A 63,806-nucleotide genomic window follows, 5' to 3' on the forward strand; every position below is an offset into this window, starting at 1 on the left:
TCAACAACTCCCACTAGTGATTACAAGAATATATACCTGAAAACTACATTTAGAGATGAGCTTCACCCACTGCTGTGGTTCATTTTACTCTAATTAATCACATTAATCACACATCACTTCTCGTTAATTGAAAACTGCTGAGCGATGCAGGTCAACATCCTGATCAAGTGATCAACTCTCTTCCTAAGGACTTAGTGAGAAGATTGATTCCACTCTCATGTCTGTGTTAAGCACAGAGTTTGACCCAGCAGGTGATTAGCTTTTGCAAATCAACACCTCTGAAGTTCAATAATTAACAAGTGGTGTATGGTTTGTTTAATCTCTACAGGAGCAGCATTTAAACAGTGTCAACTGGTGGTGGAGCTGGAAGGTAACTGCTCTATTTCTGGGTAAATGATGATGAGTATGAAGTGATACAGGTCATACTTAAGAGGCACAAAATGTTGTCAGAGAAAGCGCGAATGCACGAGTCCAACTAAATACTGCACTGTAGCATCTTCTCTTCAGGTCAGAGTAACTTCTTCCCTTTAAGGTAAACACGAAGGATGAGGAGTGTTTATCAAAAGTTTTAAAAGAATAAGACACATTTTAGTTTTAGGTGAAAAGAATCTTACAGATCGACACATAAACATGTAAGTACATTTCTCTGGTCTATACAGTGACAAACAGCCTCTAAACATCTCTGGTTTGGTGAGGGGGGGGGTCCAACATCATATAAAGGCTTTGTCAACTTCCAAACCTCAGTAGTTACAAGCTGCAGCTCTGACACAGGAGCTGCTTTCTTACCTGCGTGTCCTGTGGAATAACAAACGTTCGTTTTCGTCTATATCGCACCGTCACGTCTACTAAGGTGTGAACGGACACCTGGTGTTTTCTTTTTCTAACTCTGGGGTTAAGAGAAATGTAGTTCTTAAGGGTTTTTTTTTTTTTTTTTTTTTTAAGTGTTTCTCTGTCGTTTTCCAACCTCAGGGTGAGGCTCCATGACGCCGGGCCTTTTCAGATTCCACTGGTCCATCTGTCTCTGCCTGTCCTGCGGATCCACCTCTGATTCACTGCATGAGCTGCCAGTGTTACTGCTGCTGCTACTGCTGCTGCTGCTGACACCGCTACCACCACTGCCTCCGCCAAAAGCAAAGCAGTCCTTCTTCTTCCCATCAGCCTTCCCCCTCTCTGCTCCTCGCTCCCCCTTTTCTCTCCTTTTAACCTCCACCAGTCCACTGCTGTCCTCTAATGGTCTGTCAACATCAGCCATTTCCATCTCGATCGGCGCCTGCTCTGGTCCCGGCACGGCTTCTCTCTGGTCCATATCGACCCACATCGGTCCCGTGGGAGGCTCTAGGGGGGTGTAGTGGAGCATCGGCTGCTGGAGCTGGGTGTCCACATGTGGACGGAGGTTCTGGTGCTCCGGATGGACGAGCTGGGTCTGGTGCTGGAGATGATGCAGCGGCTGCAGAGGTTGCTGCAGGGATTGGTGCTGGAGCTGCTGCTGATGGTGGTGCTGATGTTGCTGCTGCTGCTGATGATGATGATGCTGGAGCTGATGATGATGGTACTGATCCACAATCTGCTTGTCCACATTCTGGACAAACTCCTTGGGTTGGCTTTTTAGGAATTTCTCAAACTTCTTGGAGGCCTTTTTGTTGGTCACAAACCAGTCCTGTAGAGACGTGTGCAGCAGAGACGGGAGGAGAGGAAACAGAAGACAGCATCAGAGAGAGACATCCAGACACTTCATTTAATGTGCGACACAGCAGGACAAACAAAGATCACATGTAAAAAAATCCAGATGAAAGATTAAACCTGTGAATGAACAGAATTGATGTGGTATTTCACTCCACTCTCAGAGTTGAACTCTTTATTGCAGATCAGACATCTGTATTTCCCAGCCTCAAAGTCGCCCTGCAAAGAAAGTGGAAGATATACATTAACAACCTTTAACCACATCTGCACAGTTTTGCAGATAAATTTACGCCCAGGTATGATTAGATTGGACCGGAGATAATACCACACATCTAAAAAAAAGAGCAGCGTGCTGTGTTAGTTCTTGTGACACTTTCAGATATCACTCAGATATCTGAGGAAGCTACTTCTCTACCACCAATCACAACATATTCAATGTCTGCACAAACGGTGGACTTTGCATATGCAGTGATTTTAATTCTGGAGCAGAGGAAAAAGGAGACGTACCCGTGTGCAGAGTCCCAGATGAGCCTTAAGCCCAGACACACTGGTGTAGGTGCAGCCACAGCCCTGAGGGAGACAGAGTAATGTTATCCCAACAGCGCTCTGGATTTCTGCACAGAAAACATTATTCTTTGGTTTGAAAAGCACAGACAATCTAACAAACAGGAATATCACCAGCACTGGCTCATTTAAATTAAAAATCTATTTTTTAAACTGCACTTTAGTTTTTAGTTTTCTTATTTTATATATGCAGTATATTATTTAAATTAAAGGAAGAAACCGGTTTATTAATCTACCTGGTTGGGACACTGGACTTTCCTCTGCAGCTTCACCTCATTCTTCCACTTTCTCAGCACCTCCTGGCTGAAGGCAGGGAGGCCTGGACGGGCGTATTTTAACTGGCAAACAAAGCACAAACAATTACAGGTTAATGACGTGTGAGGTGTGATGTTTATTAATAGTACACTTAGGTACATGTTTACTCAGTATAAACACTTTTAATATCTTATTTTTCAATCATATCCATCTTCCTACAGGTTTGTGAAAATGTTTTATACTCTATGAATAAACAAAGATCCTTTATATCCTCCACATAGTCTCTCTCCTCTTGCCTTTTTGTCATCTGGCACCAGGTCTGCCTGAAACTTCCTCTTGGGCCAGTCTTTGGGCAGCTCATTGTTGGCGATCTCAGCCAGGTGGAAGTTTGCCACCTGGGCCGATGCTCGCTGCACCCTGCCGCTGGGGGTCCTCTCTGGGTTGGCCTCCCTCTGGGCTTTTAGGGCCTCATCTTCCTCAGTCTTCTGGGGGGTCTGGATAACAGAGGGGGGACAGAGGATCAAGACTAGTTTGACAGGGCTGGATTTCATTAAGGTGAAGAAAATACAGCAGAGTGACATTAATGTAGTTTTGAAATGATGTTTTACAGCTTCAGGCAACATAAATAATAAATAAATCTCAGCCAACGTCATTTCTCTGTCTGGATATATAACATCTAATTTTACATATTACATATCATTCCCTTACATATAAAATGTGCTTCTGTGCATAAATTAAACTGCGATGGAGTGAATCACCTGAATTTGCAGATTAGATACGACATATGACTCACAGGTGCATGCTCTGATTTAAGGTGGTACTCCAGACCAGCCTTGGATTTGTATGTTTTCCCACAGTGAGAGCAGTTCAGCAGCATCTTCTCTAACTCCGACTCCTCCTTTCCACACTTCTTCATGTGGTACACGTATCCCATGATGCTGGTGAAGGCAGCGTTACAGCCCTGTGGAAATAAAATGTGAGAAAAACATTTCACCACTGGGTCAGAAAAGTTTTGCCTTTCTCTTATCATATTTCATTTCATCTCCCAACTCAAAGAACTCTGATTTGACTTGACCTCTTTGGAGCATTTTAATTTGCCCAGTCTCTTCAGGATTTTACGCAGCTTGTCTTTGATCGCACGGTCATCGAGGTTCTTGGCATCTTCTGCTGAAGGCTTCAGACAGAAAAAACAGGAAGTAAACCTCAGATATTATATGAACTGCATGGTACATCAGCGAACATGAGCCATAACTGCCATTAAAGTCAACATGCGTGTAACGTGCGTGACTAAGAATCAGCGTTATTCCTCGCGGCGTAAAACGAGTCTTACCAGATGGCTGTGGTCGGCCATGATGTGATACTTCATCCCTGTTGAAGACTTGAGCTGTTTCCCACAGTGTTGACAGGTAAAAGGTTGCTGCACACAACAGACTGAGGTTACACCTCATGTGTCATGTGGTACAAGTGAAGCACATTATATAACAGAAGTGCAGCCAAAGTGCTGTACACTGACACAAAAATGAACCCATTGACTGGAAGAGGGTAAGGACCTTGAGACACTGTACTGATGTACTGAGGAGAAAGACCATGTAAAGCTTTATAAACAAATCAACCCAGGACTTAACCAAGAAGCTTTACAGCAGAGATCAGCTCCTTCACACAGGAACTATGGGGAGACATCAGCAAGTTACAGGAAGGTGCTATGACGTTCGCCCAGCGGTCACAGATCAGTCTGTATTTCGGCTCGTTCCCATTAACACTATCCCACTCACCAGTCTGCAGTTCTCCATGTGTTTCTTCAGCCCCTCCACAGTCTTCCTGCTCACACTTTTACATTTTGGGCACGTGACTCTGCCTTTGGCCACAATCTGGAGCTGCCAACGCTCCTCTTGACTTCCTGGTGGAGATCAGCGCACACGTTCATTCGACACAGCAGGAACGTCTCAGGTGAAGGAGGCAAACGTTAAATCCTCATGTGATCTGTACTGTACTAACAGCTGATCAAACAGGCCTTAGTACTAAAACATAAAGCTCAGTGTTTGACAGCTGCTGCTCTGGTCAGCCTCTCTCACCTGGAGGGTAGGTAGGAGGCTCCTTCTTGGCGGAGAGGACCGGGGGCTTCTGCCCCTCGCTGGGCTGAGCTGTCGAGGCCTCGCCAACTCTGGCTGCATCTGAACCTAAAATCAATTAAATTAGATGCATATCTTTATTTTGATGCAGAACGTATTAGTGTCCTACTGCTTTTTCTGTTGCTGTTTGTCATTTCATTAAATTCTTCAGATAAAAATGTCCATTTTGTGTGCTCCCCAATTATGTCAGTTAAACAGTTAAACTTCTGCCTTTTTTATCCAGTGATCAAAAAGTGTTTTCACTGAAATGAAACGAAACAGTGCCCTCTGAGCAAATTTATGGTTTATTCTCTAATACATTTAAATATATATGTTTGTGGATGGTAACTTACAGGAGTTTCTGCCCTCTGGAGGCTGCAGGAAGTTATTAGCAGGAGGGCTTCGCTCCATTTCCACCCTCTGGACTTTCTTCATGTTTAAGTCTTTAAAATGACACATGCAAAACAAAATTAATCTACAAAGTCACATAGTCACAGTGTGATATCCGACTCTACTGCTCTATAGTCCTTTCAATTATACCTTTAAGTCAGATTTCCCTCGACTGTTTACTATTGACATTGTCATTAAATGCACCATAATTAGAGCCCGCTGGAGTATTTTAAAACAGGTGTTGCAGCAGTCAGCCAATCAGAGCCCACCATTCCGAACCTGAGATGTAGGAAGTTCAACTAAAAACTTGCAGCCCACGGTGAAGCCATACAGAAGTAGACTCAGCAAGTGGTGTGTGTATAGTGTGTGTGGACACGTACCAGGTCTCCAGACATGTCCTCGGTCTCTGCTCGTGTTGCTCCAGGCTTGGTCTTGGCTTCGGCCAGTGGTCCATTCCTGCTCTGGCCCCGAGGAGGCTCGCTCTCTTCCTGGGTCTCTGCCTGAATCCCAGGCCTGATCCTGGCCTCTGTCTCTCCCGGTCACCCAGCTCTGCTCAGGACCTCGGTCCCTGCCAGTCATCCAGGCTGGATCTGGTCCAGTATGGGCTCCTTCCCTGTTTGGTATCCATGTCTGGTCTTGACTGGAGTGCCCCGCTCTGTCTCTGCCAGAGTTCCAGACCTGCTCCTGGGGCCGGTCTCTGCTGGGGGCCCAGGCGTCCGGGCCTCGGTCTCTGGTAGAGTTCCAGCTCTGGTCCTGAGGCTGGGACTGCTCCCTGCTGGCCTCTGGACCCTGAGGCCAAACATCCTTCGCCACCAGTCTTGGGGGCAGCCTTGCTGTGGGCGGAGCCATGGACCCAGGGTCCGCCCCATTGGCCAGGCCACCTGATGACATCACTGAACAGCTGGTGGTTGTGTAATCTACTGTTCCTATGGAAACACTCTGCAGGTCCTCGTACCTGAGAATAAAAATGTAATTGTACACTCTAGAAAAGTCTAGAAAGAAACTAAACATGTGCTTCAAACAGAGTCATAGAATAATTTAACACTTTCTAAATAAGAGTCTTCTGTGGTCACTGCCTCAGATCATAGATGGGAAGCAGCCTGATAAATATTCATTGTATAACTGATCTATTGTGGAAGTTTCCTATGAGATGGACTTAACTCATCTGGACAACACTCTGCACGAACATGGTTCAGATTATTAGAGTCGTCATCAGGGTTTTTTTAAGTTTCAGAGACTTTTCCACACTGTTCACTCTGAAGAGGCTGTTTTTCTTACATGTGTAATGACAATAAAGTTAAATCTAATCTAATCTAATCTAATCTAATCTAATGTTGGTACGATTGTGAAATAAATGAATAAAACAAAGCAAAAAACTGTTACTGCAGCGTTTAAACATGCAGTCCCAATACCTGTGACCTTTAACCTCTTTGTGTTTTGTGTCTTTAGGCCAAACAAACAATTGACTTTTAGTCCTCATCCCAAGCTGCTGTTTTAAATACGTTTGTTGGATTAATTTCTGGGACATTTTTAATCCAAACATGTATTAAAACTGTACGTGATGTTACGTTGGTCACGTCGCAGGCTGGGGTGTAACATCTGCTTGACACATAACATGCACAGATCAACAGGTGGATAAGTCACTTACCTTTTTCTACCATAAGTTCTTTTCATCTTTAGAGGATCTTGGTCTTGAGACTCATCGTTCTAAAACATTCAAGTACAGAGCGGTGAGGTGGAGATCCAACGGTGTGCGGCGTAAAGTGAACAGATTCAACACAGCAGTTGATTAGCAGCAGTTTCCTGATAACAGTTCTGTGCATTATGTTCGTGTTCATTCTCACCTTCAGGTATCCAGATGACTCCAATTCACAGGTGCTTTCTGCCATTCGCTGAACAACTGTGGGAGAGGTGGAATTTAAGTACACACACACACACACACACAAATAAAAGACATACAATAAATAGCACAACAGCAGCTGCACCCTGATACAGAAATATATTCATTAATAAAGGGTTTTTTTAATACCTGGACATGGCACTCCACTTTTAGATTGTGACTGGACAGACTTTCTCTTTCTTGGTACGTACAAAGGTGACATATCCTCCTAACCGACGTGGGCACAGTCCATTCTAGGAACCTGCCAACCCCTCTGTAGAAATCACCCCTAAAAACACAGAGGACAGAGATGAAAATAAAATAAATTGTCATATTTTCCTATTTATTTCCATCAGTACATTTGTAACAAAACAGACAGGATGCAGGCGAGGACGCAGTTTGGAAATCAGTAATATAATCTGGTGCCATTAATAGTTTCAGCACACTTCAAATTTAGTTTGAATCCACAGAAAAAGTTACTGTTAGATATTTACTTTAAAATCACTTTTTCCATTGATGCATATTTGATTTGTTGCAAGCGAAACGCAAAGAAAGGCACATATTGACTTTTACAATCTGATTAGCAAATAATGTAACACAGTAGATAGTGTATACACACCGATATGTACAAACTCCTGCAAAACACGCAGCAGCAATATAAACAGCTATGTTTGCAATTGAAGACCTTCCTATCAAGTTACCATAACTTACTATACTAAGACAGTGATCTTACTCAGCACATCTCCACATTTCTAAGGAACAAAAAGATCAAAAACCCTCAGGAGGGTTGAAGCGAAGTGTTTCTGAAATGCTGATGTTGAATAAGAGCTGCAACATTTGAGCGTGTTGCTGCAGGCTCCTTGCAGAAAGACCCAAAAACTGGCTGTGCAAACACGCAGCTGAGTCCCGAGGCTCCATTTGCTGCAGCACCCGTTATGTTTACACTGTGTTGTTGTGTTTCCATCATGCTTGTGTTCTGTGTTTGTGTGGATGTCACGTTAAAGGCCACTGTCGCAAAGCTGAACACACTAATCAAATAAGATCAGCAAATATCCTGATCTTTAAATATAAAGTGTGAGGTGTGTGTGTTTTTTTCCCCTCTTCCTCAGTGGACCCTTAAGACCAGCCATTCCTGGACTCAGGACTTCAAACCACCATCACCAGGGGATTAAGAAATTACATTTTGACGACGATTGGCAGGAAAACATGTGAAAGCTGCAGCCAAAGCAGAACAAGTGTTGATATCTCGTTAAATGGCTTCTTTTCTCCAGGCTGAAAAAAAAAAACAACGAACCCTGACCCCTCTGCCTTTTATTGTTTCTGAGCGGAGGAAGAAAAGCGAGAGAGCCTACCGTCCTACAGCTCACTCCCTCTGCAAGGACGGGCAGCCTCCATGTCTTCGAGCCTGGCCTCCTCCGTCGCCTTTCCCCGGGCAGTGAAAGCACCAGGAAGGCTAACATGAAGGGAGGCCTGGTCCGGGGCCCAGAAAACTCCTGCCACAAAACCCAGGATCTGTCAGCGCGTAAATATGGATCAGTTCGCCGGTGTAATCCTGCACACTGTGCGGGCCGTGAACGCCCTCCTGCCGGAGAGAACAAATAAGACCTGCATCTGCTGCTGCGTTCACGTGCGGTCGGAAACATCGATTACAAAATATATATCTTTTAAATCTTTTATCTTGTAAATGTTTTTGAAAGAAACATGCAAAATAAACTATATTGTAGTATGTATATATTTTATTCATCTATTCTTTTGACGTGCACTTTGTTTTTATTTATTTTTTCTTCCTTGCTTTAGGGATAGCACTTTAAATCGCCTTTGTCCATGTAAATGTGCCATGCAAATATTTTCGCTTTGCCTTGCACTGATTCCTGCAGCCTGCCTTAATGTAACTACCACCCAGGCCTCATACAAACAGGTGTGGACTCTTTTCATGGCTGGATTATTGTCTGGGGGCTCATGGGCCAAAATGAGTCAAATGTGTTCACACATCTGGTAATAAAGCAACTGATGGTTCGTGCATCCAGCCTCATGTCTGAAGGTTAATTTACACACTGCTCTGAGTGGAAAGTTGTTTTCTTACATATCTGCTGCCACCAAACACACACACACTGACAACGGCACTGATTTGTTTCCACCATCAAGAGAAGCCAGAGATATAAATACTGTTATTTGTCATGTGGCTGTGTCCAAATGTCCTTATTACGCTGCATGGATAATGATGTGTTTGTTGACTGTGTGTGTATAGATGGAAACATTAAGAATAATTGACTGCTAGTGAAAGCAACATGGATGAATGGGACCATTTTAATTGTGCAGAGTAGTTTAGGGTTTGGTTTAGTCAGTGTTAGTTAGAATTGGCTCAGATGTCAACATTTTTATCATTTATCATTTCTGTACTGGCATGTGGAACAGGGTTTGCTGTCTGTTTATCTGATCATATTTAGGGATATGCATCATGCAAGAACAGTATCAGCCTCAAACTGGACTAAAGAAAGCTGACGTTTTGCTCGGAGGATGTAATTCCAAACACGATACTAATGAATTGATTTACCAGAAACCAAAACGTTATATATAGTGAATTGGGACATTTAGGGGCAGTTGTGAGCTTCTCTGTTAATAATCCAGTGTTGTCCTTGGTTCCTAATTTCACCTTTAACATATATCTGTCCGTCAGATGATGATGGATTATTATCATTATTAAACTAACTGCAGTTACTGACTACAACATCAAAGAGAGCAGGTTTAGCACAGACAAATCAGACCTAACAAATGTGGTAATTACAGCATGGAAAGTATGAATTTTCTCTGACAGGGTTTCTCAGTTGTGAGTGATTATAAACTGCGAGTGCACAGCATTTAATTCCCACGAACCACAGTAGGAGGTCACTGAGTAATACAAACACAGACAGGGGAGGGAGAAGAGAAATTGGCTGCTCTGTTGTTGGGAATAAAAAGCTGCTATCAATCATTCTTGAATCCCAGTTCACCGATACGGAACATGCCAGAGATTGATTTAAGATTAATGCAGGCTTCAATTACGTCTTCTTGTGTTTTCTTTTACCGTCCGCCACCACACAAATAAATTCACTGAGAGATCAGTTATATGTCCGACGTGCTTTTGCTCCTCCTCATGTTTCTGACACAACTTTTTTTTAATTGCTCTATTTCCACTAGAACATCAGAGTCTGATAAACCAGATGTATTTCAATCTTCCACACTCGGTCTAAGACCCTGAAGGCAGCAGCAGTCAGCAGCACTGGGACCAGGGGGGTGGGTCCTCCTGGGCTGCCTGGCTGCATCAGGGGAGCAAGAGAGAAGAAGACCACTTTATTATGTACACCTGTCCAATCTGTTGCAGCTCAATACAAGTGCATCAATCACCTTTTACCACATGCTCAGTGTTTACATTGTTGGGAATATGCAAATGTAACTGTGTGTTATAGAAGGTCAAACTTTGTTCTCTGCTTATGTGCTTATTAATAACTATTAGAAAAACTGAATGAACACTAATATGACAGTGTAGACTTTATGGCAGAATAGTTGTATTGAAGGGCGGCACAGTGTTGCAGCGGGTAGCATTGTTGCCTCACAGCGAGAATAAGGTTCTGGGTTCGAACCCTGCTCGACCTCAGGGCAGTAAGCAGTATAGATAATCAATGGATGCATCGATACATGTGTTGGATTGCACTAGACTATGCAGGTGTTCCTAATAAAGTGGCCACTTTTTTGACCACATAGTCAACACATGAAAAATGACAAACACCTCATGTTAAATAAAGTGGACACAAAGTTATTGTGTTGGGTTGGTGTACCTAATAAAGTGGCCACTGATGTTTAGAGAAACCTTAGAGTGACGTTCCTCGTTATTGCCTTAGGTTTCTGGAGCTGATAGAAATCTATGAGCCGTGTGCGCTGGACACTGAAATAAGCTGCGTAAAGGAGGTTTGTTTGTGGTTTTCTCAGTAAACACTGGAAACCGGTTCTGTCCAAAGTTAGCGCAGCCTGTTCTGCCAGTAGACACCACATCCGCACCGTGAATATTTCTCTCTAAGCGCTGGTGCAGTTGCAGGTGCATTTCTCAACTGTGCACTTCCTGTTTTGCCAAAACACACTGCTTGTAAAAGCAAAAGTGAAAATGCCACACTGACGGGGAGGAGCCTCAACTGCTGCAGGACATGGCAGAGACCTCAGAAAGAACTTATCAATCTGTTTCGTAAGTAAGCATCTTAAACTGCTTTAAATGATCCCGGGGAAGCTGTGAACTGCTGAATCTCAACTATGCATCGTGGTTATAAAGATTATAGTCCTTTAAGGTATTTTCAACTTCCTGCTTAGTAAACGTTGCACAACAACCAAACAAAAGAGTTTGTGGTGCAAACACTTGTCTCGGTTACCTTCATCTGAATCTGTTTCTTTGTCTCGTCCTCAGAAACATGTCTGAGCAGGAGCCACCGGGTAAGAAAACAACCTCGCTGTTTTTATACAATGACATCATACTGGTGAATATGGTGCTTTTCAAGTCTGCAGCCGTAAATATGTTAATATTAGGGAGCAGGGAATAAGCTGCGTTTACATTTAAAGCTGCTAATATATGAACAGTGGCTCAACTAACTACCTACATGATAAACAGGATGAGGAGACCACAGAGAATTGTGAAACAGCTCTTCCGCTCTGGGGCACTTTTACAGTCTCTCAGCTCAGTTGTGTTTGCAGCCACAGCAGACAGCAGCTTTCAGCGGAAAAGCTCCAATCACCACAGGTTCTCTCTTTAACAGTGGAGACCAAACAACCTCACCAAGTCCTCCACACCAAGGCTATAACACGACGGTGTTTGTGTTTTGTTTGCAGCACAATGAGTCAATGCAGCTTTAGACTTTTATCTTATCTCAATAAAGACATGTCTGTAGTGCAGTTAGCGCTTCCTGATTGTGCAATAGTGCACGGAACACAACCAGGATGTAGTGTGCTGATGTCTGACAGACGTTTTGCTTGACAGACAAAACAACAAAAACTGCCGTCAGTGTGATATGAGCAACACAATCACATGAAGATCTCTGATCTCTAAAATGGCTTTAAGTTGACTTTATCTATTAGGTGCAGTGTGGTAATGTTTATGATAGCTTGGTAAATTTGGGTTAAGTCTTGCTCAGGTATTGTCATGTAACTGCACTTTATGAAAAATGACGCTGTGTAATAATAATAATAATAATCTTCTTTATTCTTTTCAGCTTTAGTTTCATGGAAAACCTTCCATGTACATGTTGCAGGAAAACCTAACAAAGCTTATGATGACTTCATTAAAAAACTTGAAGAAGTTGGCCAAACTAAAGTGCCGTCTCTTGAAGGGTGTGACTACCTTCTGGTTTTCTGTCCCATCACTTCACGAGTTAAAACGGACATCAGCGACGCCCTGGGCAAAATTCAAGGTAAGGCACACCTGTGTTTGCCCAGGGGCACATAGGTAGTCAGGCGCATTTAGAGAATTTTAGCTCATGTGTGTGAAAAGTGCCTTATTACGGCATTAGACCTTACACAGTGACGGGTTTTGCACAGGCTCTAATGGACTGGCTACGTCCTGTTTTTGATTTTGTCACTTCTACTTTCCACATTAACAACTTCCACAACTTTCGTTCTTTGCAAAGACTCACTCCTACGTCTGTTCAGTGCAGTTGAGACCGACCTAAGACGAATGTGTTGTTCTTTGTCATTCCAGGTGATAAACCCATAATTCTGGTGGTGATGCATCACACCTTCGATCCTGAGCACACTGTAGCTGAAAGCAGGAGACAGGTGACCAGTCAGATTGTGCGCCTCACTGTGGACTGTCTCTTTTATGAGAACGAATTCCTGAAGAGTAAGCGCAACGATATCGCAGTGTTTGAGGTCCAGAAGTTTCTTGGGGTTACTTTATCAGAGGTAATGACTGAATTTACTCATCAAATAAAATCCGACTGACTCAGTCTTTAATGTAGATGACTGATAATATGATAGTGTGAGTGAAATGGGAGATGATGCAGAGTGATGCACTTGATGCAGTTGGATTATTACAAATGTTTATTACTTGTGTTCTTTCTTTCTTGCAGACGTCTCTGTGGGGAAAAGTCAAGAACTTCTTCTGCGGCTGTAAGTATTTATGTATTTATTCATGTGGTGATAAAGTGAATTTATTTTATAGTCATGGCCATTGTTTGTATCAGAAAGGTTTCTCTGTTGACTGAGTCTAAATTTCTAATCTAAATATGTTTGATCATGGATTTTGTTGCTCTGCACAGTTTGACACTGTAAAATTCATATAGGACCTGGTGCTGCTTGAGTTTTAAAATACACATGGCCGAAATTATGAATTAAGAGTTTCAATTGGAATTTTTAGTATTATATTATTTGTGGAGATTCTGACTTACTGATTTATTTTTCTTTATTTTAGGGTGGAGGAATTCTCAGAAATGGATTGTTGGCTGTGCCATCGTGTGTGGGGCGGTGGTAGTGGTGATCAGTGGGGGATTGATTGGTGGTATTTTTACAAGGACCAAGAACTCAGAAGGCCAGAACCCGTGAAGGCTGCTGGTATCATTCATGGCAAACTAAAAAACCAACAACAAAATAACATCTTAACAGATGATGAAGTCATAATAATAAATAATTCTTGAAGAGGTAAAATGTGCTTTGTAACGTGATCACCTACTGAAGCTTAATAACATAATATATTATTATTCTTGTTTCTGTATAATGGTTGTGAAGGTTGATATAGACGCTGGAGGTCAAATGTTAAATCTCAAAGCTACTGCAGGTACATATTAGAGGTTATAAATGTCAGGGTTATGATCATAGTGGCAGTTAATGCTGCTAATTCTGCTTGTGAGATACATGTTTTTGTGTTAAAATGTTTGGTTTGTTGAATAACGTCTGGTCGAATCTTAGAAATTCTTAAATGAGAATGTCTGTAAAATTATGATTGCTGACATATTGTTGACATTCTTGACATATTTGATTCATTCATGATCACGTTCTTCATAAAAGCTAATAGAAATGAATCAGTCATACTTGTGTGGTTTGTGTGTGAAATAGTTTGATCACTTATAAATGAGCCCAGTGAAGCTTTTGGCCAGGAGACCACGATGTGGAGCAGGTAAACTCTTCGCCGTAAGACGTGGTCAGATGACATGTAAGGACCATAATGTGGTTGAAGCGAACTGAGACCTTCACTTTGTGTTTACGCGCTTTTCCTGATGGGTCACAAACAGACCTGGAGTCCTGTTTTAAATAAACTGGCCTCACTTCAGCCTTTCTGTACTTCTCTCTCTCTCACCACTTGATGACAGCTCCGCACTGGGCAATGGGGGTCTTCAGGAGAGGGCTTAGCTAACATGGGCAGGGTGGGGGTGGGGGGGGGGGGGCTCAGGGGATGGGGTGTTAAGGTCACGCCTCTGGCCTAAAAAGGCGAAGCAGAATACCAGCAGCTCGCTGCCGCTCTAAGAATAACCCAGGGCCTGAGGCTCAGAAACATGGTGTGAATGCAACTGGATTTAATCAGATTCCCACTTTTAGAATCTGCAATTGCAAAGTTTTTAAAGTAATTTAAAGTAACTAATAGATGTAAAGATTAAAGCTGAATTTTTCTGAATCCTGTGAAAGCACTGTGTCAACACCGTGGTCACGTGATTCTAGCAGCAGCATTGGCTGGTGGGATAAAGTTACCTTGAATCTCTCTCCCAACCTCCCTCGTTCCATCGACTGTCAGTCCCCGTGGTTGATCTAATTCTGTCAGAGCCGGGGAAGGGGGGGAGGGCAGGCTGCTGGATCTGCAACCCCAGCCCCAACCAGGCAAAGAGCAAAGACACTGACCACTTCAGCTTGGTCTCTGTCCGTCTCCCCAGCCTCTTCCACTGGGACGGAAGTCAACTCTCTGGACCACGTTTCAATCATCTGGACTCATCGAGGGACTTGGACTTCTGGAACAAGAAAGGAAAGCAAGAATGGAAAAAGAGGTTTAGCGTTACCAGTGGAGGCCATAAGGTTTGGGTTTTCCACATATCCTCAGTTATCCACATGACGCTGCTGGACTGGAACTCAACACTGGGATTAAGTTGCACAGAGGATCTACTGCAGAACTTTCTTTTCATGGCAATATAACCTGCAGGAAAGGAACAGAACTGTTGAAAGTATGACTGAAGCAGCTGAAGGTAAAGTATCACCCACCTTATTATGTAAACCAGGCCTCACATAATGTGGATATGAAGCTGTGTTTTGTTTTGCACACAGTCTCTATGAGGTTGTGCTGTCTGGCATGTTGGGGAATGTCATGATTGGAAGCGTCTAAAAATATGCTGCTATCATGTCTCTGCTATTAGTAATGCAGCTCTGAGACCCCTGTGACATCTACAGCGCATACGATCAGTCAGCATCAACGCCGTGCGTCCCGTCGCACGTAACCACATCAGCCGATACCACACTGAGGCCATTTTCACACTTGTTTTGTCTGACGACACTGAAATGAGGAGAGCAGGGTCTGCATGCTGAGAGCAGCTGTAGTTGCCATTAAAGGCTTTGACCTGATGAAGATCACAACTTAACTTAACAAGCCTACGCTGGTGTTCACAAACGTCACACGTGCAGATGGATTTGATTGATAATCCCATGTCTCTACAGTTTGTGTTCATACACGTGTGAAGGAAACACAATTTCGTGCTTTTATTTTGAAAGGTCACAGTAGGAAAAGCAACATAAATACTGTTGAGATTGAACATTATGTTTGGAATATCGCAATAAAACCTTAAAAGAAGATCAGTTTAATCCAGCTGGAGGTTCTGGTTGCATCGCAGATGGAGTTAGAGATAAATAAAGAAATGATGCTCTTTGTTTTTATTTATAGTTGTCCTTTTACCTCAGGATGTCCAGCTTTCTCCTCAGGATTACGTCAGAATTATCTTTTAATTCTACCTTCCTGCAAGATTTTAAATGGTGGTAAAAAGATCTACTCACTCCATCCTACTGTATTTTTACACTTCTCATCTGGGAGGTCTTAGACACGGACTGACTTGGACAAACTGCGGGAGTGTGGATGCCTGTAATTGTGTTAAAGACAACATGAATCACAAACTGGTCCAAACCTGGGGGCGTAAATCGGCGTCTGATTTTGTGACTGTAAAATTGAAAATCTAGTGAAAGAACTAATATTTTCCAGGTCCAGCTGTTAGTAAACTAATCAACGGATGTTTGGCTTGGAAGGTTGTGCTCAACACAGGCATCGAAGTGAAGCGAAGGATTTACAAGTTGTTATTTTAAGGGTGATTTTTTAAAAAAAGTATTAACCTGGATATTTTGTGCATAATATACTGATGTGGGAAAGGTCAAAGGGTCAGCAGGGAAGCAACAGCGTAGTTTCAGTGTTTTATTCCTGCATCAGTAAAATATTCTGTACCAGCCTGAAATAAAGAGCAGAGTGGATGTCGAGCCTCAGCACTGCCAAACCTAATAAAACCTGGAAAACCACAACACAGCACAAACCTGACCTCACTATCCCTGACTTACCAAATTCCCTGACAGTCTGGCCAGAGGTTTTTAAAATATGTGTCTCTGGACTGACTAACTCTAAACGTCCTGTGTAAGCTATTACTTTCCATTTTCTTCAAGGAACCTAATTGTTGTGGATCCACAGACTGTGGTTGTATCGGGCTGCTCCCTGTGGCAGATTTCTGGATCTGTAGCAGCTTTTTGGATCAGTTGCCGAAAGAAATATAAGTTCTGCATAAAACCTCACTGAATACCAAGAAATACAGAAATGTTTAGGGATCAACTAATTCCTAGGTCATCTATTCATTCACCACCACACACACACACATTTGTCTTCATGGTATCAGTTGATCAGACCAACAGAACCGGTTTTTCAGGGTATTTAGTCACGGTTACTGGGACCCACAGGAACCGTCCAGTGCTCCCACAGTCCTTCCACAGTAACATCTGGGAGGGTTTATATTCTGTGACTGGTGTTTTGAACAGACCTGACTTTAGAGTCAGAGTAATGAGGTTAGACAGAGGTGTGTGTGTGTGTGTGTGTGTGTGTGTGTGTGTGTGTGTGTGTGTGTTTAGAGTGCTGCTAAGCTGTCTGAGTCAGCACTAACCTACATTATCTGCCAACAGTGAGCTGAGGAGAGTCAACAGGTGCCTCGCTCTCTTCTAACACGCTCGGGCCGACATTAACAACTACACAGTAACTGACTGTACGAGACAAAACATGTTATTAAAGCACGGCCACGAGATACTACACACACGTTAGAAAATGTCAGACAGAGAGTGTGAGGATACAGTTCCAGCTGTACGCAGCTGATGTGTGAGAGTTGGATTATTTCGGTTTCTGCTCCATGGAGCCTGGTGGACAAAACATATTTTAGCATTAATGCAAAGCTCAACTAGTCTGTTTCCCCCTTCACACTGTAGAAAGAAAGAAAGAAAGAAAACATATGAATGAAAATCAACAGTGTTTTGACACAATCCCACCAAACCTTCTTACACTTCACATCTTCTTCAGGCAAAAGATCAAACATCAGTGGACAGACAGTTTTTGAGATCGTGAATATTGTAGAAGATACTAACACCAACAGCCAAAGCTACTGACAATACACCTGAACACACAAATAAAATGTTAGGGGTTAAACTCAGGGTCAGACCAGAAAACCTCAGATCCTGTTTTTGGGATTGACTCAGTAAGGAGTCTGTTGGATGAGGACAAATGAATGTAAATCACTACGGCTTCATATTGGAGATGAATGGATACTGGACTCATACTTATTGTATCTGACCATAGTTTCTAACATTTGATACCTCAGCACGGTTGGCGACCACCACCACCATGGTCATCGACACTAAGAACGGAGACGCCGGGTCGGGGTCCGTTCAAACCTCCAAGAAAACCTTCACAGACGACCTCTACTCCACGTTCAGCTCCCCGCTGGCCTGGATCTTAGTTCTGGCTCTCGTCATTACATGGTCGTGTGTTTTTGTCATCATGTTTGACGTGATGGAGTACAAGACCATTTCAGGTAAGGAGAAGGGTTGTGACCTCTCAGCTTCACATGCAGGTGTGTGTTCGCTAGAAGCAGGAGAAGAACCGCAGATTAAGAGGTTTCCATGTTCTATGTAAATAAATTACTATCATCTTTATAATTTACAATGCATCAAACTGTCCTGCTATCACATCTACTAATATTACCTGTTCACATATTTCTCTGTAGCAAAACATCTTCCTTCATGCCTCTGTCAGGTGCTAAACCATCACACACATATTCTCAATGCAAATGAACAAAATACCATCTAATGTAGTATTTTATCAAGATCAAAACATTTCTAATTCAATGTTTTTCCCATATTAATAAAAAAACATGAGAACAAATCAGTGCGTCATTAAGAGAAATATCAACTTGGTTTGTTGCTTCTGTCAGAGAGTGAATTAAAACTCATGTTTTGTTATTAAGTCAGTGTTTTAACTTTCTTCACCTCTCCTTCATCTCCTTTCTCCTCTGTTCGGTTCGTCACTTAACGTCTGTGCTTCCTGCCCCTCTGTTTCTCACCCAACCAGGTCACCCACCTCCTGGCATCAGGAAGGTTTTAAAGGATTCAGGGCATAGAGGCAAGGCACCTTACTAACTCCCAGACCAAAGCTTTTTCCAGAGTTGCTGATAAAAGTCGACTAATAACATAACGTTGGCTGCTAAGTTTAGCCATCAATGTTGGAAAGAATGACATGTACGAGCTGCTTGTCCCTGCGTTTCTGTCTGGTCCTGTTTTTAAACTCAGTGTTTACAGCAATAATCTACGATCTTATGGGTAATTTGTAGTTTCATTTGTAGTTTACTGTCTATCATTTCTTGACTTCATGTGTTTATGTCATTTATTATTTCTGTGGAAAGAAGATGACACAGGGTCAAATAGTTGAAAAGTGATTCCAGCCAGAAAAAGTTTGTCTTGAACATTTGAACTTCAGATGAGCTTGATTTGATTCACCTCAAACCTCAGCGTGCAACGTGAATATAAATCAGTCAGTGGACAAAATAAATGAAGCTGTTCTGAAATTTCAAAATACATTTTCCTGCTACATTTTTCTGCTTTTTTGTAACTCCCAGTGTTTATTTACCTGCTTTGTGTGTAGATCTGATTCTATTCAGGGCTGATTATACGTGAGATCTGCAAAACTGAGGACGGATGAGTTTAGACTACAAATGTGAAAAGGATGAGACTTGAAGTGGAATCTAATACTGAGTTTTCTTCCTTCTGAACATTTCCACAGTGAGAGTCTCTGAGCTTTCCTTTAAGGCTCAGACCTGCCCTGATTCAAAAATAAATCCTCATATGATGGATTTTACACTGGGAACACTGGTCCTCCTCCATCATGCTGTCTCAGAAAATAAAACATATTTAAGTAGTGTGAGATTGTTGAAATGAACACAGGCATCAGGCATTTACACAAAAATCCTTTAGAAAACAATATTTAGTAGAAAATTGGATTGTTTTCTTTGTTTGACTTGATGAATGAGGGTCAGTGTGATTGTTGAATGTTATTTGCACAGTGACTTGCTTCAAGTGGTTAAACTGGAAGGTGGGTTAACTAATTAATTCATTTGACACTGATCAGTTCCTCAAACCCAGAATTCAGCTTTTTGAGTCCGCTCCAGTTACCCACCACACTTTAACCTTTTCCTCTAAAGGTTACGTTTTCTGCTTCGTTTGTTTTGAGGAAACCTGAAAGTCAACACAGATAAATGAGTGACTAAACCAACAGGTGTGTTTGTGTGGATGTTTCTGTGTACCTGCTCCATCAGGAGGCCTCAGCAGGATCAGCTCAGACCCGATGAAGGCGGTGGCTGATGTCATGGAAGAATCAGCTAATTTTATCAGTGCAATAATTAAATCTGCTGCCCACCTGATCTCTCCTGAAGAAGATGATGGTACGTTCAGCTCCTCTCTGCAATGGTAGAAAAATACGTTTATAAAATACGTTTGCGTTTACTTATCTCCCTCTCCTCTTTTTTAGGAAGTAGATATGCAGTGAGAAAAAAAGGTTTGTACCAGTTTTTGATTTGATTTTCTGTTGCAATGATCATTCAGCTGCAGATGGAGAAAAATGAAAGCCTTGCTCGCTGCTTTTTGAATTTCTTATTGAAGCTGTGCTGTATTATAGATGCTAATTCATTGCAATGACCTGCACTGTACTGCAGCTTTTCCTGACATGAGTCCAGAGTCTTTTCTGTTTTGTGAAGATTGTGAACAATGTTTAATAAACCAGTAGCCAAAAACTTAGAGGAGGGATGCTGCTGTGAGATGCTTCCACCGTCATAGACACGATGATTTCTTTGTTTTAGTAAGAGCTCACAGAAAAGGGACTATAGAAAGACTCACATGGATCTAGGTGAAAACATGGCCAGATGATTCTTATCATGGTGTAGATTCAAGCTGATTTTATCTATGAACCATCTCAAAGATTCAAGATGGTTGGAGGAGGAGGAGGAGGAAGTGGAGGTGAAGATTAAGAAAGCAAAAGGTATTTTACAGTCACTATATATCTCTGGGAATGTGTAGATTAACTCCACATAGATAAAGACTGATGGGTCCTGTTCCCCACCTGTTAACAGTCGACTAATGGAGGAAACAACATGAGTCAACACACTCGACTAAAACCTCCAGCACATATTGTTTCCTATTAGTGTCTGCACTAATTCAGTCTAGTTAACTTAGATCATATGATGTTGGTTTCTCACTAACTTCTCGTGCTAACTGCTGCCACCAAGCTGTTAAACTACTAAAACTGATAATGTTGTGTATATGAATAGATTTCAATACTGTAGCATGACTGATGAAACTGAATTCATATTTTTGTGCTGTTTATGCTGATTTCCAATATGGTCCTGTCTCTTTATGTTCTAGGAGAATTTCTACCGTCACGAAGTCAAGGTCTGTACCTCCAGGGATTTATTATTTGATGCTAATCGAAGTGTTTTTTTTTTTTTTTAAGACTGCCCATAGAAATTGTAGCTCATTGTTTCATATTTATTTGTTAGAAAATACAGGATTATTATGACATAACGTACGTCTGCGTTTCTTACAGTTATAGAGATGCAAGCAAAGAAGAAAGCACCAGTAGTTGAAGGTGTGGGAGAGGAAGAGGAGGAGGGAGATGAAGTAGAGGCTGCTGGGGAAGAGGTGGAGGAGGAGTATGAAGAACTGGAGGAAGAACTAGAGGAGGAGGAGGAGGAGTTTGAGGAGGAGGAGGAGTATGAGGAGGATGAAGAGGAGGAGGAGGAGTATGAGGAGGATGAAGAGTATGAGGAGGAGGAAGAGGAGGAGGAGTATGAAGAGGAGGAAGAATATGAGGAGGAGGGAGAAGAAGTTGTGGGTGAGGAGGGGGAAGACGAACAGGAGGAGGAGTATGAAGAGGAGGAAGAAGAAGTTGTGGGTGAGGAGGAGGAGGAGGAGGAAGAGGAAGAGGAGGAGGAGGGAGAAGAAGCTGTGGGTGAGGAGGAGGAAGAAGAGGAGGAGGAGGAAGAGGAAGAGGAGGAGGAGGGAGAAGAAGCTGTGGGCGAGGAGGAGGAGGAAGAGGTGGGAGATGCTGATGAAGAAGAAGAACCTGCAGCTGCTGATGCTGAAGATGAAGATGAGGAAGTTTATCCTAAACCTCTTTCTGAGGATGAGGAGTCAGTTGAGTCTCCTGATTCTGAGTCTGACGTGCCTGTTGAAGTGGACAGTGATGAAGATGAAACTGATGAAGCTGATAAAAAGGAGCATGATGAAGATGATGACACCTCAGACGTCAGTGACTATGAACTTGTGTCCAGTGAAGAAGAAGAAGAAGAAGACAGATTAGCTGAGGACAGCGATGACATCATTGCAGAAGACACTGATGTAGACCTGGAGCTTGATCTTCCTCCAGCCCCTGCAGCTAGTGAGGATGATGAAGATGTTGATCATAAACTCGCTGAAGAGGAAGAGCTTCCTCCTATACCTGCTGCTGATGAACATCTGGAAGCAGAAGCCAAAGACACAGATGATGAAGATCTGGACCAGTCAGACGAGGACATCTCTGTTGCCTCCTCTGAGCACTTTGCAGATGATGAAGATGATGAAGAAGACAGTGACCTAAAAGATGAAGACCTTGATTTCCACCGTGATGAAGCCGAAGAAGACAAACATGTTGATGTCCCTGAAGAGGTCGTCCATGATGATGACGATGATGATGATAAAGAAGACGATGAAGAGGACATCCCTCCCCATGAAACTACAGACAGTGGAGTCTTAGGTGATGAAGATGAAGACACTTCTCTAAAAACAGATGAGTCTGTTGGAGAAACTGTCTTTAGTGATGATGACGTCTCCTACGACACAACTGGTGATGATGATGATGAAGATATTGATACCAGCTCAGTCGAGTTCACTTTAGATGAAGAAGATAAGAAAAAGATCAAGGAACAAATTGTTGACATTGATGAAGATGAAGATGTCACATCAGAGTCCTTACCCAGTGAGGAGGAGGAGGAAGAGGATGAAGATGAGGAGGATGACGACGATGATGATATTGATGAAATCTTGCTTGCAGGTATAGCAGCATCAGGTATGAATGGCAGCTTCTGATTGGCTGGAAGGTCTTCATTCAATTTGTTTAATTAAATCAAACGTGAATGTTGACGTATGTTTTGACCTCATTATTTATTAATGAGGTGTTTATTCTCTTTTGTGCCACAGACAGTAGATGAAAAAATAAAAATAAACATCAAGCAACAATAATAAAAATACTGACAGGAAGTACTGACAACAAACTGATAGAAATGTCAGTGCACTAACAGACATGGGGTTTTCACTGACATCCTCCTTAATTTGAATGATCCGTACTGTTTGTCTGCAGCTGCAACTGCAGCGGCGTTCGCTGTCCAGGAGGAGGCAGTAAAGACTGAGGCAGATGAGGATGAGGAAGAGGAGGAGATCAGCAGGCCTGATGATGAAGACAAGACTGAGGAGGCTGAAGCAGAAGGAGCTGGTGAGAATCACACATCATAGATGAAAATGAAAAAATAAACCTAACTACCTAGAAGCTTTGCTCCACATTAATAAACATGAATCTGTGCCACATGAATGTCAAATCCATATTTGGGCCGATACCTGCTTTTATCCTCAGTTACCAGTCAACCTGCTGCTCTCGGGGATGACGAGGAAGCAGGTGAGAGGCCGACGGCTGGACCCCCGAAATCCGTGGATGAACCTGAAGACAAAAAGGAGGAGTATGACGAAGAGGATGATGAGGAGAAGGCGACAGCGGATGTGATCAAACCTGTTCCTGAACCTGAGGACGAGGCGCCAAAGACCAAACCAACAGGTCAGAGGGACGAGGAGAATTACAGCCACTTTATATTTACAATCACTGAATCTTTAAGTCCATGCTCTGTCATTTCAGCGTGTCCTTGTTTGCATTCAGCTGCCGCCAAAGCGTCTGTCACCAAGGCTGCAGAGAAAAAAGGTTTGTGATGCTTCTATAAAGCCACAAACATTTCACCTGGTTAGACTCTTTTATATCTGAAGGATGGGAATGTTTGGTATCCAGGGTCTGTAGTGGAAACCAGGTTGATTTACAGGGAATCCTGTTGGATTTTGCACTAAATGAGCTAAAATAACAGTTAAACACTAAATGAACTTCATATTTAGGTCATTTATAGTTTATTACGTTCATTTATTTCATAAAACTGCTTTTTCGCACTGGAATTAAAATTGAGAGAATCAGCGTATTGCCCCCACATTTAACTTAATAGGCACATTATAGTGTAAAATTAGGTTTAGTCTGCTGGCAGAGTTGAAAATTAAATGAGTGTTATGAGACTAAATAGCACAGATTTGTTATTTGTGTCAAGATTAAATGTGATAGAGTTTTAGCTTTTGGTGCTACAGCTGCTAATCCAGCTATAAAACAAATGACCAGGTACAAAAACCAAAGCCTAAAAATCTGTTTGTAAACCTGCTGCACTTTGATTCATGGGGCAGCCTCATCTTTCTGCATGGAAATTAGGTTTAAATTTGAATAAAATACAGTCTATGATAAATGCAGCTGTGTTTCCACTAGCTAATGGGGGGTGGGGGTGTATCCCCGTTTAAAGCTCAATGTTTGGTCCTGTCTGTTTTTTCAGAAGCTCCCAGGAAGGTTTCGGCTGTGAGGAGGAGAAAAGGTACTGATGACATGATTAAACAACTTCAGTTACGACTAAATGGATTCCCTTTGAAAACACCGGATAATAAAAGTCTTTTAAAACAACCTACGTCACTAAACTAAAACTAAACACTGATCTCTCAACTTAAAGCTTATAAGAACTTTTATTAATCACAGTGAATGAAGCTCATTGTAATTTTCTTATATTTTTAAGAGCATGTATCTGTGAAGACGCATGAAAAGCCGAAGAGGAAAGGTATGCCGTAACACACCACGTTCAGAGAACCACTGCTCTTGATAATTAAACATATGTGTTCCTGCATATACTGTTACTTACTGTTGTCTAATAAATTCAATGATATGTATGTAAGTATTTCCAGTTCTACCCAGGACTGCAAGTCTGGAGTCAAAAATTAAGAGGGTCAGGAAATTTCCCACATTTCTCAGAGGTAATTAGATTTAAAATGGACACATGGTCATTTCACTGTGAATCAGTGAACATGGTGAGCGAGGGTCAGACTGTTTAAACTGTAAGAAACCTGCAGAACTATCATCAAATGGTTATAAAATACATATTCGGCGGATTAATTGATTTTTTTCTCTTTAAATTCCAATAAAAAGTCAAGAAAGAGGAGAAGACCAAGGCCATGAAAACAGGTACATGACTCTATAGCAGCAAACCAGAGCTGAGAAACAGAAAAACTACAGTGATAAAGAAGATCTGAACCATATGAACATGTTTTTACATGTGGTCATTTGCATTAACAGAGACACAGACAAAAAAACAAGAAGAGGTCCCCGAATCTGGACAAGAAGGTATTTAAAGGTTTTACCTCTATACACTGTATATCCAGTAACCTGAAGGAACATTTGTCATTTTGGATGAAACAACCAAAAAATTAAGAAGCTGAAAATTGTTCATGTGTTTCAGTTGGTCCTTGCAAACCTGCACCAGTCTACTGTCCTTCCCCAGCTGGCTGGTACGGTGAGTAGCAAACAGCAAGATGATAAATTATCACTTAAATAAATAAACATCTGATTTTATAATTTTGGATCACCTGCCTCAGAAATGTCAAATTAACCCTTTACCTTCCAGTTCATCAAATTGTGACAGACAACCCGTACCCCCCTCCGACCGTATCAGGTACCTATAGTGAGAAATATTGGGCTGATGTGTAGTTCAGTCAGTGATTTGTCTGTATTCTCTGCTGAAATATACAAACTTTTGTATAATTTCCTCATTTTTAGCACCATCTGCTCCTGTTCTGACCACCCACCCCATCCATCCCGGAGCTCCTCAGATGCAGTCTCTATTTCAACAGCCTCCTCCTGCACCGATGCATCCGTTCTATGCACAATATCAACCATATCAACCACCAGTGCAGCCAGTGATGCATTCTCAACCAGAACCAGTCCAGCCAGTCCAGCCAGTGCAGCCAGTTCAGCCAGTTCAGCCAGTTCAGCCAGTTCAGCCAGTTCAGCCAGTTCAGCCAGTTGAACAAGTCCAGCCAGTTCAACCAGTCCAGCCAGTTCAACCAGTCCAGCCAGTTCAACCAGTCCAGCCAGTTCAACCAGTCCAGCCAGTTCAACAAGTCCAGCCAGTTCAACAAGTCCAGCCAGTTCAACAAGTCCAGCCAGTTCAACCTGTGCAGCCTGTGCAGCCTGCAGCTCAACAGACTCCAGCTGCTGAAGCTCAGCCAGCTGCAGCTCCAGTTCAGGGTAAGAAGGAGTGTGGGGGTAAAACTCAGATTTAGTTTTATTTAAATGAAAGTCAGTTTATAATCAGCACCAAACGATAATGTTTATATATTTTCAAGTAAAACATTCCACACATGCAGACTGGAGCCTTTCAATCAGCTTAGTTTCTTCTGCACTAGTCTATATAAAAACCAGTGAACTGCCTTTATGTCTGAAATGTTCTCTGACAAAAAATGTGTCTTGTTCTTTGCAGCTTTTAAAAACTTTGACCAGAAAATGAAAATATTCAGAAATTGAAATATTTTGTTCTCATCTTTGGTTGTGAAGAAAAACATAACAAAACACAATATTCATGAGTCTAAACTCTTTGTTTAAAGAAGCAGAGACTGTTGAAGAAGAAGTGAAGGTTGCTCCCACTAAAAAAGGTACAAATGATTTAATAAGTCAAATTCACATAATTTGTTCTAATTTACTGCTGCTGAACAGTTTCAGAACAAAAACCTTACCTGGTTATTTTCAGCTGAAAAGAAGAAAGAAAAGGCAGCTGATTCAAAGAAAGGTAATCAAATGCTTAATTTGTGAGCTAACCTGAGCACTTAGCAGTGATGTACATCACAATGCACCATAGGAACACCTTTATTATAGGAAATTAACTCTGCATGGCCATTTCACTCCAATTATCCCCTCAGAGCCAGCGGCAGCCTCGGAGAAAGCAAAGAAAGGTTTTCGCTGCTGTACATTTGAGTTTGCTGTAAATATGCAGACAGATTCTTACACAGGCAGAACGTGAAAACCTAATTCAGCACTTTTCCAATTTTAGACGCTGCAGTTTCAAAAGTCAAAACCAAAGCAGCCGCAGCAAGAAAAGGTGAATAAACTATTAACTATGGATCTAAAGAACATACATCTAGAAAACACATAACTTATAATGGAGACTATTTGTTGTTACAGAGCCAGCTGCAAGAAAAGAGAGAACCAAAGTCCCTACAGTGACTAAGAAAGGTAAAGAACATTTTGTGTGTGTGTGTGTGTGTGTGAACATCCTGACAAACAAGACTTATGTGCAGTGAATATTGTTTCAATCTTTTCTATTTGTTTGCACAGAAACGCCTGTAAAAAAGAAATCCAAAACCGCTCCAGCTGCTAAAAAAGGTAAAACCTCAAATCCATGTTTTTAATTTGAATGACAACTAAACCCAAAGTGCCGCCCACCTTCGTATGAAAGAGCAGCCACCAGTAAGATAATCACATCTCAGTGAGAAAAGAAAATATTCAGGCCACTAATCACGACTCTTTCCTCATTATGTTAGCGCCCGCAGCCACACGACACAAGAGGAAATCAGCCTCTGAAAAGACAAGTAGCTACACTGACACTCGCTCATTTGCATAAATCCAATCGTCGTTCACGTCGGCCATGGGAAAGTTAATTGGAAACTAATTGTTTTTGCTCCTCTCAGAAGTATCACCTGTCAAGAGCCAAGTCAAGGCACCTGCAGGCAGGAAAGGTAAAACACGTATAGAGTTGAAAAATTTAAAGCTTCCAACTTGGTTTAATGAAATTTGACTCAAGTGGTAATAAAATTAATTTAAATGCAGGTTTCAATTTGTTCTAAACAGGCCCAGAACCACAGCCGCTCAGACTGAGAACGAGACTAGAAGCCGTCAGGAGGGCGAATGTAACGTCTCAGGCCAAAGAGGAGAAACCTGCCAGGTCTGAACCAGGTAACTCAGTGTTTACATTTCACTTTCTTTAATTTAGGACAGAAATAATCAGCTCTGAAACATTCAATTCATATTTATATCTCTTTCTTTTATTTTTAGCTGAGAAAAGAGCCAAACTATTGGCAGCAAAGAAAAGTACGTACTCACTTTGCTATAGTTTAACACACATTACAGACAGAGACAGTTAGCTTAGCTTAGCATAAAGAAACCTCTAAAGATCATAATCCATAATCCATTATATCTTCTTTTTGGTTAATCCATAACATCCCATCGTCCTTGTGAAGTTTTGCTCCTCGAGGCAACGAGTGAAGGTTTCAGGAGGTCAGGATTTGTCTCAGGACAAACAAATGATGGAAGGATGTTCAGACTTTACCTGCATCTTTAAAAAAAAAAAAAAAACTAATCTCGCCTCTTGGAGACGTATTTACAGATTCTGGGATTAAATGGGTGGTTTTACGCATGAGAAAGTTCTAATTACAGACATGTCAAGCTGTGTTACACTGGCAGGAAAATAACACTGTGAGAATATTAAATGTACACCACAATTAGAGAGCGTTATTTCTCTCTCTCTCTCTTGTTAAAGGCAGAACTGAGAAGTCTGAGAAGAAATCTGTGAAGGAGGTTCAAGGTATGAAATTAAAGAAAAAAATAAAAATGTACCAAATGTGTTTTACATCTGACGCTGATCAGTTTCTCTCTCTTCCCTCTGTAATTTCAGATAAAGACAAACATCCACCACAAACCCGTGAGTATGAGCATGAAACATATCTCAGTAACATCCTGTAGCCAGAATGAGCGTTAACACTGTGAATCCAGATGCTGATGGTGTTTTAGTCAAAGATGCTTCTATTCCAACATGAGCGAAACAACTTTAAAGGCTCATGGATGAGTTGAAAGAACAAACTACAATGTTATATGTCTGTTCGTATGTGTTGACTGAAACACACACACAGTGGTGCTGCTAACGGCTTCATTTGGTGACAGTAATGCTTCCCACGTTGTTTGTCGTTCATAGAGAACAGAGCTCTCCATAAAGCCTGAGGTATTCAGTTCATTCCCACCATCTTTCCACTGGTTAATTCAATATGAAGAGACGTCTGCTCTAAATGACATTAGGAACAGAAGTGATTAGGATTTAACCAGACGAGCTGATTGAGATGAGATTACAGGCCTTTTGAGCCGCCCGGAGATATTTGAGCAGATTATGAATTCTGGTGAAAATAGGAACAATAACACTGGACTGATTAAATCCATGAACCATGGCATTAACCTGCAGTGTTGGTGTTCTGTTCTTATTGAGTCATCCAGTGGAGCATCAACACCCACACTGCCCTGAGTGACTCTACACTTTCCTAATATCTCACTCCCTGTTTCATTTCTCTGTGGTTTTTTTGGATCTGGTTTGGTTTTAAAACCAGGGGTGACACACAACCAGGTGTGTGTGAAGAAACGTCACCCCACTGTGCACTCTACCACTCTACCAACCAACATCTAGAGTCCGTCCTGTAGTTTAGAAAAAACAAATTTCTCCTGATTTTTGAGTGATTCAGCATCGACTGACTGCCATTCTTTTTGTTAGCACTGAATTTTAATAGATCTTACTCCTCATGCATGTTATTTTCCGTATATAATATATAATACATAATGTATAACACATAAGGCGCATTAAGTTGATTAGGAGAAAACCTGTTTAATTTCTAGGAGCTGAAAAGAGCGAAGGAAAAAACAATGTGTCAAACCCTCTTTTGTCTTTTTCCACCCGTCCCTGCTTCCGTGCACGTAGACTCACCTTAATCTGTCACCTCTTTATTCCTCTCATGCTTGTACATGCATACATAATATCAATACCTCAGTTTTATTTCTGTTTTTACAGAGGAGCCTCAGACTGAAGACAACACTACAGAGAAGAAGAAACCAGGTAAGAGTTCCTGAAATCCAAAAATCTAGTCCAGCTGCCCTCCTATTCAAAACCATGCCAACAACCCTCTCTCCGCCTCATGCTTCTATCCAAACAGGCCACAGATACTTCCAGTGCGTTTATGTCCCTGGTAAAAACGCACAGTACCCCCTGCGACCTTTCACCCCCGCCATGTCCCCCATCATGATGTCGCCTGCACTCCGGTCGATGCTGGAGCAGCAGAGAGCAGCCAGGACGTCGGGGCAGTAGGACAAACATGACCTGTCACTTCAAATCTAATAGCACTGCACCCCCCAGTCCAGCAGGGGGCGCTGTGTGAATCTGTGGCATCCTTCAGTTCTACAGGTGGCCACGGACAGACAGATGAGAGTGGACAGAATATATTTGTCTGTAATTTATTTATGTATTTATTCTCTTTGTGGTTGAGCTGCTGGGGTTTCTCTCAGTGTCATGCTTCGCTTGTGTCTTGAATATATTGTCCCTAGTATCCAAAATTATTTATGTAAATATTCTAATCTCAGTTTAAAATACATTATATGTTTTCACATAAGGCTGAGATATAAATTCACATACTCGCATATGAAATTTTTATATTTTTTTAAGTGCAAACTAGAGTAAGATTTCTCCATTTAAAGTTTAATTCAACTCTTAAATGTTTGCTTTAATGACAATTTAGACAATATTTTGCACTGAATTGAAACATTAAGGGAAAAGTTTAAGAAATGATGAAAACAAAAGAACTAGTATTGGAGTTTAACCTCATTAAACAGCAGATTAATGATAAAGAAATGTTGGAGGGTCAAACCCCAGGAGCTCCCACAGCTGATCCCAGCAGCCTCCTTGTCTCTGACTGTAAACATCCATCGGTCTCATTAGCGTGTACCTGCACAATGACACTGGCAAGAAATGTTCCTAAACCTGCTATTAGACTCCTGATGGCATGAAACCATTTATCTCACACACACTGAATCAAATTAGCTTCAGTTTTTTAAAATAAACACATTGACATGTTAGATTGTAATACACAATATCTGTGTAGTAAATGTCGTTCCCTCTCTTGTACAAATATTAGACATTTTAAAGGTTCGTGTGCACCATCCTTAACTGTATGTCTCCAGTCTTATGTCAGACAGTAACTGACTACAAATGGCTTATACAGATATATATAATATACAGATAATAGTCCAGGAGGCACCGAAAAGATTCATATAACTTTATCAATATGAAAACTTAATGTAGCGTAGACCTATCACACACAGAAAAGCTGCCAAAAATGACAACAAAGCTGGATTCATCCACTAATAAATGTTGGGCAGAGGCTAAATAATTAAATATTTTAGCAAATATATTAAATGTCAGGTGTAAATATAGTGCAGGTTATGAAGCGGCGTCTCACAGATGCACTGGGACAACGTTTGGTTCCAGTTTTATTGATCTAAGGATTTTAATATCAGTAACTCCAGTGGAGACATAAACACACTGACATTTAAAGAGTAAGTTTATCATCTGATGCTGCTTTAATAACTTTAAGAAGCTGATGATTACGTTGAACTCCAGAGGCCTCGGCAAATAAGTAGCTTCGTATTTTTACATTTTAAATGAAAAACTCAGGTGCAGGTCATGCAGGTCATATAACTGTTCAATCTAACACCTAACCTCAGAACTAGGACTAATTTAGACGGAAATATCTGTTCGTCATGAGACAGGGAGGCTTTGGTGCGACCCAGTCATGAGACGCTGTGACGTCTGCTGCACTGGGTGGATTTACTTCTTACGCCTCACACATCGTCACATGTTCAGTCACCTCAGTCTGAGCGACGAGCGACGTTGTTGTTGCTCCAAAAACTGTCGAGTGTTGTTGTCTTACTGAGCGAGAACCTGACACAAATAAAAACCCAAAGGGGTTTTCATACCGGGCTTAGACCCACAATAACATAACAGTCCACTCGCACTTACTATTTTCACGTCACATAAAACACCACTGGTGCTGCCACAGTCTGCAGTTTGAGATTACTCACACGCTTATTTATTTATAAAAGTAATGAAACTTTAATGACGTTCGGAGGCAGAAACACCTGTCAGCCAATGAGAGGCGAGTATTTTTCATGGCCACGACCTTAATGTGGGGCCCAGGGCTTCCTGAGCTTTACTCTACAGACACACTTTCTCCAACCGATCTGGGTTGTCCTGAAAAAGTCTTAAGGTGTGTGCACAACAAAAACAACTGCATACAAAGTTAATGGAAAGACATGGATATACTTAAAAAGAGAGTTTGCTAGAAGCAGGAAAAAAATAAAAGTTATTGTTAAAGTCTGATGTTGGGTCTCTGCTGTCACAGACCCACACACAACAGACGACAGAAGGTGAAAAGGTTAACTAGTTGTTAATCGTTAGCGTACGAAACATGTAAATGACTGAGTTATTATTTTGAGTGTGAAGATTGAACCTGAGGCTTGATGTAAATCTCTGGTTTAGTAAATCCACCTGTGAACAAAGGTCAAGTTAACCCTGAGCTTTGTCGCCCTGCAGGGTTTAGGTCAACAGGCCTGAGCGATGGAAGCTTGAGGCGCTTTAATGGTTTCTTAATGGGATCTGACAGTTTATAGCAACAACACACTGAGTGCATGTGGTTGTTGGAGTGGTCTTTAAAATGAGGCGTTTACTTCAGGTGCAAAGCAAACGGCTCGTGGACGGTTGTTTTTAGATACAGCAGTGGTTCGGCTGTGGCTCTGTGTTCCCTGAAGACGTCTCATACTGACAGACAGTTTTTACTTTTTTCACTATTAATAATTTATTGTGACTTAAAGCAGGATAAGGAATAAAACACTGTATTTAACCATGACTACATATTTTCCATATGTGTTTGGACGACGCTTTTAAGGACAAGTGATCTCCTCTTTCTGCATGTTGGTGGCATAATGCAGTAATTCTGTTCGCTCGCAGCAGAGAATCTACTTGTTATTCCTGTGTTTCACTTCGATGTCTTCCTGCTGTACGTTTGTCTGAGACCAGACTTTCTTGAGCTGCGTCTTCTAGGCAGAATTTTAATTTTCTGGACTGAATTTCCTGTAGACAGTTTTGATTTTTATTCCTATAATTTAAGACTTAACCAGAATTATAATGTAGATTTAGGTTCTAAAACACGACTTTGACCAACTGAACCACTTATTAAGGCTCCCTGTACAGTTTTTGACCACTAGTGGTGCCGTTTTTCAGGAACTGGTCTCTGAAAAGCACATGTATCTGTGAGCATGGGGGAAACATGATTCCTATATTAACTGCAGAGAGCGATGATGATCAAACCGATATATCTTAGCAAGCTCGACTTGTATTAATCTCGGCAGCTGGCCATGTCTATCACATGAAAGATATAAGAACAGCTGCATGTTTCACCTGGATTTGCACCTGTAGAGCAAACAAATGGAAAAGTGCGTATCTTGTTTCTTAATCCACACACAAACCAAAGTGTAAAAATGTGCTGAAACACATTTTAGTGATTCGCACAGTGTCAAGACATCAGGAAGTTACTGCTCCATTAAACACACAAGATACAACCTGCTATTTCCTGGGCTTTAGAGGTGCAGGTGGGTCGACTTCGTTTCATTCTTGGACAGAGCCAGGCTAATTGTTTCCCATGCTAAGCTAGGCTAACTGTCTCCTATTGAACAGACATGATGACACGACCAAAGGTTGTCTACATTTACTTCAACATGAGCCGACAGGACAAGATGGAACATTATTCAGAGGCCTGTCCTGTTGGGCCTGTTAAATATCATGTAAACAGACTGAAAAGTCTAATTTGATCATTCAGACTGAGTTCAAAGCATGAAGGTTTGCAGTGAAAAGTAGTGGCAATGTAAATCCTGCAGTAAATGGGTGGTTGTGCTTCGTATCCCACAGTACATGGGTCTTGTTTGATGAGACTGGCTGATGATGATTTATTGTTTTTGTTAACACCTGGTACAGAGAACAAACCAGGTTTATGCCACGTGTGAACCCCAGCGGATTAAATGTCCTTCCTGCTGCAGCAGCTGCAGGCCCAGATGTTTACTTATTGAACCGCGCCATGTTATGGCAGGACAGTTTTGGTGAATGAAATCTATTAGTTTGACAATGTTTGGAGAATTAAAGCGAGTGATGAGTGAATTGTATTTGTTTTCTAATGTAACATGCATGATGAACACATTTGACTCCTCAGTGTCAAATACACATGAACCAGCAGTGAGTCAGATGCTGTATAAAGTCTGTAGATAATAGTTTGTTTTATTCGTTGCTCTGGGGAACGTTCACCTCACGCTGAAAGACACAAACTCATTCACTGGTTTGATCAGAAAATTCACTGTTTTAAGAGAAAACTCTGTGTTTTGATATCAGACTGCAACTTCAGCCATTACTACAACTATGTTTCATGTATTATAATGCAGAGAGGTTTAGCGTCATGCCATAATGAGGCAGGCGGCCAGTAAAATGTCCTAAGAGACATTTCAGGCTGCTAATATGACAGAACCTCCTGTCGAATATGTGGAATCACCAAAATGCAGTTTTTGTGTCATAATTACAATAAATATTTGCAGATATTTGTGACGTCACTACTGTGTGTTTCTTTACATTTTTACAAATAGCTCATGGGGAAATATTATTGTTAGGAAAATACAGTAACAATAAAAACAACAGATGAAGAATCAAAATGCGTTAAACACATTGCAAAACTTTATGTCTCTTACTTTGAAATGGCAAAAACAGCACAAGATTTTATTTTTCATCAACATAATGTTGGAATATTTGTTATAGCTGCATTTTTGCCATTTAAAGGGACACAAACATTTCACTCCGCTGTATGAGAACAAGTCTACATGCACGTTATTCTGTGAAAAACACACTCAAGCACCAACTTTAGTGAAGACACAAACTTTCTTCACGTAATTACACGTCACATGTCTTAAGGTTGTCTTTGCCTCCTGCTTCCTACCTTAGTGAAGATGGCTGATTTCCTGCAGATGCATTTGCCAAAGGGGGGGTATGTGGATCCCAAACTGGGTGGAACCAGGTCCAGAGACACAAGATCCAGGATCCAGGACCCAAAAATAAAACAGGGAACAGGGAGGAGTCATAAACATGCCACCAAAGGACTTGCAGGAAGGACCCACAGTGATCTAGAAGGGTACAAGTCTACCTGTCTGGGATTATAAGGAAACTAAACACAGGTGTGTTAGTGGGTGGGGAAGGTCATGTGACTGGGTTTGGGGGAAAGTGTGGGGACATCTAGTGGCTTGGAGGAGAATGACAGTTCAGGAAATCTCCATTTGCATGCAAGTGCAACAAAAACAAGAGAAACACCAGCAGTGAGAAAATCTACATGTGTTCATATTTATTTCGCTTGTTTTACATAATGCATTTCAGCAAATTGTCTTTGAGGACATTTATACATTTAACACCTGCTAACAGAACAGTTTTTGCTCCTATATTATACTGGCTTTCCATAATAACGTCACACTTCAGTTTGGATTTGGTCTCCCTACGGTTCCTACTGTAACTATACAATCAAAGAGCAGTGATATGTAAATTAAACAAATATATCACCAACTTAAAACTTAAATGCATTCATGTTCAGAAAGTGATCAATCATTAAAAATGTCATTCCAATACTTAATGATTAGAAACAATACATTAGATTTTCAGTGGAAGGCCTGGCTTTGGCTGAGATGAACCCAACATTTGTCATAATCAGTGAGAAAATGAATCGGGTTGATACACGAAAAGATCAAATATGATAAAGTCTGCACTGACAGAGCTTGTGATGGAGGGTTTGATTCCAAAATACATCATGGTGAAGTAACATGACATGAATCAGTAAATCAGATAAACAAGATTAATACGTTTCTTATTTATAAATGATTTGCAGAGCTGTTGTTTTTTTTTTATCACCTTAAATGGGAACATAACTCTTCATATGAACACTGACTGAAACTGATGTCCTGTCCTCACGCCTGTTTTATTTACTGTGAAATAAAGTTGTGTTTTTAAGTTGCCTGTGAAACTCGGAGCCACAGAAAAGCAGAGGATGTTGAGATGAGACACTCAGGTTGACCTTTTCCCTTTTTATAGCCAATTTAGTGTCAGACGTCTGAACCAGGCTGCAAACAACAACACATGACTGTCAACTACAGCAACATCCTTCCCTCCCATTGTGCATCATGTTTGTTTCCTAACCTGGAGAAACGCAGCCTCGACTGTGAACGTGCTGGATTTTCATCACAAGCTTTAAACTTTAAACCACATTTTAACATCTAAACATAGAAAAAGAAAGTCAAGGTGAAGAGGAAGTGTCTGTGAAGTGTTCTGAGACTAAAGTCCGTCCAGCAGCTTATTACGACCGGCAGCTTCGTGTTATTGTGTGAACCCTGGTGGCTGCACTAATGAAAGTCCACATCAGGTCAAGGCTGGACTGGATGGATGAGGCTGCTGCTGCTGGAACTGTTCTGAGGGTCATGTTCAAACACAGGGATGAGCTTTTTTCTTTTAGCTGGAGAAGCTGAGGAAGCATCTGTCTTTTTTTATGTTAATGATGCTACTGAGGCCTAAAGCCGACTTGTTGGACTCATATGTGTTTTCAGGCTTTAATGCTGCACAGAAAACACGGACTGGGTTTCTGCAAACAGTCAACCTGGGTCTGTTCAATATAATCAATTTGCACAAATCAGGTTATGGTGAATTCCCGAATTCAATGACTGACATGTTTCAGAAATGTGCTGGCAAATTGCAGATAAATGTGTCCTTCAGGGTTCTTGTGTGTTCATACATTATTTGGAAGTACTGTTAAATTCTTCTTATTTTGCATGGGAGAATAACAGCATGTGGCTTTACATTTCCTTTCATGTAGACTGGTGTGAAAATCAGTGTTTAGCTGATAAATGCTAAAAAAAAAAAAAAAAACCTTATAATGGCAGCAGTGCACAGTTTTCAGTCACAACCAGCTCAGGACTGAATCGTTTGTGTTTAGAAATTTTAGAAAAGTCAAATCTGAAACATCTGTTACAGCGAGTGCCTGAAATGCATTCAACAATACGTGGATCCAAGATCAGCAGGAAAAACATAACAACACAGAAATAACATTCAAAATGCTGAATTCCTCAAATAAAAGCAGATTCATCATAGTTCTGTTTACAATCCGTACAACATATACCATTCTGTCTGCAGCGTCAGAAAGAAGGTAGATAGAAATTTTAATAAAATACTGACAAAGAAACATCTTAAATGTGCGGTAAAGCACAAAGCATCCACCAGTAAAGTACTGAAATGAAAAATCTTCACGTGTGTGTTAGAGTGTTTAGTTTCCTTTACATACAGTAAGTTCACAACAGAACAAACAACCTCTGATACTTTAACCTTAAAAATATTCCTGCAGGGAATCTGCAGTCATATCCAGATAAACTCAGTTTTGCTATATTCAAGCAGTATACAGATGTTTATTACATGTAAACTTATATCCTAACAACTGGAAGCATCTACAGTGGCTGTGTGTGTGTGTGTGTGTGTGTGTGTGTGTGTGTGTGTGTGTGTGTGTGCCCCTGTTTATATTAAATCTGTGTTTTCCTTCACGTTTCCTCCTCCAGGACTCACAGCCTGATCAACACTGATGCTGTAAAAGCTGCATCCTGATTTTGCTGCCTGTAACTATTCTACTGCATGTTTTTATAAAGTCGCTATCCACTAATGCACAGAAATCAACGTGAAACACTTGAGGACCATGTTTTCCTCTGAGACCTTTGACCCACAGTGTCTTAGATGTGCACAGAACCAGTATTTCTACATTTCTCCAACTGACATAAACTGGCACAAGGACCCTTGAAGTGTGAAGTGACTAAAAAGGCAGAGAAAGTGTTTGTTTATTCATTAAGGTAAATACAGTTAGGCAGAGAGAGAGGGAGTGGTTGTTTTTCATACTTTATAGGAAACGTTAAGAGCCTTGATTTGAACAAAAACTAAAACTGAATTGCTGAAGGTGGAGGGACGCTATGGTCTCTAGTGTGACAGCCAGATGTGCTTCATACACACTGACACATCTGCTTGATCTATCTTTATGAGGGGACTGGCCTCATTTGTATAAGACAGGGTTAAAATAAAAAAAAACACTGATGTATTATAGTCACAGCTTCTTTGTACCCAACTGTACGAACTTTCACCAAATAAATTCAAAACCACGTACGACACCAGGAGAACTCCAAATGAAATTACAGTAGATTGAACCTTTCTATTTCTCTGCAGCTGTTGCCTGCTCAGGACTGACTGAGGACACGATCAGTAAAAGCACAGCGTCACCGTCACGAGACAGATCGTTTCATCCATCTAAATCTGATCTGAGCCGCAGTAAAACCAGACAGATCCCACTGAGCCGAAGGGGGAAAGCACAGTCTAACTCGACTCGGCACGGGGCAGAGCTGCTGAGCTGCTGTAAGTGGGGTTGACATGCCATGTACGCTGGTGTGATAGTTTAACATTCCAGCTGTCTGCTCTCGTCGCGGTCGGCCACCTCACGCTTCCTGCCCGCCGGCCTTTCTGTGATGTGCTGGGCTGTCTGTTTGCAAACCGGCTCGACTTCTGCTCTGCTGCCCCGTCTCAACATTCAGCAGATGTCATAGGTTTTTGCACTTCGGAACATAAACCTGTGGTGAGCGGTTGATTTGGAAGAACCTAAAATATGTCCAACACCCACAGCTGGTACCAGGTTCACATGTTCAGAAAAAACAGAAGCGCCCCGTCATTTGAAACATCCTGTATCTACACTGCAGCAGTAGCTTGTCTCACTGCTGACTCACTGTAATTACAATAAAATACTAAAGTTTAAATATATACTTAACATAGACTCCTTTCAAAACAGTGACAAAAGTGGTCAAGCCTTAAAAAGCCTCATACATGCACTGGATTTTATTGTTATAGCCAATTAACTCATTTAGGCCATGTCTGTCCTAACCCTGACCAAATATTCAATTATCACTGCAGGGCCAACCACCAGCTCCACAGTGAACCTTTAAATGTCTCCTGCCAAAGGATGTTTCCTTTACCAGCGATGTAGCTGCTGAACCAAACGCCAGAAAACCCAAAGTGTGAGTTTTCTTCTTCTACTCTCGTGACTGGAAACAGGTTTATCTAATGGAGGTGCTGAGGTGCGTGAATGCGTCTAGCCTTCAGTCTGCAAGTGAACGGTTGAGTGCTCTGGAAAACATTAGTAAATGGACTTTTGATTGAGCAAACGAATAGAGCATCACTGTGGTTCTCAGCTGCGTAACAAAACACCAACAATGTGCTTAAATGAATGCGAAGAAACTGCACTGCAGCCTGAAATGAGGAAAAATGGATTCTGTAGTGTAGTACTGCAAAATGTTCATGTGAGTTCAATGTTCGAAAACATGCAAAAAATACATGGTGCTCATTATAATTCTGATACGATCAAATCAAGTCAAAGGAAAACAGTTTTTGCTTCAGTGTTACAGGAGAAGGTGAAACACTCGTCTTTTCTCTGCTGCTATAAAATTAAAGTCAAGCCTTATTTACAGTATCTGGCAGGACATCTTCTGCATTAGATTCTGAAAATATATCTTTTGGTCATTTTCAGCCAAACAAATTGTTAACGAGGAGAGTCATTGCTTTCTAACGGCAGACGAAATACTGCATTCTGTGACACGTGGGTCAGGAGAAACAGAAAACGGCCCAAAGCAAAAAGCAAAGGATTCATGGAGCCAACTCTTACCATAAAGGGGGATTTGCTTATCCAAGAGTTAACTGGAGCGACACTGATAGTTCAGACATTATTCTCACAGGAAAGACGCCAAAACCCCCCAGTTACCTTCCAGTATATCCTGAGCCGTGCTTCTTACCCACATGGGCCGTTATCCTCAAAGTACTGTACAAAGAAAAAGAAAAATCAGCTCGGGATCCAGGCCCCAAGCCCCGTTTGAAGTCTGGTTTCCAGTTTTTTTCAAATCACCTTCACTTTTATGCTGTACAGCTGTAGGAAACGCTACTTTCACACGTGTGTGTAGGAACATCACGACTCTCTCCAGCTGACATTTCCCTTGTTCATACTGAGGGGCTGGATTGTTTCAAGACGGTACTTTAGTTGTTTTTTTGTTTTTTTTTTTTGGAATTGGCACTTGACAAATAACTAAATAAATAAATATAGAGAACATCACCAGTAGCTCTTAGGATGCCCTTCCCTCTGAGGACACGTCCTCCTCGTCTCTGGCTGCTCGTCTGCTGCGCCTCGGCTTATTTTATTTCCTTGAGTTCAAGAGAAACAAGAATCCAGCAACAGCAGCAGCATTTTGTGAAGAAAGGTGTAGTCAGGGCGCATGTCCCGTACAGAATGTGAGTCTTTTAGTGTGTCTGTGTGTGATGAATATTGATTTGGGTTCAGGTTTGGGTTTGAGCTGTTGTGGAGTGTGTGGTTTAGTCCAGTGACAGCAGCGGCTGCATGTTGTCTTCTTCACTCTTGACTTTGTCTGGTCGTTTCAAGACGCCGGGCTCCACCACTGACTGAGACCTGCGGGGACCAAAACACAAACACCAGAGGGTTGGTCAGTCAGTAAAGGTCTGCGAATGCCATGAAATGTACAATATACATACGATAATTTCCAGTTTCTAATCATAATCCCTTCATTAGTCTAACAAGTCTTTCATGTAGTACTTGTTGAGCTGACCTCTTCATGGTTTTAGGGGACATGTTTTTCTCCAGGTCTCTCTCCAGGTCTTGTACTGACAGGGTGTAGGACTCCGGACAGTAGTCGGTTTCCTCGTCGTAGGCGTGGTCCAGCAGCGTCCTCGCCCACGTGCCCATATCGTACGGAGGCATCATCCCGCCGAGCTCCGACGGCAAGATCTCAGGGTGGATCAGCTGGTGGAGGCTGTTCAGGTTGTTACCGTGCATGAAGATCTGCATGGAGAAAAAACTAACGGTTGATATACTCATCACAGCAAACGGCTGTTAGACCAGTATCAGCTCTTCATTTAGCTGTTTTGGTCTGATCCGATTAAAAACTGTGGTGAAAATGAATCAGATTGTTACGTTTTGGGGCAGTAGAGCAAAAATAATGAGTTGAAATATGCTAAAAATATTCTAGAGCTGAGGGACCTGCAGTCAGGTGAAGATTCATCACTGCTGCCGACCCCTTTCAGTCCACTGTTAACACACAAATATGGATTATAGCGACTTTAATGTAAGATCTTAAGGCCTTACCCTCTTTCTGGTCTTGTCTTTGAGGAAGGGTCGAATGACTGTGTAGAGAGCGTGGATGTACCAGGGCTGGTTCACGAAGTGGATCCCACCAAACCTGGCAGGAAAACTGTCCTGTTGGAAACAGAAACAGAACAATCAGATGTAACACAGACAGACAGGAAGTGCCATCAGTTCATCTTATCACAGGCTCAAGAGGATTTTTGTTGCAGCAGCTGAAAAATGACTGAGATGAACCTCGTCCCTTTTCATTAAATTAGTTTTGCAAATAATCTCATGTTAAGTAGGAAATGGTCCGGTCTATTGTGGAGTCAGTGCAGAAGACGATGCCTGAGGGAAATGAGTCCTTGAGTTTATGCAGGTTAGTGTGTGGAGTCTGGGCCTGACAGTGTTTCCTAGAATACAGGACACAATTATGATAATTATGCTCCACTGTGTGTGTGTGTGTGTGTGTGTGTGTGTGTGTGTGTGTGGTTATAATTTGGCTGCAGGCCAGGAATATACTCTGACATAACAGAGCTGCCTAATGAAAATTGCTTGGAGCAGACATTAATATAAAAACTGTTAGCAGCGTGTGGGAGCAGCCCAGACAGACAGTGTCCGAGGTCAAGGCCGAAGATGACGCCAGCGGTTCTGCTCCGTAAGCAGGGATGTCGGTTACCAGACTGTCTGGAGCAGGATGCAGCATATGGAGCTCTGTACCTACATGACTTTCTGTCTGTAAAGTCCTGGTCCCTACATGATGACACCCGTCTGCTTCGATGACCCCCCCGACCTTTCCTTTAGCACCACACAGTCAAAAATCTGCCTCTGACCAACATGTGGCAAAAGCCGTTCGCTGTAGCTGCTGCTCGTCCTTCCTGTGCCCAAAGGATGCCTCCCGCTCTTCTACACAGGACGTGTTTCGTTTTCATCTGTCCACCTCCTACACATCTGACAGAACAGATATGACTCACTTTCTTCAATAGAGCTGTCCACGCCGACTTTATAATTATCCCCATTATATGACACTGCAACTGTGGCGCAAAGCGTATTTTCACTTTTCAGGTCTATGTTCATCCATCTGTGCATGACTGCCCTGTATGACTGGGCACTGAGCTGTGTCAGCACCATGATCCAGCGCAGCCAGTGCATGTGCACGTGGATTACTGACAGGGTGTGGAGGACAGATTACTTTCTGTCAATGGTGCAAATTATTCATCCATTAAAAACACAGGACATTACAGAGCTGCCATCATAATGTTTGTCATAATGCAGGAAATCAAAACAACATAAAACTTTTAGAGTTTGTATCAGGGCACAAACTCCTTTTGTTGTCTAGACACAGTGTGCTGTGTTTTTAATGACACTGTCATTGCTCTGTGATTACACATGTAAGAAGATTTACAGGAGCTGGATCCCAGTGGACTGTGGTTGCCCCCTGACCTCACACTGTTGCTACCATTAATCCAAATTTTGCCCTTTTCAAAAAAACAAACCAAAAAATGATTTCAGCAAATGAGGATTTGAGCTTCAGCAAACAGTCTTCAGGATTTCTAAATGAAACTGAAGAGAAAACACAAATGAGCTGCGGATGAAGCAGCAGACTTGGAGTAAAGACAAGATTTGATTCATCTGCTGTGTAGTCACTGATTTTATTCTTACATTTCAACCAGATGGATTTTATTTGATTTGAACTACAGACATTTCCTCTGTTGCTACAATCAATTCAAATTCTCCCCAGATGTTTAAAAGACCCTACAGTGAAACACAGAAGCTACTGTAGGTGCAGGTACAGTATTTAACACTAGTGCAAAATCAGTGTGAGCAGAGACGTCAATTACGGTAATCGGTTAAAGAAAGTTATTTTGGTCAAACTCTGGACTCCTAGACCCCTCAGACTCTGAGCCTCTGGCCCGTTCTGTGCCCGGACACACATTCTCACTTTAAAGACGGGACCCCCTGCATTATACATGAAACACTGAAAATGGAGTATGAGCTGCAGGGCCTGGACGAGGAGGAGGAGGAGGAGGAGAAACAGGAACTGAAGGACTGATCTGTTCAGACCCAGTGGAGTCAGATGGAGAAGAAATAAATTCTTGTATGCGTGAGGAGAAAGATTCAAACACAGGTGGAGGACGCTGTAGTTAGTGGAATCCAATAATGAAGGAGATCCAAGAGTGAATGACTGATGATGTAGGGAGGATGGAGACATCAAATTACTTTGTGCAAAATGTTTTTTAAACAGTTCAGATTTCCCTGAGTGACTCCTGTCAGAGCTAAGAGGATGATGGAGAAACGTTTTAGATGCATCACCAGTTTGGAGCATGTGCAATGAACAAAACAAGATGTCTCACTCATTTTGTAGTTTATATTTCAGCACTGGGCTGAATAAATGTCAAATTAAGACTTTTACATTCCCCCTCAGTCCACTGAGCAGATAAATCCTCCTGCAGGATTATCAAACTGTGTCTGTTGCATTCTGCACGTTTTCATTATGACTTATCTTTCCTCATCACAAAATCTGTGCACCACCCCCAGATGTCTGTGAATAAATGATATGGCTCTTAATTTAAAACTGATTAGCAAACAGCTGTGAACATTTTCTGACTTATTGATCATTTTTTTGATCTGTAAAATGTCAGATATATCGACAAATGTCATCACAATTTCCTTAAGCCCAAAGTGACGTCGTTAAATGTCTTGTTCTGTTGCAAAACTCAAAGATATTCAGTTTAAACAGATACAAGTCTGACATCTTTACTTGAAAACCTAATGTTTGCTATAAGCTACTAGTCGGCTCAAACTAGTTTATCATTTTCCTGTAGCGTGTTATCATCTGCAGGAAACTATGCAGACTTCTACGAATACCGTTCCCTCTGACTGAAAATTAGATCTGAAACTCCAATATCGTGTCTGTCTGTGGTGCTTTGTCTTCAGGCTGCTCAGGTTCATCACAACTTAATAAAAAACTTGGCATCAAATCTAGAAATCCTGCGGAGAGTCAGAAGGCAGTTTCGTGCTTATTTGCAGCTATAAAATAAGTGGGATTTTAGCTGCGGTGAGTAAACAGCTCAAACGTTCAGTAAATAACTCAGAACCACTTCATCTTCTTTGATGTTTGGCTTCTGAGGGGCAAATGTCGATTTTAGGCAAATGAGCGACTGTGGGGATTTATTTTTGTGTTGTGGCTGCAGGTCACAGCTGAATGTGCTCAGTTGGAGCATAAAGGCTGGAGAGAGTTAAAGGTGAACACAGGAAAAAAAATAAAATAAAACAGCACATGAGGCTGAACAATCATCGGTTTAATCACAAAACTCTTCATTTCACTTCCTGTTTTTCTCACCAAACCTTGCTGCCTCATCTCTCACCTCCTCCTCCTGGACGCCTGTGGCTTCGCTCAAGAGGATAAACGCTTTGGAAATGATTTTCCCTTTAAAGCTCAGTTTGCTGTAGAATAACACCCAGCTCCTCTAAATCTGACCTGCAGCCACAACCTTTCCTGCAGTGATTATAGTAAAGACTCAGCGTGAATCTGGTGACTTTTATTTTGAAATGTAAAATTAGAACAATATGTGTGGGTAGTTTTAAGGACACTAATGTGCCTGTTAGTGGTGAAAATGAATATTTGATGATAAAATGCTGAGACTAAAGGACAGGACTGTTTGGTGGGTGTCTCACAGAATCACATTCAGCTGATCGCCGCTCGTCTGCTCCAGCCATTTGTTTGTTTTGCTGCCTCCGACGCTGATAAGATGGCACACATGGTAAACATTACTGCAGGATCTAAAATGTCAGACACATCACACAGATTATATTCGTGTTTCTCCACAGTCTGTGACCTAAAACCTACATAGAAAACACACATCTACTGGAAATCCTCTGCATTATCATGTCGGGCACAAAACAATCACAACAAGGTTTTGTCTGGAAGCTCAGTGAGCATTTTGTGTGTTTATGCACATTCTGAACATTATATGACCAGAAAACATCAGCGTGTAAGTTCACATCATATAAAAGCTAGTGCACAGTAAATACCATTCATATTTATGTCTGAGTGGTGAATTATAGATGAGGAATTTTTCTGAGGGCTTGTGCTGAATAATACAGCACCACCCAACAACTGAAAACAAACAAAAAAAATACGATCCCACACATCAGCTAAAGCTTTTGTCCAGAATCTGTTTATAGACAAATGTTCCTGTGTTTTCTCATAATGAAGGAACATGTCACCCACGTGCAGATTTTCAAGAGAGACGCAAGATTTACAGCAGCGACAAAAGCAGCGAGTTCAGACCAAGGATTTAGTCTCAGTGTATTTAGTCTTTTCAGAGAATTGTTATTTGGTGCTTTCAGGTTTTTCTGAGGCTTCACTAAAAGCAAAGTGCTTCCTGCAGAGTTTAAAGAAAGAGACCAGAGCTCCAGTGTGACTAAAAGGATGTCACCTGTAAAGGTGTTATGTAACTGTCAGGTAAATGCAACACCTGTGCTGGAAGAGGTACACAGTGAGTATTTCCAGCTGCTGCCCACTCATGTCTTCAGAAAACATTTTCTTTTAGTGCAAAAATGTTTTTATAATCAAATTTGTGGTTTTGGTTTACAATAAAATTTGACCTGACAATTGCATTAGCTGTTTTAGCTTAAAACATTCATTTATATTCAAGTGACAAAAGTAGTAATTATTCATTTCCTCCAGGATGAATTAAGTCTTTCTATATAAAATGTTATATTTATGTTTCAGAATTGGTGTTTGTGTCTGTATGGATCTAAAGTGAATCTGTACAAAGGACTTGGGCTCATAATTCAGTCAGTGCAGCTCATTACAGGGAGAAGAGTCAGCTCTGATGCATATGCCACAAACAACAACAACAAAAACGAAATAAACACGGACTTACACGCGTCCTCTAACCCGACGTTGGCAAAAAGCCCAGTCGACCAACGTAATGAGTCATAGAAATGAATCAGCATCTCTGATCGAGCTGTAAACACATTTTCTTGTAAATTATAGAACGAATCCATTAGAGACGAAAAAGCCGTCTCAGGTACAAGCGACGCTGCAGCTGCAGGAGGGAAGAGAAAGAGGAGGACTGATGTGTAAAGTGTTTTTTTATTGCTGAACCTGCTGCAGCTGTAAAATCAGGAAGTACAGCGATTCAGGCTGATGTAATGTATTATTTAGTCTATAAAATGGGAGATGTAATAACAAGACGCAGGATGGACCCAGATGATGGGAACCAGACTAACATGTCCAGTCAGAGGAGACGTATCAGCTGATTCAGGACAGTGTCACGTTAATGTTTTAGTCCACGTCCGATATAATAAAGTATCTATCTTCTTTTATTTTTTCACTTTTTGAAGGAGTCGTCCAGTTTGAGGCTCCAACGACAGAAGGTGTCGAAGGCTGAGTCGGTGGTTGTTCTAAGCTCATTAATGGAAGTTAATTCCTAAGAATCCTCTTTCTTTTCCTGACTCTTGTTCAACATTTTACTCTGGATCAGTTTTACATTTGTCCACATCTGCTGTAAAAATCTGCAGTAATGTTACTGCACCAGTCTCTGCACTATAGAGAGCAGCTGATGTTACAACGTCTGACGTGCGTTGTCTATCGCTCTGTATGTGTCTGAGCTGTGGTCATACATCCTCTCTCTCTGTCGTGTTTCTCAGACTCGGGGCAGCACATCAGGTTGATGAGCTCCCTCCACTCTGCTCTGCTCCTGTCACTTCACATCCACACAGGGATGAGTAAACACGTCCTCCGGTAAAAAAGTGGGAAAAAAGTGAGTTCACGGGGGAAAAGAGGACATCCACTCGAGCGCTTTTCTTTTCAGGATATAAAGTGTAGCCCGGAGTGATGATGTTGTTTTGCTGCTGGTTCGTCCTCTACAAAATCCACCTACGTGGGAAGACGTCTGAGCGGAGCTAATGCTGAAGCTGAAAGGGGGTGAATCTTACAGTTTGTGACAGAAAACAGAGACTGGTGCTGCTTCACTCATATCTGTGGGTCAAATCTTTCACTCATGCAGCTTCTCTGATAATTTCAAACCGTTACTGGACTTTTCCACAGGACAGATGCAGCATCACTTCAGTCTTGGATCTGCTTCCCTCTCTTATTTAGCTGCAGCTTTTATCCAATCAGTTTGTGCAGGAAAGAAGATCGATGCCACTGTCATGTCTGCACAGCACATGCAGTCAATAGATTTTCATCTGCCTTTACTTTGAAACCTTTTAACTAATCAGATCTACTTCCTTTTCCCGCATCGTCATGGTCAAGTCATTTATCTAATCTGCTCCTCTCTGGGGTCAGACAGTGTTTAAATCATCTAAATTTCTGACAGAACTTTATTATCTTCCATGCAGCATAACGAACAGCACAGGACACGACTGTGGCTTGATAAGTGCATGATCACAAAGCATAAAAAACGTTTTTAAAGACAGAAGCAAAGATAAAATGAGAAAGGCCAGACTGAGTCTAACTGCAGCTGCTCTTCATTGCTGTTAGTGAGTCCTTGCTGGGATCGATAAAAGCAAAAGTCACTTTTAATTCTTCACAACATGCTTTGAGAATGAACTAAACTCTGCGTGAGATGGCTCTGGGGACAGGGTGGAGGAAAAACACTGCAGAATCACAGACATGTTGTTGAGCAGTGAACGTGGACACGACCAGAACTTTAGGAAGCTCAACAGAAAACATGCACTTATCTTTTAAACTGCACACAAATGTTTTGGTTGATGCCTTCCTCACTGATTGTTGGTCCAAACTGGCTTGTACAGGTAAATGTGCCAGGTGCACATTCGGTAATTAGAACAAATCAAATCAGAGAACACAGGGAGGCTCTGCAGGCTGAACAGCACAAAGCAGAACAGAAACACATCAGGTGGCTGTGAGCTGCAGGAGAAGAGGAGACTCTCTGTGGAGAGGACAGAATACAATAAAACTACAATCACAATATCTTATGAAAAGATATTAAATGTAATACATCAGCTGCTCAGACGGGCTCCATCCCAATATGGGAGGCTCTTAAGCTCGAGTAACTTATTAAGCTCGAGTAGTTTTTCTTTGTCTTATTTCATATCCACCTCCAATTTCCTCCAGTGAGCAGACCAAGCAAATGTCAAGTGCTTTGTCTGTTAAAAACATTATCTAACTTTACAATTTCACATCAGATGTGGTTGTTATTAAAGACAAGGGAGCACTGGGATCTACTAGAACATCATATTCCTTTATTCTCATTCTTTGTATCTAAGAACAGTCTCTGAGGACAAACCTATAAGCACCGAACACCCTGAGAGCTCCCTCATTTATTTTGCTTTTTCAGGACCAGGGGTCATTTAAACTGATCTCAGCTGTTCAGAAGGAAAAGTGGGTGGACGACATACTAGCTATGTGCTACTAGTTGGTCAGGAGATGAGTTAACACGTTAATATGTCGGACTCTGCGTATTCCTGCTCTGTGCGTTTGGTGCAGTTGACCTGAGTGTCCAGAGGATTATTATTTTAACCATCATGGGTTTCAGTTATTTATTTTATTTTTCTGCACTAAATCAAACATAAGTTCTGGAACCTACGTGGAAAAACTGCTGATACTCCTACCTTAAAAAAATGTTATAGAAATGACTCTTAAGGGCATTTTCTGACATATGGTCCATCTATAGATCAATAATATTTGCTTACAGAGAAAATCCATTCACTTTAAATCTGTACAGCTGCAGGAATCTAATGTGGTTTATGGAGATTTTGATGCTGCTCAGTCTCGAATTGATCCAACTAGTCCTTTAGGTTCCAGGCAGTAAGAGTTCTGGGTTACGTTCAGGGACAGACCACAGCTAAATGTGAAGACGCTTCCAACAAACAAGCTAAATCCTGATGTGAGAAAATATTGGCAGAGAACATCCACTGACTTTAATCAACTGTAAAACCTCATCAGCCAAACTCTGAATAGTCTGTTTCACTGAAGTTAGAGAACATCTGGCAAAACAGCTGCAGTTAAAGACCCGGGCAGAGAGGACCCGGTTTCACTTTCTGCAAAGATAAACTGGTCAACAGCCTGTTTCTTCACAGCAAACCAGTTCAACCTCCTGTTAACAGACTGGGCTGAAGACAGATTACTGACACTTAAAGGTATGTTTGAAACACTGTTAAAGCCCAGTGACAGTTTCTTACTGATCAGATTCAGTAATGACAGTAATGCACTTTTTCTGTTGTTCCTAATAAAAGTCACAGCAATAAACACTTTTTAGTTCACTGAGACCAATTTCCCATTAACTCATTTCCTGATTTTATGGCTTATAACGTATTTGCTGCCATTTATTTTACTGCTTGAGATAAAAAAGACAAATTACAGGCTGTTTAAAAACCTTTTATCATGTATTAAACGTTATGATGAGAAGGAGGAGGATTATTATTCGATATATTTGAATAGATGTCCCAAGATATCAGACGGTGAAGTCACATTTATGGAGCGATTAACTCTAAAGAGGAAGAAAAGTGTTTTCACACATTTGAAGCTGCTGCAGAGTTTTTGCATTAGGTCAATATTTATTTCTTAATATTTTCTGCTGCCGTTGCACAATTTTCTCAGGAGTCCCAGTAATTTTGTAGGAGTCTCATGATAATGCCAGTGAAGAATAATCCAAAGCATCGACTGGAGTTATACATCTCTATATGTTAAGGTGGACTAAATATCACTAAACATCACTAAATATCATTATATTCAAACTGATATGAACAAAGAAAAACAAAGCTAGAACAAGCTGCTTGACAAACTTGCTTAGTTATTACCTTTAATAATAAATCAATAATCAATGAAATAATAATCTAAAATTGTTGATGAACTTTGTGTCATATAATCAAATAATAAGTCTCTATAATCTGCTCAGTTTAGACTAAGATTTTCTACCATAATAATCAGCAGAGTTTACCAAACAGCTGTCTGATTTTAACCACATCCAGAATGTTTACAGCTGCGTTCACTGAAACAAGACTGAGACCTGAGACTAAGAAAAACATTTGCTTATAATCAGAAAAGCAACTGAGAATGAAAAAGTAGAGCAGCAGGTTTTAGGCAGAAGAAGGATCTGAAAGCATTTGGTGTGATATCATCAAAGTAATGTTTGACTGAAAAGGCCATAAATCAAAAACACATCTGCATATCTGACTATTGAAGCTAGAAAATACAAATATCTAATTGATTTGGGTGTTTGTCTTCGGACTCTGACAGGTTTCCCTTAATGAGAGCTGTTTTATTCTGATCTTGTGAATTGTTAAACTATTAGACAAATACAAATGAGACCTGAGGGTGAAGCCAGTCACTGGGATTAATCTGTGCAATGTGTGGTGCTAAAATAAACATCTGTCCTGCTGGTGACACTGGACAAATGAAAAGAAGAAGAACGTCTGTACAACCTTCAATAGATCCAACCTGAACATTTCAATAAAAACATGATCAAAATAAAATGATAAAATGTCTGTAAAGGAATAATTTCTTTCTGTTCGTTGTTGTTTTCTCTTTCATTTACATAAGACGTGATGCACTGACTGGATTTTGTGACTGACAGTGAACCAGCTGCATGTGATCGTCTTGAAAGAAAAAAAAGAGAAGGGAGATGGAGAAGAACAACAGAAAGGAGCCCATCTGGAGGAGAGGGCAGAGCAGCACGGCACGGCAGGCCGGCGTGTTGCCGTGGCAACACAGTGAGGGTGGGATGTAGCGGGAGGGATGAGGAAGAAAGAGGAGGAGGAGGGTACGCTGAAGCTCGGTGTGAATGCAACTGGCTGCCGATGAAGACGATGCTTTTTTCTTGTTCAGCAACAACAAACGTTGGACCTCACTGTGTTTCCTTTTTTGTGATTCCGTCTGATCGTTGATTTAATTGTATACAATGATGAATTATCTGATTTTACAGAACTAAGAGATGAGAGAGCTGCGGAGGAAGAGGAGGATGAAGAGGGAGTTAAAGAGAGGAAGACGAAAGTGAGAGGGGGGAACGGGGGAGGATTCATCAGCTCCTCTTCCTTCTGCTCTTTCTGACTATGTGTTAAATAATTTGCACAATAGTGATGATCATGAGCACGTGACTGATTCAGTCAATAAGAAAGAGAAGAAGAAGTGAAACTGGAGGTCTAAGGAAAGGTCGAGGGGTCAGTTGGAAAAAGCCCTACATAACATGGGCTCCTCAGTGTGACCATGACTCACAGGTGAGTGCCCTGAGCCCTGATCTGATCAATGTAGGTTATAGCAATAGTCTTGCATTAACACACACACACACACTCAGGGAGTCTCCATGGATCAGCTCAGATGTTCCACAGACTGTCTCCACTTCCCATCTCAAGAGTCCTGCATCCAAAATTTAAGAGTCTTTCTTTTGCACATAAAAGCATCACCTCTGATCACAGGTCTGTTCCATCCTCATTCCATCTTTTGGACCCTGTCCCCAAATCGTTGGCTTTACGTCACGGTGATAAATGACACTGTGCTGACTCTAAAACGTAGAGAAATCAGCTCTGTAGTTTGGCATTAATTATTTAACCAAAGGCTGAAGCACATTATCCTACGACGACACCAGGAAGAGGCACCACATGCTTTGACGGTTTGATCATAACAAAAACCATCTAATGGACAAAATCCCAGACCACGACCACAAACCCTAATCCGCCGATTCCTGGGTCGACGTCGATCGGTCACCAGATCTGAGCCAAACCCTGCACGGAGACAGGTGAGACTCTGTCAGGTGATTATTAAGGCATTTAAAAAGCCCAAACGCTGCAGCTGTGAGTGACGCTGGAGCCACGAAGCTGCAGCGTGAGTGTGCAGGTTGTCAGCCGCAGCACAGTCAGTTCGCCGTCGAGAGATTCGGGACAGGTCATTAATTACTGTGAGTGGACGGGAGCTGATCGCAGGTCAGATGGCGTCTGGCTCTGACAGATCATGTTAACGAGGTGATTCACATCCCCGACCCCAGAGATAACACACAGCAAAACATGTCCAGCATGTTAAAACAGCTTCACATTGACGCAAACACTCAGCAATTAAAAATAAAAGAGATCAGCTCTCACAAAACATGTAAAGTGCAGTCAGTGTTCTAAGATCTTTTCCTTTTAAATTCATTATTTAATGAATGAGCTTTGTATGAAATGTGCAGGAGAAATAAACCTTGTGTGCCAAGGCTCATAAGCTTTAAGTCTGTAAGATAAAAATAAAAAGGAGGGTGAAGTGGTTGTATGAAGATGTGATAACAAAACTCATATAAAAGCAAAAGTAGAATATTTCCTTTCTTTCTTTAAAAGAACCACTGATAATCTGTAAGCAAGGTTCTTTGGTGCGTAAGCAGCTATATTAAAACACTTCAACAGTATTTTATTATGCATTACTTTAAAATCATGTTCCAACCTGTCAAAGGAGAACAACCCAAAGAAGGTTTTGCAGACTTTAATCCCTCTGTAACGTTGTAATCCTGGAGGATTATGACTGAATGGGTTTGAATCCCATCCTGCACTTCACCTCACCTCCTGTGTTTCCCCGGACTCTTAAAAATAAAGAAATTTAAGTCAAAGGCAGAGAAACAGAGAAACTGGAGCACGTACTGTGCTGTGGATAAGCACAAAAACCCCAGACACAAACCAGCACGCAGCGTACTGGGTAAACTGGGAGGGTCAACTAAAGGACACCACTTCGGCATCTGTCTGTCATTGTCCACTAAAGCCTCACTCTGGATCCAGATGTAGATCAGGGAGCAAAGCAAAAGGAAACAGCGTTTTTCTTCCCAGTGGTGGACCAGTCAAAGAAACTTTACTGGTTTGTCTTTTAGTGCGAGCAGCACCACGATCAGACTGTCAGAAGACCCGTTTAAACCACAGCAAGCATGTTTTGATGTTACTGTCGTAGTAAGTACAGTACATGCTGTAGCAAACCAAATTTGACTGCTGTGATATGAAACTGCAGAACAGGCAGATCATATTTCTGCACCAAACAGTGTGTTCACTTCACACGTTACTCCCTCTCTCTCTCTCTCTCCTCACATTTTCTGTTTCCCTCCAGACTATAGGAGGAAAAGAAAACACAAAACACAACACAACAAGAAACATTGTGTGTTCGGGTGTGTAATAACCATTAAACCCTGCAGGGGATCCACACTGACAGTCCTACCGCTGTGATCTGTACAACACACACTCGTACTAACGCTGATCCCAGGGCACGTGGCCCACATGCAGCTCGTCTTTACTCAAAACCAACTCTGTCACCACCGCAATGACGAAGAGTCAGTCGCAGCTGCAGTTTGAGCTGCGTTAACATGGACGACTTAATGTAGAGACCACAGCAGTAGAATAATTCATTTCCTCAGATAATGCAGTCAGTTCGTCAGGATGTTTTTCCAGTGTTAATTGCCATTTGTCAAACCGCTGTCAGTTCATATTGGCATCAGATAATCCAGCACTGAGTCTGATGGAAAATCTCTGGAAACAAAAGAGAAGCGAGGATGAGCTGCAGCAGATGGAAAGTTGCTGATGCACACAGAAGTTAGTGTTGTGTTCGGTGTAAATCAGCCATCAAACCACATCAATCGTGCAGAAGAAAGTGGATAAAACTGCCCTGCAGACGAGTGTGACTCAGCTGCTTTTAAACACTTAGTGCTTTTCAGATTCATAACCAGATGTGTTCAGGCCGAAGTGACTCACTGTGTGTACTCGTACAGTGAAACATCTGAGGACTAGTTTGAGCTTCACACCGTGGTAGTGAGGACCTGTGGGGAAGTGGGGGCAGTGAGGATGCTTGAGGGTTCAGTCCCTGGTTTCAGGGCTCAGGTTAGTCTCAGGTTGAGGTTTGGATCAGTGTTAGGGTTCAGGTGAGATAGTTACACACGAGAGGGGCTAGGGGGCGCTCAAACACCGACGACGAAACAAGCAGCAAAACAAATGGACTAATGGACGAGGAATAAATGATTCAATCTCCTCACTTTGTTGGCAAGTCTCTTCTAGCTGCTACATGTTGGGCCTTCCACTTTTTTCATCTCCCATCAGGATGTTGGATCAACCAATCAGCATGCAGGATGTACAACATGTCATTGAGATTTTGGAGATGTGTCAATGGACTACGTGCAAACATCTGCATCCTACAGCCACAAACCCCTTCACTGCGTAGGGATGTGAGGATGCTTACAGGCGGCTTCATGCAGAGGAAGAATACAGACATTTTTACCTTGGCAGCTATTTTGCAGCTGGTTGTGCTTTTAAATGCACTTTAAAATAAAATACAGATGTGGCTGAAAGTCACATTGTTACATCCCTGAAACCAGATTTGTCACTGGATGTATGTAAACGTGCTGTCGTTTAAATGTTGCAGCTCATTGATGTGTTTGTTCTTGATATTTTCTGTTTGGATACGCACATAAAACTCGTGGGATTTATTAAGTGTAAGAAAAAGATCGTCGCTTTCCCGTCTCTCCAGCCTGATGACAACGTTGCTACATCCCTGATAAAACTTGCTTCATGCACTTTATCTGTAAAATCGAATCAAATCAGCCGATTACACTTTTGCTTTCTGCAGCCATTCCTGTGAGCAGCCATTCTTATGAGCGGTTGCACAGTTGGGAGTGACTCAGGGCTCAGCTAATAGCTCCCATCAATAATTCAGGCCCTAATCTGTGTCTGGAGAGCGTCAGAAATGTGTTATATATGGACTCATCACACTGATGCACCGGCTCGAGTCTACAGTTATTCCCCTTAGTCTTAAAAAAAAAAAAAGGATGATTTTTCCATTGCCAGTGTAAAACCTCGACTCCGCTGACTGAGCAGAAAACTAATGTTTGCAGAAAGTGGAGGAGGTGGACAAAGCGGCAGAAAATCCTGATTATTAACACAGAAATTATTTAAATCTCACTGGGGCTTAAGGTAAAAAGAAATTTCTTAAACTATAGTGTGCACACTAATTTACATCTGCTTCTCTTGTTGAATCATTTTCACAAGCTCCACATTCCTCATACAGGACATTTGCAATTCATCCTCTAACACATAAAAACCATGTTAACACAGTCTATATATATAATAACGGATCAATGTGAGATGGTTTTACTGATGAAAGGACAATAAGCAGGCATGAATAATCAATAATTGATTTCTGGCTTTCATACACAGGTTTGCTCATTTTCACTCCATAGACAATGCTGATGGAAATAAAACTTCCCATTAGCCAGATTCTAAACAAATTTGAAGTTAAGATGTCAAAGTATTTCCCAGATACTTAACCTCATCATTACACATAGTGTTTTAATAAGATAATCTGTCCGGTTTGTGTCCTGCCTCTGGCCCAGATTGGCTCCAGCCCCCACCCCGGTAAATAATGGACGGACGGATGTTTCAATAAGAAAAAAAAAAAAAAAACAGGAGGTGAATTCTGTAAAAAATTAAAGATCACAACTCTTTTCATCCATCACGAGCTCAGCAGATAATCTTTTCAGAGCTCGCTGCATCTTACTCAACACTTCCCTCTCGCAGTACTTTCCCTTAGATTTCACTTTGACTAATGGAGCCCAGCACAAATTGGCAGATGACTCACTGGGATGGTGAGAAAGCAATAACACTCTGCCTCATCTGCACACACGCACACACACACGCACACACACACACACACACACACACACACACACACACACACTTCCTCTGGGATTTGGCTGGTTACCAGAGGACGGCTGTGTGCTCTCTGAGCCTTTTCTCCTGTAACTCATTTCAGCAATGACGTTGAAGGTGCCCTGATGACTGACAGCACTAATGCACACTCATGCCTTGGAAAATCCTGCACACACACACAAATACAAATCCAACACGCAGTGACACATTTCTCTGCAAACACGAATCACGTGAGGCAAACAGGGCGATGGCAGGATAATAGCTCCCACTAAACAGACATCTTTTTCTGTGCATCATCTACCTGCCAAACCAGCCTTGAAAACACTACCCAGCACTGTGTGTGTGTGTAGATGTGTGTGTGTGTGTGTAAACAAAATGTAAATGTCAGTATTGTATTTTAAAAACTCATGGATTTCTAGTTTCCAACAAATAATTATTTTTAAGATCAATTAATCAGTCAAATGTATTAATTAAGGTATTTTTCAATAAACGTCATAAACAGTAAAAGCCCCAAAGACAAAACTTACAATTAAAACTGAGAAAAGCAGCAAATCCTGCAGCACATTTTGTTTGACGGAATCATTTTATGATAAAAAATCAATAATTAAAGAATGAACTCATCAATTACTGACTAATCACTTCATCTCAAGTACAATTTGCCTGTTATTATTAACCTGCAGTATAACTGATGCGTAAAATGTTAATCTATTATATGTCAACGAGTGACACAACATAAATCAACAGAATCGGTTGCTCACTCTGCCCTGCAGAACTTAGATCCGTTTTCTTTACGGTTAAAAAACAAAAAACAGAGTCTCAGTCAGACACATTTCGCAGACGACCACTGACCGTATCAACGTCAGGGCTTCTTACCTGCAGGCCCTCGATGGCCAGCCGCAGCATGCTGGGAGTCAGCTTTGACGCCTGCTTGAAGGTGAAGTTACTCCAGTCGATGATGAGGATGAAGCCGTTGACCTGCAGCTCCGGATCCTCGATCATAGATTCCAGCGACAGCAGGATAGCCCTCAGTATGTCCACGAACGTGTATCTGAGAGAAGCGTGATATGTTTGGAGCTGATATTAGTTAAATGTCTGCTGATACGTGACAAGATACGGCAGCAAGAAAATGCCAAAATATCACCATGGAGATTTAAGTGTTTTACCTCAAAGTCTGTTTTAGGACAATTAGCATTAATTCCACTATATTTTAAAAAGGTTTTATTCATTCAGAATATTATCTGACAACTTTACTGGAACTTTATACACTGATTCATAAGATGAGGAACATGGGGTGTTAACATTTTTTGTTTGCATGTTTGCATGAGCCCGGTGCTGCAGTGAGACGGTTTATATGGGGAAAAGACAAGCACGAGTCAGATCTAGAAACATCTCAGTGCTGATGCTTGTTTACTTAGATGAAATGTTAAATGCAGGAGATTCACTTGTAAATGTGCTACTATACATGACCTGACCTGTGAGCCCGTGCTCACACTTCTAATCTGAAGTGGTTTCTCATGATTTGGTCTCTTATAGTTGTAAGTTAAGGGAATCTTAATGCTGCAGATTCATTAGATTATTGAGCTTCGACTTTATGGCAACAGTTTGGAGGCAGTTTCCATTTTCAACACAACAAAAGAGGGATTTTTGTTCTTTATGAGGTTTCTCCTTTTTCCCCTTTAAAGGGTCACATTTCTACATTATTTGAATCAAAGTTATAAGAAAAGTAGATGTTGCATTTTATCTATTTTTTTATGTGGGGCTCTAGACATAAGCTTTACTGGACTTTTCCCAGTTTGGTGTGGAAGAATGTGACTGGCCTGCACAGAGCCCTGACCTCAACCCCATCCATCACCTCTGGAACAGCAACTGTGAGCCAGACCTCATGCCCCAGCATCAGTGCTGGACCTCACCTGGAGCAAATCCCTGCAGCCAGTTTTTAAAAATCTCTGCAACTACACCAGAAAGTGACAGGTTTGGTTGTCCACATACTTTTGGCCAGGTAATGCATTTTGCCACCTGCCATTGAAGACTTACACACCTGGAAGAAGGTTAACCAGCTGATTTCCTGTAGTTGCTTGGTGCTGATTGGACAGCTCCATAAACCAGACTCCATGTATTTATAGTGGATTTTAAATCACAGACTCTTCTCTATTTTATGTTGGTGTCAGATCAGACAAACTCTGTGGCCTACAGCCCCATCGCCCTGCCTCTTTATTACCTGCTCTGGTCCCAGTTGGCTGCGAACAGGACCAGTATTTTCCTGCCGTATCTGTCCAGGTTGGAGAGCACACCGGGGAACCCGTCCTTCAGGGCTTGCTTGATCCCCGGGTCCGTGGCTTTCAGGTTCTTGAACATGTCCAGGTTCTGCTGTCGGTACTCGAAGTACTGTGCCAGCAGCCGGAACGCCTCGAAGTGGTTGAATTTCCTCGCCCGGAGGAATCTGAGGATAAACGCGTCGTCTGTCCTGAGGAAACCGATGTCCGGCCGGGTGATGATCATGTCCCGGACCTCCTGGATGTCCTGGTGTAAAGTCTCCGGGTTTTCCTTCAGCTCCACCTTGGCCTTCTCCAGGGTCTCTGGAGAGAGGCCAGCCTGCAAGTGAGTCATCTTTTGCAACAGCTGTCCCTCCACGGGGGACCACACCGCACCAGCTTCCAGTGACAGCACAGAATAAACAGTTACCTCCAGCAACAGGGTGAACTAGATTCAATTATCTTCTCTGCTGTTTCCTGATCAGGCGCTGACTTCAGATGGAGGCCTGCTGCTCTGTAGACCTAATCCACCCTGAACTGGAACAGACGTCGCTGGTATGATGATCCAGTGATGCTTGATCAACATATGGGCCATTCACTTTTGCGCACGGGAACATTTCAACCTTATCCTAATTTTTGCTCCTTGTATGTCTTGGATCAGGTCCCCCCAGGCTTCAGGCGGCACATCCAACCTGCTGATGAGGGCGGCCTGAGCTCCGAGCCGACAGACAGACGCTCCCCTGCATGTCAGTGCCTCTTCTCTCCGCTGTATCTCTGTCTGTGGCACAATGACGACGACAGCATCACCGTGTCCGCGGCGTCGCTCGCGGCGGCCAGTCAATGCGGCACGACCCTGCAGCACCTGCTATATCATCATCATCATCATCCTCACCATCATCATCATCATCATCATGCCTCCGCCTTCACAACGCATCTCCATCCGCCGACCGACTGATGCTGCTGGTGTTGCTGCTGGTGCCGCCACCGACCGCTCGGTCACCGTCAGTTGAGGCAGATTTGGCCGCTCGGGTCGGCGCCTACATCCCCGTCTCAACCATCAATGCTCCTCAGCATCACCTGTCACCGTTTGGCTGTGATTTTAGATCTTACATCATTGTTTAGCTGAACTGGGGGGTGTCCAGCAGCACAGGTGTCCCGCGAGGTTTTGTTCCCCTCCTGTCTCCGGTTTCTGGGTTTTAGAGAGGGGGGGGTGGACTGAGGGGGGGATTACCGTCTCCGCTCCTCCTGCTGCTGCTGCTGCCGCCGTCTGTTCGCTGCTGAAGTGACTGACAACAAGAGAGTCTGTGCTCCGGTCGGTGTATGGACGCCTCCGGCTGGGGGAAGGGAGGGAGGGCTCGGGAGGAGGGGCTGGAGAATAAGATGAAAAGGCGAGAGACATAAAAAGGGATGCAGGGAGGGAGAGAGGGCAAAGTGGCACAAAGATGGAAAATAACTAAAGGCCACAAACAGAAAGTGAAGGAGCGATGGACAGTCGGGTGGAGTACAGGCAACTTAAATGAACTGAGATAAAGGAAGGATGAGGTGAGGAGGCCTGGGAGCTGCAGACAAAGTGGAAACAAAAAGGGTGGAGGGATGAAGACCAGGTTGGGTCAGCATTTTGGGCCTGCAGGCTAAATTAGGTCTGGCCTATTGCATTAACCTGTTCTGTGCTTTCCTTAAAGAAACACTGCAGCTCTTAAACCATTTTGACTCCCTCCGACTTTATGATTTCACAGACGATTCATTTCACACACTCAGATTCGGCTTCCAACAAAAACATCAACCTGCAGACAGTGAAGTGAAGCCGGTGTGTGTTGTGTCAGTGTGTGATTATACAGTTTTTGTGCACATTGATTTAAAAGGTGTTGCATTATATCACCATGTTGAGAACAACAATGCAGATGAGTCTGTACTGTGGTTCAGGTTCAGGATTTGTGATCATCCTCACTGCAGCAGCTTAGTTTAATGGTCTGACTCTTCTCTTCTCTTTGCACCACTTTGAACCGACGTGTTGCACATGCACAGTGAGCTTCGTGCACAGATCTGTGGGCGGATGTTCTGGGTGTGTGTGTCTGTGTTAAGGCCTCAGGCAGCCCTCACTTCTTCCTCAGGGTAAAGTCTAACTCTGAGTGTGTTTGTAACACAGGGGAGGGGGAAGCTGTCTGACAGGATGGATGGATGAAGAAGAAACATTCATTAGTTTTTCATCATCGCCATGAATTCACTGTTAAATCACAAAATCCTTCATTGTCATAACTCACACAGCAAAGTGGACCCACCCCATTACTGAAACGCTGATGGTTGCACAGATGACGTACAGGCAGCTCAAACTGTGGGTGGTGTGTGTGTGGAGAGGGGAATGGGGGAGGTGGCACCTGCTTAGTGGTGACCAGACAGCTGCACTTAAACACTCTGAATTCATTTCCATTGTACGTGCAGACTTATCTCTCTTGTGGCTGAGTGGAGCAGCTCTGACACTTTAACTCTGCACAGGAACAAAGAGAAGCAGAAAAACATCCTGTGCACAGACACACTTTTTAGATTTATTTTCTCACATGGTTTAGTTAGAGTTAGGCCCAAACACAACTTGGTTTAGGTCCGAAAACTGTCACGGTCATGGTTAAAAGAACATTGTTGGCAGGAAACAGTGTTAAACTCTGACATCATGTCCATCCAGGCTGGAGCAGGGACTTTAACACCTGCTCGTGCAACATCCTGCGGTTTTCCATCAACAGCTCTTACACATTTCTTGCCTAATGGGCCAAAGTAAAAACAAACATACTCACTCACCTGCCACCAAAGAAACCTGGGCTCCAGATTGGACACCTGCAGGGATCAGACCCTGGTCAGCTCACTGGGAACTCCTGTCCTGTTTTGAGGACAAACTGCTGCTTTGTTCACTCAGAAAGTATCTGGACCTCTTCATCTTCAGAAGACTTGTCAAAGTGACTGTTTTTGGACACCTCCCTGACCACGAGGCCCAGTTTCTTAGTTCGGCCACATGGCAAATTTCTTCCACTTCACAGTTATTGAGGCCACTGAGCTCCTGGGAACACTCAGAGCTTTAGAAATGGTTTATACTCCTGCCCTGATCTATGTCTCTCTGCACATCTTATCACAGAGCTCCACAGAGAGCTCCTGGCTTGGTCTTTGTCCTGACATGCAGTGTGATCTATATGGGACCATATAAACACAGATGTGTCTTTTAAAGCTCTGTCCAATCAGTTCAGTTTGTTACAGGTGGACTCCAGTCAGACACGTCCCTGAGGGGACCGGAGCGAAGGATCTGAACCCTTTTAACGAACGAGCTCAGATTTCTAATACAAAAAGTTCTAAATGAATAAAAACAACTTCCACATAGACAGAAAACTGGTAAATAAAATCCTTTAACCAGTCAGAAAACGAGTTATTGTGTTAAAGTTTTTATTTTCTGATCCATATTTCAGAATGATGCAGTTCAAAGAGCTGGGCCTTAAGACAAACTGCATCACAAAAACCTAATTTCATCTCGGGCTGCAAACGTCTTTTATCTCTGCCTTTAAATAAAAAACATAATCTTCAGTGAGCACATTCTCTACTGAACTTTACAGAGAAGAAATGACCTCCTGCTCACAGCGACAGATCCAAGCAGGTTACGATGCTTTTATTTTTCTCAATAACTCAAAGACACATCCAACCTTTCGTTCTCTTTAAATGCATCTAAGCAGGTTATTTGGTGCTGCAGGACATTTCTCAGCTGGATGACACTGGATGTATTTCTCTGGATTTCTAAACAAATAATCACAGATATACACACTCACACACTGGGCAGGGGATAAAGGCCAGAGCTGGAATAATATCCTGTCATTAGAGGTGGGGGAAGGGGCAGTGCCTGAATGGATGGGGGCTAGACAGAAAGCAACAGGGTCCCTGGGGAGGCAAGGGGGTAACAATAATTGCCCTCAGCTCTGACAAGCTGGTGTTGGAGCGAATTAGATGAATTGTGAACATGAATTGGAAATTAGCTTTGGTTGTCAGTGGCACAGCTGTCATTTTCTCAAGAGTTTCTTTGATTTGGCTTCCAGTCTCTGAGGGCTGAATGGCTGATTAACTAATGAAAACTGGACTTTAAGAGTAAAGGCGGGGTGTGCAGTAGAGTCTGGGACTCTGGGGCTGCGTTAACTCGGAAGCTCAACAGTCCCGTTTTTATCCTAAACGTCATTTCCAGCTACATGTTCCTGCACAGGACAAAGAAAACGGACTGTTTTTGTTTTTTTTGTCCAAGACTTCGGTCATTTTGGAACATGTGCTTTGTGTCGAACAGTAAAAGTATTTTAATCAGATCCACATTAAAACCAAGCAAGGCAGTGGAAATATCACAGATCTGTCCTCTGGTAAACATTTGGTCCTTTTGGAGCTGAAGCTTAAACAGGGACGTTAGTGGAAAGTGAATCTGCCTCTTTGTCTGAGAGGAGACAGAACCAAACAGAAGCACAGTGACGCTCTCTGCTGGTCAGTGTCAGGAACATGCAGTTTGCTTCAACATTTACCCCACAATGATCTTCACTTTACGCTGTTTAGTGAGTTTGTGTGTATAAGAGCCTGAAGCTATTTCCTGCCTGACTGTTTGTTGCTGCATGAGTTTGATTTGTTATTGTGAATGATGTTCTATGTTTATCACTTTATGGAGAAAATCTGTTTTTAACCACGTTTCTACCAGAATCTACAGCAGCAGCAGCAGCAACATGTACGTTTGCTCCACTGCAAACTCAGAAACAGGCAGTTCTACTGGTGCAACAGCAGAGGGCAGCAGTGCCGCACTGATTAAATCTGCTTGTAAAATGTCAGAGCTAAAAGTTTTACATTGAAGAAAACTTAACGCAGCTTTTGAGGTGATTTATAGCAGTTTACACATCAGGTTAATTTTTCATTATTTACTGTGCTAATAGAAGAATTTGAAATACTTAGTTTACTGTGATACTGGATCAGTAACTTTAAGGAGAATCTCTGGTTTCCCAGTGCACCTTCATTGAGCCCCAGATGCAGTTGTTTCTCAACTGGGGGTCAGACCACAAGGTCAGTACAGTGCTGATCAGGTGGAATAAAAGGGGGTTGTAACCCCCATAGTGATCAAAGACAATGGTCAACATGCCACATCCCTCTGCCCCTCTCCTCCTGTACAAACCCACTGACCCTGCAAACAGAGCAGACTGGGATGGAGCGGGTGGGGGGGGGCTGTAAAGTCCTGTGTAAGGGGAGGATGGATGGATTGTGGAAGGAACATGAAGGATTAACAGGATCTAAACCTCCTGGATTCTCCATAGAGAATTATTACTTGTTGCATGTCCTGACATGGTGTATTTGCTCACAGAGGTGGTTTCCTACAACATCTGGACTCCCTGACAGGGTACAGCGCATCCAGTGTCTCATCCACAACACATCTGTCTTCTGCCCAGGACAGAAATATGTGAAAACTAATTCTTCTAAATGTTTCAATTTACCCTCTGACGAGAAACAAATTCCATAAAACACTTTTTTCACTGGCCATCTTTTGTGCCCATTCATAAATTCATATCCACCTCAATAGTCAGGGCTTTGTGTTCGTACACAATAGCTTTACTCCAGTGGGAAACACACAAGTCGAGTCACTGGGCGAAGCTCAACTGTGGACCAGGGACATCAATGGCTCACTGGCCTCTATCCAGCTCCTTTATACTTAGAACACACACACACACACACACACACACACACACACACACACGGACAGTACTTTTTACACCACAGAATTTATCAGTACTGTGATTAATTATTATTATTGTGATTAATTATTATTATTGTAAACAGTTTATTTTACTAAGATTTCACATTAATAAACTGTCAAACTTCCACCTGTTCCACTTGGCGTCACCAAATATAAATGACATTTCTAATTACATTATGGAAATATCAAAGTCACACATAAAAGAAAGCAGCAGATACTGCCAATAATCATCTTTTGTTGTATGTGAAACCTGATTTAAATATATATATATAATAAGTTCTTCGTGTAGAGGTCACTGGGGGAAATGAATTTGCTCAGTTCATTGAGTTTCAGGGACGTTGCAGGATAATGTGGCAAAGAAAATGGATGAATCGATGTTATTATGCCCAACAAGTTAAGTTGGAAAAATATATGTGCTTAATTTTGGAGTTAGAACAGTGGCCAAGTTGTAAAGTGAACTGTTTTTTTTTTATTTAGAGAATAGCACTTTTCTCCTTTTTGCCCTGCTCTCTTCAAATTAGCATTTTTCTGGGTGGATGCTGGCCCATCTTGGCACGGGAACCACCAGAGGGTGAAGTAATGGGCTTGGTGGA

At 42.0% G+C, this 63,806-nt stretch overlaps 4 protein-coding genes across 14 annotated transcripts; 2 read left to right on the plus strand and 2 right to left on the minus strand.

Moving 5' to 3' along the window:
* Positions 1-915: 915 nt before the first annotated feature.
* znf512 (zinc finger protein 512) lies at positions 916-8,452 on the minus strand. Its single transcript, XM_026317956.1, has 16 exons — positions 8,229-8,452; positions 7,027-7,165; positions 6,842-6,897; positions 6,646-6,704; positions 5,378-5,952; positions 4,961-5,050; positions 4,572-4,676; positions 4,272-4,396; positions 3,830-3,916; positions 3,575-3,673; positions 3,293-3,460; positions 2,796-2,993; positions 2,481-2,582; positions 2,188-2,250; positions 1,801-1,899; positions 916-1,657 (listed from the first exon to the last, which is right to left on the minus strand). The coding sequence occupies exons 2-16, from the start codon at positions 7,097-7,099 to the stop codon at positions 938-940; spliced, it is 2,619 nt and encodes an 872-aa protein (XP_026173741.1). The 5' UTR covers positions 7,100-7,165; positions 8,229-8,452; the 3' UTR covers positions 916-937.
* Positions 8,453-10,983: 2,531 nt separating this feature from the next.
* LOC113137053 (uncharacterized) lies at positions 10,984-13,910 on the plus strand. Of its 2 annotated transcripts, none has more exons than XM_026318385.1 (6): positions 10,984-11,092; positions 11,309-11,334; positions 12,108-12,305; positions 12,593-12,795; positions 12,963-13,002; positions 13,304-13,910. In XM_026318385.1, exons 1-6 carry the CDS (start codon positions 11,055-11,057, stop codon positions 13,432-13,434), a joined length of 636 nt encoding a protein of 211 aa, XP_026174170.1. In that variant the 5' UTR covers positions 10,984-11,054; the 3' UTR covers positions 13,435-13,910. The 2 variants fall into 2 exon arrangements, with proteins under 2 accessions (XP_026174170.1, XP_026174172.1); XM_026318387.1 differs by having other exon boundaries at positions 11,010-11,192.
* A 700-nt stretch (positions 13,911-14,610) lies between these two features.
* LOC113137051 (triadin-like) lies at positions 14,611-33,970 on the plus strand. 10 transcript variants are annotated; one of them, XM_026318377.2, is made up of 32 exons: positions 14,611-15,059; positions 17,703-17,915; positions 18,452-18,502; positions 19,692-19,817; positions 19,904-19,930; positions 20,794-20,820; positions 20,975-22,474; positions 22,766-22,897; positions 23,036-23,233; positions 23,312-23,374; positions 24,036-24,074; positions 24,270-24,311; positions 24,427-24,504; positions 24,677-24,712; positions 24,824-24,871; positions 24,987-25,040; positions 25,152-25,199; positions 25,304-25,774; positions 26,131-26,178; positions 26,274-26,312; positions 26,443-26,475; positions 26,574-26,621; positions 26,705-26,755; positions 26,858-26,905; positions 27,064-27,111; positions 27,214-27,258; positions 27,371-27,475; positions 27,575-27,610; positions 28,059-28,103; positions 28,194-28,220; positions 29,349-29,393; positions 29,491-33,970. In XM_026318377.2, exons 1-32 carry the CDS (start codon positions 15,041-15,043, stop codon positions 29,640-29,642), a joined length of 3,942 nt encoding a protein of 1,313 aa, XP_026174162.1. In that variant the 5' UTR covers positions 14,611-15,040; the 3' UTR covers positions 29,643-33,970. The 10 variants fall into 10 exon arrangements, with proteins under 10 accessions (XP_026174162.1, XP_026174168.1, XP_026174159.1 ...); XM_026318374.2 differs by having other exon boundaries at positions 14,612-15,059; positions 27,211-27,258; XM_026318376.2 differs by having other exon boundaries at positions 14,612-15,059; positions 26,134-26,178; positions 27,211-27,258.
* A 5,675-nt stretch (positions 33,971-39,645) lies between these two features.
* On the minus strand, positions 39,646-58,496 carry clvs2 (clavesin 2). Its single transcript, XM_026318962.1, has 5 exons — positions 57,440-58,496; positions 56,095-56,269; positions 40,627-40,737; positions 40,091-40,323; positions 39,646-39,933 (listed from the first exon to the last, which is right to left on the minus strand). Exons 1-5 carry the CDS (start codon positions 57,826-57,828, stop codon positions 39,840-39,842), a joined length of 1,002 nt encoding a protein of 333 aa, XP_026174747.1. The 5' UTR covers positions 57,829-58,496; the 3' UTR covers positions 39,646-39,839.
* Between the last annotated feature and the right edge of the window lie 5,310 nt (positions 58,497-63,806).

Source organism: Mastacembelus armatus, chromosome 24, assembly GCF_900324485.2.
Source record: "Mastacembelus armatus chromosome 24, fMasArm1.2, whole genome shotgun sequence".
Lineage (NCBI taxonomy): Eukaryota > Metazoa > Chordata > Actinopteri > Synbranchiformes > Mastacembelidae > Mastacembelus > Mastacembelus armatus.

Coding starts and splice junctions, on each gene's coding strand:
- clvs2 (XM_026318962.1), bottom strand. CDS start 57,828: ATGACTCACTTGCAGGCTGGCCTCTCTCCAGAGACCCTGGAGAAGGCC. Junction 56,270..57,439: donor GCCAACTGGGACCAGAGCAG/GTAATAAAGAGG, acceptor CGCTTCTCTCAG/ATACACGTTCGTGGACATAC. Junction 39,934..40,090: donor TCCCCTAAAACCATGAAGAG/GTCAGCTCAACA, acceptor TGGTCCCCGCAG/GTCTCAGTCAGTGGTGGAGC.
- znf512 (XM_026317956.1), bottom strand. CDS start 7,099: ATGTCACCTTTGTACGTACCAAGAAAGAGAAAGTCTGTCCAGTCACAA. Junction 2,251..2,480: donor AAGTCCAGTGTCCCAACCAG/GTAGATTAATAA, acceptor TGTCTCCCTCAG/GGCTGTGGCTGCACCTACAC. Junction 1,658..1,800: donor TCAATTCTGTTCATTCACAG/GTTTAATCTTTC, acceptor ACGTCTCTACAG/GACTGGTTTGTGACCAACAA.
- LOC113137051 (XM_026318374.2), top strand. Junction 22,475..22,765: donor TGCAGGTATAGCAGCATCAG/GTATGAATGGCA, acceptor GTTTGTCTGCAG/CTGCAACTGCAGCGGCGTTC. Junction 27,112..27,210: donor ATCAGCCTCTGAAAAGACAA/GTAGCTACACTG, acceptor TGCTCCTCTCAG/AAGTATCACCTGTCAAGAGC.
- LOC113137053 (XM_026318385.1), top strand. CDS start 11,055: ATGGCAGAGACCTCAGAAAGAACTTATCAATCTGTTTC. Junction 11,335..12,107: donor GTCTGAGCAGGAGCCACCGG/GTAAGAAAACAA, acceptor TATTCTTTTCAG/CTTTAGTTTCATGGAAAACC. Junction 12,796..12,962: donor TTGGGGTTACTTTATCAGAG/GTAATGACTGAA, acceptor TCTTTCTTGCAG/ACGTCTCTGTGGGGAAAAGT.